Source organism: Tiliqua scincoides, chromosome 5, assembly GCF_035046505.1.
Source record: "Tiliqua scincoides isolate rTilSci1 chromosome 5, rTilSci1.hap2, whole genome shotgun sequence".
In the NCBI taxonomy this organism is placed as follows: domain Eukaryota; kingdom Metazoa; phylum Chordata; class Lepidosauria; order Squamata; family Scincidae; genus Tiliqua; species Tiliqua scincoides.
The window spans coordinates 121,624,772-121,696,667 of NC_089825.1; the positions used below are offsets into that span (position 1 = coordinate 121,624,772).

The 71,896-nt window shown below is 45.3% G+C and overlaps 3 protein-coding genes across 3 annotated transcripts in view; 1 reads left to right on the top strand and 2 right to left on the bottom strand.

The window, feature by feature from the left end:
* Window positions 1–2,374: 2,374 nt before the first annotated feature.
* FAM83E (family with sequence similarity 83 member E) lies at window positions 2,375–25,644 on the bottom strand. Its single transcript, XM_066631296.1, has 5 exons — window positions 25,189–25,644; window positions 22,059–22,226; window positions 17,185–17,309; window positions 8,207–8,816; window positions 2,375–2,614 (listed from the first exon to the last, which is right to left on the bottom strand). Exons 1-5 carry the CDS (start codon window positions 25,642–25,644, stop codon window positions 2,375–2,377), a joined length of 1,599 nt encoding a protein of 532 aa, XP_066487393.1.
* SPACA4 (sperm acrosome associated 4) lies at window positions 13,540–13,923 on the bottom strand. The gene has a single exon (XM_066627381.1). The coding sequence runs from the start codon at window positions 13,921–13,923 to the stop codon at window positions 13,540–13,542; it is 384 nt and encodes a 127-aa protein (XP_066483478.1).
* A 42,161-nt stretch (window positions 25,645–67,805) lies between the features above and the next one.
* The window catches only part of SHISA7 (shisa family member 7), a 15,561-nt gene continuing 11,470 nt past the window's right edge, over window positions 67,806–71,896 (top strand). Inside the window, exons 1-2 of the mRNA XM_066631328.1 lie at window positions 67,806–68,356; window positions 71,487–71,641. Of these exons, the coding sequence (XP_066487425.1) occupies window positions 67,806–68,356; window positions 71,487–71,641 (706 nt within the window). The remainder of the gene's footprint in view (window positions 68,357–71,486; window positions 71,642–71,896) is intronic.

Sequence of the window (71,896 nt, forward strand, 5' to 3'; positions counted from 1 at the left end):
TTCCAGCAACAAGCGGGCTCTACCGAACTGTCCTTCTGGGCTGGAGACATGGCTTGGTTTGGGCATTGGGCATCCTGTACTTTTGTTCAAACTCTCTGTTGCTACTGGAAACGGGTGCCTTGGGAATTTTAGCCTCTAGAGGGCACAACTCCCATATTTTTGTATGTGTTCTCCCAGCATTCTCCCCCATTAGTAAAAGCTGTAAGCAACCAAACACTTTATTCCTAGTGTTTAATGGCGAATGGAGGAGAGTATTAAAAATTGCTTTGGAATTGAGTTTCTAGCACTTGAGCTTGCCTAAACATTTATTCATGAGGAAAGAAATTGGAGAAGTCTGCATGATTGCAGTACTTCTCTTGGGCTGCCCTGTAAAGAGAGTGGGTATATGGCTCATGGACTTTTTTCCTTGGGGTTACTGGCTACCATGAAATGGTAGGGGGAAGGGATGTCTCATCACCAGTGAGACCATCACTGGAACCAGCTACTAGATGCTTATGAGACTTGTACAAGCACAGTCAAATTTGCACAACTATTGCAATAGGTGCAACTACTGGGGCACAGATAACAAAAGATCCCAGTAACAAAAGATTCTGTTCTGAATGTTGAAGAAACCAGATTTCCTTATAAGGGAAGTACGGTACTTATTTGAAGAAAGGCTTCTGGAATCTTCATTACTGCCTTCTGCTACTGCTTAACTGTCTCCTTGCCCCTTGAAGAAACAACTGGTGTTGCCCATTTAAATTGCACAAAATCATGCCTTGAATTGTTTGGAGTCTACATTCTGATCAGCCTCCTGGAACTCTAAGATACCTGCCTTCAATGACAGCTTTGCAGATGGGGGTTCTATCCATAGGATGCCAGAGCCAGACCTGAGAGAGCCCCTGTGTCTTTCTGAATTGCACACTGAAGAATGTTTTGCCACGTGTAGCTTTTCTTTCATTATTCTGAAGTAACAGGAGAAGCTGCACCTGGTTGAATTTTCCCTTCTGCTGAAGAGATGGGAACCCTCTTGCACCTGACTCCTAGCAACCCAGCACCCTCTATCCTTATTGGGAAAAACTGCTCTACAATAACATCCTCTGTTTTCTTTGTCAAAGAGGCCTGAGCCTTGTTACTGCTTGCTTAGGGATACTGGAGCGAGAGGAACCTAACAAATGCTTTCTTGGATCAAATGCAGGATCAGCCAAGTCCAACATTCTGCTTCCTTGGCCAGCTGCTCCTGGGAAGCTCTCAAAGACACTATCACCATCTCCTATATGTTGTTTGTCCCCCAGCATCTGTTACTTTGAGATACTTTTTGCCTCTGAACTTCAAATAACGGTTACTGTCAACAGATTGTCCGAGGTTTTCTCCTTTCCATTTTTTCTGGTACGTAGCCTAGCTTCAGAGATGCATGAATCTGTTTCCAACTGCCTCTTCTAATTTACATTTTCTTATTCTAGATACATAGGAACATGGGAATCTGCCTTAGGCGGAGTCAGACCATTGGTCTATCTAGCTTGATATTGTTAACACAGAGTGGCAGCAGCTCTCCAGGGTTTTTTGGACAGGATTTTTTTCCCCCCTCTGCCCTACCTGGAGATGGCAGGGATTGGAACCTTCTTCATGCAAAGCAGGTGCTTTCCAGTTATATGGCCCTTCTCCAGTGAGAAACTGATGAATTTTCCCTCCTTGTGTTTCTGTAAAATACCTTATCTATTCAGGACCAACACTTCCTGATCAGTATGAAATGTAGAATAGTTGCCCTTCCTTTTAAAATTTCTTCCCCTAGAAACCAGCAGGGCTCTGTGCAGTTTTGACCTCTTTAAATGCCAAAGCTAGTCTGCTACTTGTCTTTGTCCAGTCAGTAAAATACTATATTTTGGTCATGGGGAGAGACTTTCATAGTATGACCAAGTAAACATGTGGAGCAACTTGTAACAGAGGTTCAATCTGAGTAGCATCTGTGTTAGCAAATAACATTGATGGGAGATTGCAAAGCAAAGTCTGTTTCTAGGGCCTCCCAAATTTTTTTTTTTACTAGTATAGTCTTTATTCTCAGTACCCCAGCAGCAGGGCATTCCACAACCAGGTCATCAGTTTAAGTTTCCAGTTCTAGTATAAACTGGTGACATCAGAGGAAACCTGTTCCGCTTTCTTTACTTGCTGATAGATGTCTTGTCTCATTAAAACAAGCTTGTCACAGGATGAACCAGGATTGGGTAGAAAAGCCTCCCAGTATATCCCATTACAAAGCAAACAGCCTCAAGGTTATAAGTGTTCCTGCTGCTTGAACTATCACAGCTCACCGCCACAGGCTATCGTTTAAGAAGGAAATCTTCAGTTTGGTTCCAGTACATGTTTGTGGTGGGTTTTTGTTTCTGCTTGAGGGATTTCAGAAGCGTGGCTGATGTCCATAATGAGGTTTTCCTGGGTGCCCCCAGGTCCGTAATAGACCTACATTGGAAGGGATATGATAAAATTGTCCTTGTAGTCTCCCTAGAGGCATAAAAGCAGAGGATGGGGGCATGCGGCCATGTGCCAGGTAGGCAGGTAGCCTTGGCTCATCTGGGGTGTGGCTTGCTCCTCTTTGTTTCATCAGCTCCTTTGCAGGTGTATCCTGGTAACCCCACTTCTGTGGAACAGAAAAACAAATATTTGTAAAACAAAATGAAAAAAAAAAACAGCTCAGTGTGTGCATGCACAAGCATGGGAATCAAGGTTTGTTGTCCAGCTAAGCAAAACAAACTAGTGAGTTCTTTCGGCGTAAGATTCCAGTCCTTGTGAAGGAGAGCAGCTGGGACTGTGAAAAAGATGAAGGAGAGAAATAGGTACAGTGGAACAGTAAGGATGATGTTGGCTAATGCCTGTCTGAAGAAATGGGGTAGCAATGCTGAGTTGATGAACACCGGAACAATCCCTACTTTTAAAACCCATTTCTGTCCAGCACACACATTTGATCCCTGTTGTGTATATGCAGTGTTGGGCAGAAATGGCTTAAAGCTGGAGCAGAAATAACCAGCTAGCTTTTATGTGATCCTCACAAATGCTACAAGAAACACTCTCATTTATAAAAATAAAAATTGAGATTCTTAACAGTTCCTGTCTTGCTTGCAGCCATGGCTCACTGAGGCAGGGCTCACTGAGGACCTTTCCTACTGACAAATGTGTTACAAAAGCCCAGTCTTAGCTCGAGAACGTGTGAGATGATAGTAGTGAGGGATCCTCTGAGCGTGTGCAAAGTGCATGTGCTTATCTTACTGCTGCCTGCTTGGAGCGGGAGCGGGGGGGGGGGGGGGAGATAGTGGTTTCTAGGTCAGAGTGACTTCCAGGAATGTTTAGGCCCTGATATCTCTCTTCTTAGAAAGTAACTACTGGCTACAAGCTTCAGTGACTGAGGCAAACTTTTAACATCTATGGAGTTTATGCTCCTAGACTCCCCAAGAGAGGTAACAAACTGGTGAATGACAGGAGACAGGAGCAAGGAAGATGAGAGTGGGGAGGTGGCTGAGCAGCCTCTGAACAAAAGTGAGGGCAGAGTGGCTACCTTCTGTCTCCCTGCCACTCTCTTTTCTCACAGGACTTCTGTGTCTTTAAGGACCGCACCTTGAGTCAGTGAAGGGCAAATCCACACCTGTTGAATAGCTGCCTCCATACAACTATAGAGGACAAAGGAAGGGGGGGGGAAGCTACTACAGTTTGATAAGTCATAGCCTGAGACTCATTGCTCTAGATTTCTCCCCTACTGGGCATGGGTGTAGCTTTTATCAATATTGACCAAAGGAGCTGTCTATAGCTGTTGGTTCAAGGTGGGAGCTAAAGGGGAAAAAAGGTGTAAAGGCTATCCTCTCTCTCCCCAGTGTGACAGAAGACTCTAGTAAATTGTGGGGCAGGCATAAGGCTTCTCGAAACCTTCCACTCTAGTGCCTCTCACCTACCCTATGCCCCTGCTTTTGCTAGTAGCAACCTGTGCCGTAGCCACCCTGTTTCCTTTTGGCAGTAGGCCTGCCCTGGCTGAGAGATTTTGATACAGAAAGTCCCAAATAGTACAACCCACCATACCCATAACAGCTGTTGTGCAGCAGCCCCCATTCATTTCAATGAGTCTCTCACAGGAGACTTTCCAGGTGCACAGGCCCCATCATGGGTTGGTCTGCCAATAAGTCCCTCGCTTCTCTGCTTTCCATGGTGCCCCAAATTCAGCCCCACTAGCAACTGTGACCACTACAAACGTGGTAGTTAAATTCTAATTAAGAAGACTGGGACTGAAATTGAGAACTATCAACTTCTTAACGGGTTGTTAAGCTGTTGCTTTTAAAACAAAATTGACCTCACCTCTTGATTTTACTGCTTGTAAAGCAGCTGTTAAAGACACTGAGCTCATTAAAAAAGAAAAAGTTGTCGCCTTTATTGAGGTTTGGGGTTCATGTTGAGAGCCAGTGTCATGCACTGTAGCTGTAAAGAAATTGTCCATAAGGAATTCCCTCATCACAGTCCCATCCCAAACACAAATTCCTGGGGCAGAAATAGCCTAAAACTGCCCCCCCCCCAATAATAAGACCAACCCACCTAACAAGTACACCTGTCTTACTAGTTGTTCTAAGGACTGCAAGGAGATGAACAACATGAAGTGGTTTGAACTTCTGAAAGCACTGTATAAATGCTGGATATGAAGTTCTGACAGAGCCATAGGCTTGCAAGATGTGCTTGGGGAAGTCAATGTCTCTTAGGGCTCTTGTCACCATCCTGGCCCTGTGAACTTGTTGCATTCCCAGAAGAAACAAGTACTGAGCTACTGTGTACTTTTAAATGATGGTAACCTCTTCACAAACCAAGTTTAGTGAGGAAGTGGGATATAAAAATAAGGATAAAATTATTCTGTAGTAATAATCTGTGGTAAAGTTATAACCTCAGGAATGCTCTACCTAAATGGGAATGGTTTTACAATGGGGATTTTGTATCCCCACTGACCTGTATTTTGAGAGAGAGCAAGAGAACAAGCAAGAGAGAGAGAGAGAGCGCGAGCGCTTTGTTTTTACAAAGAAATCAAATTTCTTATTGGGCACTTCAAATCCACTCAGAAACCAAAGCTTCATTCCTAGCATGCTAGAGAATGTTGGGATATCAAAACGTTGGTCTTTGTGGTGATGGGAGTTCATGGAATAAAATTAGTATTTTTTTGTTCCTGCAGTAACTAAAACCCTGAAGTCAGTGATTGGTTTCTGTAGCAACTGAAATGTGTGAGGGAAAAGTGAGTGTCAGTATCTAGAACATCTGGAATTCATGGAAAGCTAAACTTCTTGTTCTAAAAGCAAAGAGAATTTCATGGGGAAAGCATTATTTGGGTCCCACGGTGGCCAGAAGCTAAAATCGCTATGCTTTCCAGAGCACGGATTTGTAGAAAAGTACATTTTGACCTTCTGTATGAACCAGGATTAAAGAATATTGAAATTTTGGTTCCCATGGAAACCTAAATTACTACGGAAATTTCAATTCCCTGGGGAGTCAGAGTTTAAGCTGCAAAGCAAGAGGAATTTACTGAAAACTGAACACGTTTGTCTTATGAAAAGAAGCATCTGAGGGAAAAATCAAGTCCTCTTTGGAAACTGGTACGTATACCTTTCCAAGCTGACTATAGGAAAAGGTTTGTGCATGAACGAAGGTGCTGAGGGCCGAAACATGCATTACCTCAGTAAATGTGTTTGCCAAGTATCAGTAACAGGGTTGGCGGGGGGGGGGGAGAGATGTGCAAGGGAAAATTGGTGCAACCCCTCCCCCAGACTATTTTTCCCCATAGCCCAGCTCATTTTGATCCTGTAGGCTAGCTGAGGAAAAACCAAGGTTGGTTTTTCCAGTAGCCTTATAGCGGTTTGTGTGAGAGAATCATCAAGTGGGAGAAGATGCCCACTGATTCTTCCTTTCAGAGGTTCCTCCTCCCCTGCATCAGTAAATATGGGTTTAGCACCGCCCCGCCCCCCCCATTTGCCATATAATGCATGGTTTCACCCTCTGAGGTACTTGAACAGGCCCACTGTGGTTATAAAGCTGCTTGTTGTTATTAAAAGGCTATCACCACTGAGCTGAGTTTTGAAAGAAATTTGAAGGCCATAAAATGCGTGTGGCAACAGAGGGGCTTGTCATAGGTGTTCCCGAACAGGAGTACTGGAAAAGGGGAAAAAGCCTGCCACTTGTAATGGGAAGGAGGGGTAATTACTCAGGTCAATCTGCTCTTGGAAAGGCATGTCAGCCTACCTCTTTACGGCAAGCTGAGCCACCTATTTATTTCTGGACTGAAGACCTTTTTATTTCAAAAAGCTTTTAATTGTTGACAGGCTGGCTGGCGTTCTTGCTCCTTGCTTTTTATATGAAAATCCACGGGGTTTGTTTGTCTTTAGATTTTTTTAATTATTGTAAATTGTTTCTAATTGTTTTTCATGTTGCACTTTTAAATTGTAAGCCGCCTTGTGTGCCCATTGGGCAAAAAGGCGGGGTATAAATTAATAAAATAATAATAATAATAAATAATATTTGTGTGTAAGCACAACTTACTGTTTCAAGAGGCCAACTTGCAAAGGTAGGGGTGTGTGTGTGTGTGTGTGTGTGTGTGTGTGTGTGTGTGTTTTGGTATAATGTCTGTTCAGCTATCAAGATGAATGGATGAGGAGATGTCAGCAATCTGGACACAAATGGAACAAAATGGAACAGCCCTAAACACAGACACAACCTACTACCAAGTGCACGTTATATGGCCCCCTTCAGACAGCCTGAAAGATATTTCCCAGTGGAAACCTATAGACATACATACATACATACATATACTTAGCCCGGTGTCATGGAGACTGCAATCTTGGAAATAGAACTTGTTTTAACTAGAACTAGTTTAGACTGTGAACAGTAAATGGGGTTGGAAATTGGATAGTAATTAATTTCTCAAATGAGGAGCCTCAAGCCTTTTCCCCACGGAAGTTCTTAACCCTAGATGAATGACTGGTTACCATTAGTCCATGCTAGTCTATAAAGATGCTATGCACACATCTGATGGTACTGCCTTCTTTCAGGGCTCCAGGACTTAGCTAAAACATTTTAAAAAGTATCAAGGATAATCCTGAATTCATAATTCCTAGAACTGGGGCAACGAATGTTATAGGGCAAGGGTGTCAAACATAAGGCCTGGGGCCAGATACAGCCCCCGGAATCTTTTTATCCGGCCCTCAGGCTCTCAGCTGCTGAGGTGTTACTGCTGAAACGGCAGCCCACAAGAAAATAGGGCTTTCCCAAATCTTGAAATATGATCAAGATTTGTGTATTTTCTCTTCTGACATTTGCAGTTAATGAGTTTCCATATGAGAATAAGGTCTGACTTCTGGCCATTAGCTGCTTAATGATCTCACTTTCTGCTTAATGACATCACTTCCGGCCCTCAGCAGGAGTCCTGAATGCTAACTTTGGCCCTCTGTATGAAATGAGTTTGACTTCCCCATATAGGGTTAGTAATTGCTTATTAAATTTTTATTCTACTCTGTGTCCACAGAGCAAAGAGCTGTGTACATGTTCTGCCCCTTTTATCCTCACAACAATCTTGTAAGATGGGTCTGAGATCACCTAGTGAGCTTCATGACTGAGCAGGGATTTGCAACCAGATCTCCTAAATCTGACACACTATTCACTCCATTACGCTGGTTTGTGCAGGGAGACAAGAGCTGGAAGTTCAGGGTTCTTTGCGAGATGAGGGGAGGCTTGTGAATTAAAGCAAGGGATCCTGGGAACTTATAGGTAGGACTTTGGTATCAGTGGGGGATCCATTCCCAGATCCCTTGCAGATACTGATCCCATAGATACCGAGGTTTGGGGGTGGGCCCACAGGGGACCTTCAGTTGTGTCTGAATGTTCAGTTGTGTCAGTGATGTTCTGAGGTGCTGGAGGCCAAGCGAGCTTCCTGGCACCTCAGAAGGCCTCTGAGAAGCAGTTCTGGTTTCTCAGCAAACAGGAAGTACCTCTGGGAGGCTTTCTGAGGACCGAGGAGGCAGCGCACGGCCTACTTGAGCTTCAGAACACCTCCAGATGCATTTCTAGAGGTCTCTGTGGGCCCTTTAGATGCAGATTCAGAAACTGTGGTGGGTCAAATCTGTGGGTTCTGAACCTGTGGACCAGGAGGACTCACTGTAAAATGTCTGGGAAGTCTTGGATGAACTGGGACTTAAGGTTGGAAAAGACAGGTGCTGCTTACCTTAATTTCTTCAGCTGAGTCTATGCCATTATGTCCCCATCCAGTGCTGGATCCAGAGAGCTGGCTGAAGCGACTTAGGTCCCAGAGTGACTTGCTAGCACGAGCACCTGTGGTCTTGGCGGCAGACATCCGACTCCGTTGTACGTTCCTGAGGATATCACTGAGTGCGCTGTGCCCATCGGGGGCTCCAGGTGGGGCCCTTCCCGAAATATCTGTGACACGCCATGCTGCCAGCCGGTTTCGGATCGAAGTCTCTGGTGGTGGAGCAGGTAGCACAGGGTCTTCAGCAGTAGCAGGGGAGGCTAATACTAGATCCCATTCACCAGCATGGCTCTTGGCCACGGGTTGTGGTGCCACAGAGCGTCTTTCTGCAATGCGGTTGGACAGCTGCACACCATCCAGGACACTGATGTAAGGCGCTACATCTGGCCCATTGACGCTCGCTAATGGAGGCACAGAAGCAATCTGAGGCCTGCGTGGCACCTCCAGGGCTGGCAGTGGGGAGGAAGCTGCATACAAGGTGCGGAATTCTTGGTCGAATGCTTCTGTCACCTCCCCTGTAAGCCGAGTGACCAAGTGACGGTTTAAGTGCGCATCTGTCCATGTAAAGCTGTTGAGAAGGGAGAAGTGGATTTTAAACCACGGACCCGGCACAATTTTTCAGACACAGCCTCCTCTTTGCCTGAAACCAGGAAGCTTGCATATTTGAAATGAAAACATAAAAATGAAGGTAGAAGGTAACAAGATTCTGAACAATGTAATAACGGTTAAGTTACAGTCACCATAAATACTTTAGGTCATCCACTTTGTATGTGGACCTCAGTCTGGAAGCAACCTAAAAGAGCCAGCGTGGCATAGCGTTGAACTATGGTTGGGAAGATCTTACTGCAAATCTTGACTCAAGACATGGAACTCACTGGGCGAACTTTGGTGAGTCACCATCTTTCACTGCAACCTCCCTTTAAAGCTTGTTGTGAGGATAAAAGGGTGGAGAACTATGTACACTGCTCTGGACTCCTTGGAGAATGAGTGGGTTAAAAATGAAATATGCATATAATATCTGCACTACAGACTTTGTCAGTTCGTGGGCTACCCCACACTCCATCCACTAAATTCTTCCAGTACTTGAAAAGTGCTGAAATTTCCCTTCCTCAAACAAACAATGACAGGTCCTAGAATTCTCTGGTGAAAGTTAATGGCTGTTCAACTGGCTTAAGTGTATATCCCTTGAGTTTTGTCTGGCAGTTGCCCTCCTTGAGATGAGTGGGGAAATGGGTGAAATGGGGATAATTGAGAACTTAGCTTGTTTTCAGTTTTCTTGGCAGAATCCTCCTCACTCAATTAGTTTGCCGTGTTCCACATAAGCAGCAAGAAGTGTGAACTACTGGAGAAATGGTAGCAAAGTTGTCTCACCAATAGATAGGATTCGACAGAGGACTGACAGCACAGGTGTCTGCATTTACCCCCAATGAGCTTATGGAACAAATGGCCACCCATTCTAGCCTCAATATGATCGTGACAAGGATAGGAAGACCCAAATGCCTGCTGTACTAGGTGTCTTTAGGCCCAGTCTACACAAAGACCTTATCACACATTAAATCTTTTCCTGGTCTGTATCTGGAATCTCAGATTTCACAACGCTCCAACAGAGAAAAAATGCTTGCCATGATAGCCCATCCTTCTCCCTGACATGCTGGTTTTCTATATGTAGGGATTTTATTTATAGGGAAGCACGAAAATAAATTCTGTAATTCTCCCAAATGCAATTTGACATAGTACTTTCCAATACAATGTATTGGTGAAACCGGGCCTAAGTTTTCCTTCAAAGGCCTGCCTTATTTATTTATAGGGTTTGTGTCTTATGTTCTAAGGTAGCTAAGAACATAAGAACATAAGAACAGCCCCACTGGATCAGGCCATAGGCCCATCTAGTCCAGCTTCCTGTATCTCACAGCGGCCCACCAAATGCCCCAGGGAGCACACCAGATAACAAGAGACCTCATCCTGGTGCCCTCCCTTGCATCTGGCATTCTGACATAACCCATTTCTAAAATCAGGAGGATGCGCATACACATCATGGCTTGTACCCCATAATGGATTTTTCCTCCAGAAACTTGTCCAATCCCCTTTTAAAGGCGTCTAGGCTAGATGCCAGCACCACATCCTGTGGCAAGGAGTTCCACAGACCGACCACATGCTGAGCAAAGAAATATTTCCTTTTGTCTGTCCTAACCCGCCCAACACTCAATTTTCAAAGCTATTTCCAAAGCTATTGGAATTTCCAAAGCTATTTTCAACCACTGTGCCATGGTACACTAGTGTGCCACGAGTGGTCCACAGGTATGCCACAGGAGTTTGGGGGAAGATTGTTTATTAGTAGGGCCAATGGGGATGTGAGCCCCCCACTGGCAGCATGGTGTGCCTTGTCAATTGTCAAAAACCTGATGGTGTGCCTTGACAATTTTAGTGCCTTGTCAATGTGCCAAGAGAAGAAAAAGGTTGAAAATCACTGCGCTAAGGGTTAATGACAATGCTATTTTTTTTTTTAATTTTATCTTCCCAAGAACCCTATGAGATATATTAGGCTGAGAAACTGACATGACTGAATGCATTTTCTCACATCCAAACCTAACACTATGCTACCCTGGTTTGGTTGTACTAAACTGTACCTGGCAGCACAAAGAGAGGTCCCAAGTGGAGAATATAGAAAAAGAGACAACCAAGGGGAACATGACAGGTTTATACATTATGTGTGGTGCAGAAAAAGTAGATAGAGAATATTTTCTCCCTCTCTCATAACACTAGAACTTGTCATCATCCAATGAAATGGATGGACTGTAGGTTCATTTATGTGTCAAAAGAGATACATAATCTGCACAATTCACTACTAAAGGAGCTGGTGACAGCTAAAAGGAGATTTGTGGAGGATAGATCTACCATTGGTCATTCACCTTGATAGCTAAAAGGAACTTCCATGTTCAAGAGCAGTCTACTGTATTCTGAATACTTGTTGCTGGGGGGAGCAGTCATAAGGGAGAGCTATACCCTTCATGTCTTGTTTTCTAGCAGCGTCTAACTGGACTCATTGGGAAAGAGGATGCTGAACCTTTGGTCTAATCTAGCAGAGTTCTTATAGTCTTAGAGAGGATTAACTAAACTGCCTATCTATCCCAGACAATTGTTTCTATTGTTTACCTGTCGCCACAATGGGGATTCTGCACATCTCCTGTGTAACTTGATCTCTTTCCCACCAGTTCTCACATCTTCCAAGCTTCTCTAAAGGGCAGTTTCTACTGCAGTTTTTCTTTTGGGGTGGTGCCAAACTCCAGTATTCCATTCATGCTGAAGCACTTGTATGGAAAGTTGTGGTTGTAAAGTGAGGGAAATTTCCTTTAGTAGAGGTAAATTTTGATAAAAGTGAAAAGAGGTAATTTTCCATGAAAAAGGAAATTTCTCAAGAACACTACCAAGGAGGAGATAAATTTCTTAGGAGTGACAAGTCCTATTTTATCAGTTACAAACTAATTGTACTGTGTGTACCTATTTCAACAGAGTGGCTCCAAAACCTATTTTCAGTGAAAAGCTACTTTCTTGTTACAGTGCTCTGTCCCTCTCTCTGGTGAAGTTCAAACTTCAGACAGTACACAAATAACATAGTTAACAAGGGCTGCAATCCTAACCACACTTTCCTGAGAGTAAGCCCCATTGAACAAAATAAAACTTCTGAGTTAGACCTGGTTACGATTGTGCCTTAAGTGTAACTATGGTTTGACATGTGGTCTGAACCAATAAGCCCTGGTATCAGAATCCCAGAATCAGAAACCAGGGTGAGAAATGGATTTGTAGACCAAGAGTTGCAATGACAACCCATAATTACAACTGCTGTTCTGTCTCCAGGGGCCTTTTGTGCCATAGAAATGGGAGTGGTTAACAGAAAATTAGTTTTAAATCACAGATCACCTATATTTTTGGAAGCTCACCCATGAGTTGCATTCTAAACTATATGCTGATTCCTGAGTCATGTGCAACACCGAACCATAGTTTGGGTTTTTGATGGAAGGAAAAACTGCTGGGGGTAATTTGGAGTAAGAAAACTATGGACAGGGAAAGTATTGTACACCTATGCTCTGTCTGCTGCTTCTCCACTCTTGATTGCCCCCTCTAAAAGTGCCTTTTTCTCTTCATATAAAAATTACACCTATGTGCATAGAATATTCGTTTGTCCCACACATACTTCATACTGAGGTTCTGCTCACTTCAACTAAGAGGTATACTTGGTTTGTTCTCCTGCAGTGAGCATTGCACCTGGACATGTGTGTGTGTGCTTGCTGGACAACTCTCACATACTTCTGGAGATAAATTTGGTTTCAGTAATGGAAATTGTTCTGCACACAGAGGCAAATTTCATACAATGAAATCTATGGATGCTGCACAGTCAATGCTTGCTTATATGATTAAATAGAATTGTTCTGTTTGGTTACATTTTTCTTTAAAATAATCTAGTCCAATTAAAAGATTCTTTTTCCTTTTGATGTCAGGTTATTATTATAATTTTTATTTGCCTTTGGTGCAAAGCCCTGTGAGTGGACTGAACATGTTCATGGCACTTTAAAAACATCCCAAATCTGGTCACACCAAACACAGCTCTTGACCTCATTGCTGACTTACCAACAGCTACTAGATGAATTAGAGGTGCACACTTTGTCTCCCAAGACCCCACTCCACCCTCCAAGACCTCATGCTTTGGAAGAGACAGGAGGCTTTCTCACCCAAACGAAATGCATAAAACTCAGTCAGAACGTTGCCAAATGTAGACCCTCCATCAAGCAGCACAAACAATGGACCAAAGAGGGGGAAAACATGCAGTTCATAGGTCAAAGGAGAACCCCACCAGTCAAATACTGGAATGCAGAGAATTGAAATGAACGGGGGCTGTATGATTCATTGCATCCAAAAAACAAGAAGGAGAAATTGTGCCTGAACTGGGAGAGAGCAGAGGTGGCATCCTTCCAGCCAGAAGTCTGCTGCAGCCGCCGCAGGGAACAAATTGTGATATCTTAATGGACACAAAGGATGAAGGCATAAACATGGGATCTACATGTTCTGGATGGATTGTGCTGTCAACTAGAACTCTTGAGGGTTTTTTCCCCCTGATATCCTAGAAACTGCTACAGAATTATTAATGATAGCAAATTACTGTAAGGGAATTGAAACAAATGCAAATTTTCTTTACCTAGTACCCATGTGCGACTGTGTCTGGGATAGAGCATACCATCACACCACAGGAACAAGAATTTAAAATAAAGTGAAGGCTTTATTCTTTGAGGCTCTTCTTAATTTAATTGGAGGAGGCCAAGCAGGAGTAAGCTGGTGAGGACAAGCTGTAGGACAAGGGAAGGAGTAGTTGGGCCGGTCTGAGCTGCGTTGCACAAGGTCCCTTTGCAGCAGTTGGTGACCAAGCTGTAGGTGACCCCCATATGGGAGACAGGCTGCTCCTTGCCACAGTTGATGGCACGGGTGCAGCCCTTGTTTTTGATCATTGATACCCCCAAGGCAGCTCCTTCACCTACAAAGCAGTCTTCATCCTCTCCACAACTCATCATGGTGCTGGGGCACTTTACGGAGGAAGTGATTTCACAGAAGAAGCATTTTTTGGAAAACGCAAGATGCGTCCTGCAAGCCAGCAGGCATATGAGGCTGAGGAGCAAAGATTGCATTGCTTTGTTCTGGCTTTGTGTGTTCACTTTCTTGAGCCACAGATGTACCAAAATTTAGGGGTTTGCAACAATCTAAAGTCCCCTCCACTGATAGATTTCTGTTTAGTGTGGGAAGGGGGTGTCTCCACCAGCTCTTTGAGTGTTGGTCCTGAATTCTTGCAGCTTTGGAGAGATGTGGATTCCCCTTATCTCTTTGCAACCAACTTGGTTTCCTTGATCATAAAACCAGATTCCGTACACTTTAGAGGTATGAGAAATGGAGCCAGAACGTCAGCTTGATCTGTGCTTCTCAAGGAGTGGCTTCTCCTGAAGCCGTCCACAATGCTACTTGGTTCCCAAATTTCATAAACTTGGTTTAGTTCCCAACTTGGTTCGGTTCCCAAGTTTCACAAGTTCCTAATTTATGCAGCTGTAACTCAATATCTTCAAAGCTCTCAGAGCAGTTTTTTTTAGTGCTCAGCAGCTTCAGAACAAACTTCTTGGCTAATCCCCCTGGCCTTTCTAGAAAGCCAGCATTAACTGGGTTTCTGTAGCTTCAGCAACATTAGACCCAAATTAGAAAACCTGCTTGATTCAGTAGCTTCACCAACAGTAGTCCTGAGTTAGAAAACCTGCTTGATTCAGTATACAAAGGTCCAAAATTGGATTCCAGCTCATTCCTCTGGGTTCCTCCACCCACCAACTGTGGACTGACAGGTAATCTCTAATCTTGCAGCTCTAACCTAGTTGAAGGATAGAATGAGCTTCCAGCGACAACCAAACAGAATTTGCTGACTACTTGAGCAGTGAATCACATCACAATGGGTGCTAAAGCTCATTGGCAGAATCCATCTAGGACTTTCAGTTATAAGCCTATTAAGACATCACTTTGCCGATGTCACAGAAGGAAAAGGAGAGAACAAACAGTATGATGGTGTTGCCGCTGAGCTGCAGCCCTGCCCACAATTAGAACCAATTAGCAAGGAGCTCTGTCAAATCCCCAGTCAAAGCCAGTTTACTTCAGCATCATTCCTATCCATTCCTGGCTGGTTTTGGTGGCTCCCTGAGTACCCACAGCTCACAATTTGGGAACCACTGAAATAAGGTTTGAAGACTAAGGGGCAGAACCCCCTAGTTCCCATACCCTACATTCTAACCAAGCCTAAGGATGAATAATTAAAATGAACACGCATTATTTCTTTGTTTCACCGCTCAGCACATCCATCAGCTTCTCCTGTTTCAAATTTTAGACTGTAAGAGCCTTGGGGCAAGGGCCAGTTTGTAAAGCAGTTTCTTTACAAAGTTCCATGAACATTGAGGGTGTGAAATAAAAGATGTATTATAAGGCTGAAGCAAAATGGTCCCCTGATATTTGTTGCTGGTGATGGGAACTTGAGTCTTAGACTTGGACTTGAGTCATGAAAAGTGGGTTTTTTGCGACTTGAATCTCGAGTCACACATGCCAATGACTCAGGGCTGACATGTGAGTCATGGAAGCAACTCAGAAAAGAGGCATAACTTGATAGACTTGAGTCAAGACTTGCTCCTGTGTGTGTTTCGTGTGTGTGTGCTTTTTTTTTTTTTGCCGCTTTCATGACTCAGTTTGCTTCTCAAAATGACTCAGACTCAAGTCAAAATTACTCAGTAAGCAGTTCAGGATGGGTCACAATGGGCGCACGCTAGAACTCGCGGATAAGTCAAGTCACAGGGTCGATGACTTGAGACTCGACTCAAGCAAAGTGACTCTTGCACATCTGTGTTTGTTGCCCCATTCTCAGGTGGGCAAAAGACAGCATTTCCATGATTTTTTAAAGGGAGGACACAATTTATTCCTCAGAAGCTCTCAAGGGCAACGTTACTTCATGATGTTGTATTGTTCTGAGGCTTCCTAAGAAAGCAGCAGCAGCAAGCAGCCACCAGGAAGAATGCTTCCACCATGAAACAGGGCTTCAGTGGCCAAAACAATAAGCTATAGAGCGCCAATTTCAGCTCCCATTTCTCTCCCTGTCATTTGAGCTGAAGGTTCTCAGTCATAACCCATTTCTGCCCAGCCCACAGGTGTACACATTTGATCTCTGTTGCATATATGCAACATTGGGCAGAAATGGCTTAATTGAAGCAAACAATAAAGCATAGGGATTGAAGTAACTGCGAGGGAAGACATTGCTGGGGACAGGTCTCAAGACTTGCATCATAACCTCTTATGTGCAGTGCCTCACCAAAAGCACAGGAGACAAGAGTTCAGTCCAGAGACATCACTAGATTTGGTGACATAGTCCCATACTGGAGGGTCATTTTTTTTTTTTTACTTTGTGCATCTAATATCTGGCTGACAGGCAGAAACTGAAGAGACTGTATGTTCCATCACAATGCGGTAAAAAGCATTGCCTCCTGCTCTCTTACCTGTTATGCAGCTTGTTAAGGCATGGAGACTCTGCCTCTAAAAGAGGTGGTAACCCAAATCATGTACTGAGCCTTGGCAGTCTGAAACTGTGAGTAATTATAGAGTGAGGGCAGGGAGATCAGAGGCACAGTACTTAGCATGGAAATGGAATAGAATTACTCTTGGAAGAAAATGGATGTGTGAAACACACTCCATGGCAATGCCAGGATTGGAAGAACTTTTGGACAAGGCATAGGCAATAGGTCCTCTTAACCTGGCAGATACAGGGCTTGTAAACTCACACAGCCTTTGATTTACTTGGATGTTCTGTGCAAAGCTGAGATAACACTGAGAGTCTGGAGATGCTGCTGGGGTAGTTGACTGAGGGTTGCCAACTGTAAGACATTGTTTATATGGAAGTATCTGCGTACCTGGCACCTTGCAGCATTACACAGGCAAAAGACCAGACAAATTCCTGCCTCTCAAGCATTTACAATCTTAAACAATGGGGGAAACAGTATAGGAAAGTGAGGGGAGCAGAGAGTAAAGAGGGATGAATGTGGGGCAATTCCTACCTAAAATTTGGTTACAGCCAGGAATGAAGATTAAGGGGACAAAACAAATTCACAAATGAAACAGCAGGTTTTGTTTTGGTTGTACCTTTAACAGCAAGTTAAGCTCCATCAGGTAAGCAGGTGATAAAGGTTATCTGTGAACAGTGTCATATCAAACACTTTCATGGTATGTGAACAAGCAGCCAGGCTGTTTTTTCTGGTCAGTTGGCAACTCTAGATGGCTATTTGCCAGTCTTGGGGCCCCAAGCAAGTTTCTGACCATGACACCTCCTTGAACTGGCCCTGAAATTCACTGCTTTGGTATAAATCAGAGGGAAGGATTACCTGTAGCTGCCAGTGATCACGACTTCTCCATCAACCAGCACAAATTTCTCCTTCATGGTCCCTGTGACCTGTTTCTGATGTCTGCTGTGGAAGGTGCAACCATCAATGATGCGGACTCTCAGGTTCTAAGGAAGGGCGAAGGGTACACAGAAAGGCAAAATCATTCTCCTTGCCCATCTTTGTGTTTTGTGTTTTTGAGTACTTGAGTGAGGAACTGATCTTGTCTATCTGGAGGAAAGATGCTCTGCTCTTTATTCAGAAGAGTTTGGCCTTGTGCCAGGTGCAGCTGGCCTGGGATAGTGGAGCAGTTTGCTCAGGAATCACCACCCACTGTCGAAAGAACCTCCACGTGACACACTGAAAGCAGTTCAGACCACTGAAGTAGTTTGGCTCCCAACCAAGGAAAACACTACAATTATATTTCCACTGAATGGCAGGCAAAATACATTTGAGCCTGAAAACATTTGGGCTTCTATGCTTCTATGAACATACAAAGTTCCTCTAAACAAGGTCAGAATATGGCAGCTTCTGTGTTTAAGGGGGTTCTGAGGCAAAAGCCCTGAGAGGTGCGTGTGCCTCACCCCTCACCCCAATGACATGATCCCCCAGGCTTTGGAGTGCTTTCCTAGCTGCAGCTTATACTTCCCAGATGCCCTTTCTTTCAGTGCCGCTGTTGCCCCACAATTGCCCACCAAGCTTTCCCCATGAACCCTGGCCTATCAAGCCGAGATGTAGAGTAGAATTAGCAGTGAATCCCTTGCTGCATCAGGTGCCAGTTGGGCATGGGTATGCATAGGTACTTGTAGAGCCACCCCTGAGTCAGACCATAAGAACATAAGACTGTTGGTTTCTCTAGCCCAGTAAGTACTGCCTCCTCTGACTGGCACTGGATCTCTAAGACCTTAGCAAGAGATATCTTTCTCATTCCCTCCTATCTGCTCCTTTTAAGTTTAGATGTTGGGACTAGAACCTGGAGCCTTCAGCTTGCCAAGCTGTGGTGCTCCCAAGCCCACAGAACATGGTTTCCTATGAGGTAATCTCACTTACAAAATGAACCACATTTATTTGTTATCTTAATCCCTAACCCACACTCACGGCAGCTAATAAAAACAAAACTATACGATTTTAGATGAACTCAGTTTGTCATCCACCAACTTATACCCACTTCCGAAAACCATATCTTTTCATTCTTACAACCGAATGGGGATATACAGCATATGGTATACTGCATGACACCCAGTGGCTCCAAATAGCCAACATGGTTATCTCATTTCATGACTATCCTAATAAAAAGTACTGGAATCATGAACCACACAATCCCATTTCTCTGAGTGTGCCAAAACAGACCCAACTCCCTTAAACCCCAAATTTCAGCTTCATGGGCAGAGCCAATGAATCATTCCATAACCCACTGTTTCTAAAACTGTGGGTGGGGACTCACCAGGTGGATCGTGAGCCAATTTCAGGTGAGTGCCTATTATTTTTATATTTTATTTTTAATATATTAGACTTGATGCTACCATGGTATGTGACTGCATATGGGGAACTGTTACAGACCTATACTTTGAACAGGCTACTCTGTATATGCTTTTAACAATGATAGTAACTTACTCCTGGTTAAGTGTGGGTAGAGTTGCAGCCTAGGATTGTTAAAACGTTTCCTGCTTGATGATGTCACTTCCGGTCATGACATCACTTCTGGTGGGTCCTGACAGATTCTCATTCTAAAAAGTGGGTCCTGGTGCTAAAAGTGTGAGAACCACTGCTATAACCCATATCCTAATTTAACCTTAACCTTGTCCTAATTTAACCTTTAACCTTCTAAACTTATGCAAAGTCTACACTTGAGGGCAGTGTTATTCAAACTGTGCGGCGCGGCTCCTTAGGGAGGCGCCAGGAACTCAAAGGGGAGGCGCAGGATGTCCTCTCGCAGTGATACAGTCACACCCCTGGGCAGAATACGAGCCCATCTTCTGCCCGTCGTCTGCGCTTTTTTTTAAAGCAGAAGAGACGGGAGTTGCTGAGCTGCGAGAGTGGCTGCTGCCGCCCCACCCTCTTCTCCCTCCACTCCAAGGCTGCCGCCTTCTGTGTTCACTGCATGTTGTTTCCAAAGCTCTTGGACTCCAACCCCCATCAGGCAAGTACCGAGCATGCTCAGCTTGCAGTCCTTAACCCTCGCTGATCCTTGTCTGATTAGTTCCTAGTTCCCAGCCTGGGATCACTTCTCATCAAAGTGAAATCTCTCTTTTCAACCCCCTCCCTCTTCCACTCCCCCCTTTCGATCTCCAAACCTTCCCGCTTTCCTCCCCCTCCCCAAATAAAACACTTCCTATTTTACCAGTCACCAGGGGTCTTAAAGTTGTTTCCATGCAGTTGGCAAAGGGGGGGGGGGGAGAGAGAATCACACACTTTACTTGGCCAGGAGCAGAAAAAGGGTACTGTTTTTAAAGTGATTTATTAATCTTGTTGTTTGACTGAAGAGGAGAGGCTGTATTTTTAAAGTGCTGAATCTTGCTATTTGAAGGGAATACTTATCAGCCAATGATGAAGTGATTGCCAGCCCAATCCTATCCACACTTTCCTGGGAGTAAGCCCCACTGACTCTAATGGGACTTGCTTCTGAGTAGACATGCATAGGCTTGAGCTGTGCACCTCCTAGTATAGGAGACAAATCAGCTTCCTAACCAAACCCTTATCAGCTCTGATATATTTTCATGGTCTATTTTTGTTTTCCCCACCAGCTGCTGGAAAAATTCAATTTCATTAAATTAATAAAGGGTTCAATCCTATCCAAGGAGAATGGGAGAAATGACTAGCTGGATTGGGGTCCAAAGGGGTGTGTGTGTGTAATGTTGGTCAGACTGGTTGTTCACAAAATTCATTTGATAAAACAATTCTATTGGTATGCTTACAAAGTTTAAAAAAATGAGTCCTCCTGGACCAGACAAAATCTACCCACTCCAGCATCCTGTCTCCAACAGTGATCAGCAGCTGATCATTTATAAAGCATGTATATTGCTGGGTATTAATAATATATTTGTAAGATCTGCATTTAATTAATGATATAATTAATGATATCGTTAATTAATTAATCATTAATTAATATCATTAATGATAATGATAATTAATATATTTAATATAGTTAATATTTCTGGCCACTTCCTGTTTAATGATGTCACTTCCACCCCTCAGGAACATGATGGGGAGTCATGGTCAACAGCCACGGGGCTCAAGGGAGCCACTGGACAGAAAAGTTTGAGTACCACTGCTTGAAGGTACCCTATTGTGTTATTCTGTGCCCTGTTGCTTGCCCCTAGTCATCACTACCCTAAGGATTTGCTGGAGGCAGCTATCCCAAGAAGCAAAAATGGCAGCCCTAATACTCGACAGCCCTTAACTGTACCAGCACCGAAGTTGGTGGGGAGATGACCACTTTCAATCTTAAAAACCTTAGAATAAAAATCACCATTAACAGTATATCTTCCAAGAACATAAGAACATAAGAACAGCCCCACTGGATCAGGCCATAGGCCCATCTAGTCCAGCTTCCTGTATCTCACAGCGGCCCACCAAATGCCCCAGGGAGCACACCAGATAACAAGAGACCTCATCCTGGTGCTCTCCCCTACATCTGGCATTCTGACTTACCCCATTCCTAAAATCAGGAGGTTGCGCATACACATCATGGCTTGTACCCCATAATGGATTTTTCCTCCAGAAACTCGTCCAATCCCCTTTTAAAGGCGTCTAGGCTAGACGCCAGCACCACATCCTGTGGCAAGGAGTTCCACAGACCGACCACGCGCTGAGTAAAGAAATATTTTCTCTTGTCTGTCCTAACCCGCCCAACACTCAATTTTAGTGGATGTCCCCTGGTTCTGGTATTATGTGAGAGTGTAAAGAGCATCTCCCTATCCACTCTGTCCATCCCCTGCATAATTTTGTATGTCTCAATCATGTCCCCCCTCAAGCGTCTCTTTTCTAGGCTGAAGAGGCCCAAACGCCGTAGCCTTTCCTCATAAGGAAGGTGCCCCAGCCCCGTAATCATCTTAGTCGCTCTCTTTTGCACCTTTTCCATTTCCACTATGTCTTTTTTGAGATGCGGCAACCAGAACTGGACACAATACTCCAGGTGTGGCCTTACCATAGATTTGTACAACGGCATTATAATACTAACCGTTTTGTTCTCAATACCCTTCCTAATGATCCCAAGCATAGAATTGGCCTTCTTCACTGCCGCCGCACATTGGGTCGACACTTTCATCGACCTGTCCACCACCACCCCAAGATCTCTCTCCTGATCTGTCACAGACAGCTCAGAACCCATCAGCCTATATCTAAAGTTTTGATTTTTTGCCCCAATGTGCATGACTTTACACTTACTGACATTGAAGCGCATCTGCCATTTTGCTGCCCATTCTGCCAGTCTGGAGAGATCCTTCTGGAGCTCCTCACAATCACTTCTGGTCTTCACCACTCGGAAAAGTTTGGTGTCATCTGCAAACTTAGCCACTTCACTGCTCAACCCTGTCTCCAGGTCATTTATGAAGAGGTTGAAAAGCACCGGTCCCAGGACAGATCCTTGGGGCACACCGCTTTTCACCTCTCTCCATTGTGAAAATTGCCCCAGACAAACGCCAGTTTTAAAGGTTGCTCTTTGCCATTCTTTCTTAAGATGCAATGGTTGTGATGTGTCTCCTCAGAGCAGCTCATTCCAAAGCCACCATACAAAGTACTGATAATGCCAGCAAAGCCAAATGAGCATGCCAGGTGAGAGTCAATTGAATTTATCCAGGCCTGACATGCAATCAGCTCCAGGGTGGAGGTAGCTGCTTAGAATGGTAGCTTCCACCCCCCCCCCCTCCGCAATTCACCTCTGTGTAGCGGACATTCAGGCAAGTTTTCTCAGCCATGGTGAAGAAGGAGGCAAGCTGCTGTCTGCCAAGAACGACGTAGACAGGGACTCTGCGCCTGACTGCAGCATCGTACAAATCCAAGAGGATGTCGGGATCCGTGAAAACATCCATGACTATAGCAATGACCTGGATAATACACAGTTTGGTTTGTGGGGTTTGTAGGAAGGCAACCTGGAATCTTGCTTTTCAGATTCAATATCTCTATATCAACAATCAGCAAAGCCAAATCCAGCCACAGGCATTAGGTAAATCATGTGTATGTACATATATATTTATGCGGTTTATGCATTTATGTTGGCTAAGCAAGTTTGTTTGGTTTTGATTTCAGATTACTTCTTTTTAAATTTAATTTCTTTAAAGCCTACTTTTTGGTTGCTAACTGGGTAAGGAACAATGAAGCTTTTTGTGCATCACGCCACTCTATGGGGACAGGTACAGCAATGTCACATTATTGAACAACTGGCTGCTTTGAGTTTCTGGAATGCTAGTTGCATCCCTCTGCATTTCAATGTCAACCTCTTATTGATTAATCAGTTGTTAAAATTATTTTCAATTTTTAGGCAACTCTCATTGATAAATCAATTTTAAAAATCTCTACTAATCACCTAAACAAGCATCCCGATTAATCAGGAAACACATTTAAAAATTTTGTTTATTATAAGTACCTATAAAAACTGCAATGTCAGACACTGTTTTAGAAGAGACATTCCCCTTCCACTCTCACAGGAAAGGAATGCCTCTTCGAAGACAGCACCAGTTGCAGCATTCATTTTAATCATATGCAAATTTATTAATGGATTAATTGCTTGATTAAAGTAATAGACTAACACAGATGGAGGGTGGGAAGAGAATGAGTATGGCCCAGTTAAGACAATAATGATCTCTTTTCAAGTACATTACATTAGATTTGTGTGCTGGCCTGAGTATTTCTGTCTTGCTTAAAAAAAAGCACTAGGGGTGCCAGAAATTTGGCAAAACTGTAGCAGGGTAGAGGCAGGCTTACCAGATACAAACTGGGACTGAGTACCTATACCTATAAACACTGAATACAAGAGGGAATTTTGGCAGGTGCAGCTTTTTAAACCCTTCCATGTTGAGCTGCACCTGCCAAAATTCCCTCTTCTATATACAATAGTTAAAGGTATAGGCACTCTGTCCCAGTTTGTATCCAGTAAATCCCCTAGGCCAGTGGTCCTCAAACTTTGAGGGAGCTTTACTCCCTCAGGGGAGGGGCTAGGGCAGTGACGGTATCCTCAGGATTGTGTTGCTAAGGGGGGTGAGGAGAGGTGCTTGTGACTTACTTTATGAAGACAGACAGGGCTGCTGCAGGCTGCAGGAAGTGCAGGGAGTCCTGCGCAGCCCTTCACAGAGCTCCCCGAAGCTTGGAACATTCTGTAATAGCAGGGGCAAAGCACCTCCTGCAAAACAGAAGTGCTTTGCACCCGCTTTCTCCGAATGTTCCAAGCCTTGGGGAGCACAGCAGAGGGCTGCGCAGGGCTCCCCACACTTCCTGCAGCCTGCTGCAGCCCTGTCTTCATAAAGTAAGACACAAGCACCCCTCCCCATATGGGCGTGATCCTGGGGATCACTTCTTTGCCTCTTCCCTTCCTTTTCTCCCCTTTACATGAACTGGTGGGTCACGACCCGTCAGTCTGAGAACCACTGCCCTAGGCAGAGGGGATTTAACACATGATCCCTACAGTGGTTCCATTATCACGCACCCCCTCTTGCTATTTTAATGATAATGTTAGTTTTCATCGGTGTTCAATGGAAACTTTATAAAATAATTTATACAGCATGCAGGGTGTGTGTGTGTGTGATCAGAACTGGAATTGCAATAGGGCAAAGTATTAAAGGCCCCTATGCCCTGCCATGGGTTCATTCAGTTTTGGTTGCCCCCCCCCCCCCGCTATCTTTTAATAAAGGCTGTGCATGAAACTGCTCTCCCTTGGGATTGCAAACGCCCCCCCTTCCTTCGCCTCCTTTGTGCAGCAGAGAAGATAAAAATCTTCCATTTCCATTTTTTAACAAATAACAGTTCGCCATTTGGACATAATTCAGGGATGTAGGGTTGTTTTGTTTTTTTCAAACTGTGATTTGTTAACAAATCAGGATATCAAGCCACAGTTTGATATTTGGACAGTTTGGGGTTGGCTAGGTGGGGCACTGGCTGAGGGATCCATTTAGCGAGTTTGACCAATAAACCACTGGTACTTATGACAGTGGCAACATTTAATGTGCTTCCGGCCAGCACTTAATTTGGTTCTGAGTTATAAGGACAGGAGGTCTGGTCTAGAGGGTAGAGCCTCCATTTGCCTGAAGATTTAACATCTACAAGGACGCCAGTTTGAGGCCACCGGCACCGTGCGACCTTGAAGCAGCTGACAAGCTGCAGCTGAGCTGTTCCATCTGCTCGGAGCGTGGGAGGATGGAGGCCAGAATGTCAAACCAGATCGGAGTGTAACACCTTGAATGTAGTGGTTCTTGAAAGAGAGAACCTTCTTTCAATTTGTAAAAATCCCTGCGTGGATTTAATAAGCCTGCCTATGTAAACTGCCTTGAATAAAGTCTTGAATAAAGACCAAGAAAGGCGGTATATAAATACTGTATATTATTATATTATATATTAAGGACAGCCATTGCAATGAATCTGCAGCTGCTTATGTGCCTGCTTCTGTACCCTGTCCTTCCTGCTCAACCCCTTACAACCCCTTTACAACCCCTTACAACCCCTTTACAAATAAATGTTTGTAAATAAATGATTATAAAAATATAGTACATTTCCAGATTTTTCTCTTCCAGAGGAAAATGACTTGAGCAAGGATGTTGGTCAAGAGGAAAGACAAAACTCACTTCTAATGGAGAGTGGCAATTTGAAAGTGAAGGGTACTTATATGGAAATTCTCAATCTAGGGAGTTCATCCCACTTGCCCTTCTTACTTTGTAACTTTCTTATGTATAAACAGAAACTTTTGAATGAAATGATAAAAACACTTTTGAATGAAATGATTTTCACACTTGTTTCTACATCACTGAGAACTTGAACATGATGTACTTTAAACCCAACACATTCCCCCCTTCTCCATACCTTGTTGGCTTGCTGGACACATCTGCGCACCAGTTCCTTGATATGTGGAGCACCCTCTCCTGGTGGGTGGGTATACACCTCAGCCCGGGTAATCCCTTTCCAAGCTCCGTTATCTGGCCAACCCAGCTCCAGGTCCGGAGTGGGCTCATCCGATCGTCCAGGCCAATAGCTGAGACTTGATCCTGAGTTGCCATGGCTGTGGTTCCCGGAGTCACCTTTTCCTTCCTGCGAAGCCTCCTCATTTGCTGCTGACTTCAGTTCTTGCAACTCCCCATCTGACAGAAAAGGGCGCAGCTTCTCCTGGGAAAGGCAGTTCTTAAAGGCCTCCTCACCCTCAGCAAGCAGGGCCTCAAGGGCTAATCGTTGACCCTCACAGTAATAAAATTCAGGGTTTGATTCAGTTATTTTCACATATGGCTCTTCATTCTCCAGGCAGAGGATCTGGGAGCCAGCCATGGTCTTTAAAATAGGGCATGGAACTCTTGCGGTACCCACAACTGTACTGAAAGCAGGATTTTGCCAGCCCACCCGCTTTGTGCTGCCAGAACTAGCAAGTAGGCATACAGAGAGGATTCTTCTCTGTTCAGCCCCAAATAGATATCTAATATCTAAACAAGTCCTCTAATACTCCAGTGTAGATCTTTGCCTCCTAGATCTTCCTTAATTGAAAAAAATGGAGGCATTAATATCTGCAGCCTCCTAGATCCTTTTCCTAACCCTCTTTGATTCTAAGGATGTCAGTCTTGCCAACTGGCCAGAAAAAAAACAAAACACTATCTGATCTGCTCATCTCCCTTCAAGGGAGGACTAATATATAGAAATCAGCAAGTAAATGCTTATTTCTGTGCCATTAAAAGTGCATCTTCTGGTAATCACTGCAAATTGTTTGTAAGGCTATTATACTTTTCTAATCCTATACATAAAGTCAACATCCAAAGGTATCCCGCTATGTCATCCTGAATCTTTGTGTTTGCTCCTAGTAATCACTTCCTAGAATATATACTTGAGACAGCAACCCTAAGGGTGCAATCCTAACCAGGTCTAACTCAGAAGTAAGTCCTAATTTGTTAAATGGGGCTTACTGTCAGGAAAGTGTGATTAGGACTGCAGCCTAAGATACAAAAAATCATCCAAAATAAATACTGCTAGATATGTTAACTACTGGATAGTTGCGTAGTATTACTATAATTGCCAGATAGCTGTTTGCCTGTTATTCTAACATAATCTCAAATCCAAATACAGTATAACCATGAAAGTTGTTGTGGTACCTTTTAAAAATTGACACAAAAATTGGCGATCCCTTCTGGTACACAGCGAGATTCTGGATCCTTCAGGTGGGGAATGAGATTAGTAGGGCAGAAAGAAAAAGCTTCTACATCTTTGTTGAGTGAGTTCTTGTTAAACTTAAACCACAGGAGCTGGGTGGACTGAGAATCAGCAGTCAATTGAACACTTGGATGGGCAAGGGGCCTAGAGAGTTGGAATGGGGTAGCAGTGGAAATAAGGAAACTTCCCTATGCTCACTAAGTGAGGTGTGGAGCCTACTGGGCTAAAAAGGTGCATCCATCTAGGTGATCTAGGAGGTACGGTATATTATGCCTTTGCAGCAGTCACCACAATGTTTTACCAGGCAACATATCAAGGTACATCATGTTAACAGAAGTTCTTTCTTGCATATCTTTTGCCAGTTCATCCGACTCTCCGTTTTCAGCTTTTGACAATGAAAATAACTCCTCACACATATCTACAACACATGTTTCCCAGTGGCTCATCCAGAAAACCAGTCTTTATTTTTCACTTCCAGACACTTTTCCACAGTTGTGGAAAATGGCAGCACACAAGCAGAGAAGGAATATTTCCAAATAACTTCTTTGTTGTGCTGAACTGGTGGCTGAGACACCGGTGTCTTTTTCTGGTCCCAAGGTAGAAATTATGTTCAGTCCATTAATAATTAGAACATTCTGGATCTGTTAACTGCTGGGATAATGAACATTGAGAAGCTCTTGGCCGAAACACAAAAGGTGCCAGTTTTCTGGGTTGTAAAGATGGAAAATCACACAAGTCTTGGGTCAATAACAGCTAGTCAGCAACTGAAATAGATGACTTGGTCTGGACCAATGAAGGAAAGGAACTGAAAATCCCTTTTCAGTCAGTCAACACATTCTGGACCAATCACCAAAGTGGAACAGCTCTCTCTCCTTAGCCTATGAGTATCTGCAGCACATTCCTTCTGATACACCAATCAACATTCTGGAATATTTCCTCCTTTTATCCAACTGCCTGCTTGAGATTGTCCACCCTTTTCAGCCAATCAGCTGCCAAAATAACAAGCATCTGAATTCCACTCTCCTTTTCTTGTCCAATGAACAGGTGGAGACTAGCTAGGTTATTTCACTGTTAAAAAGATAAATAGTGACAAAAAAAGAAAAATAGCAGCAGAAAAATGCCCTTCCATGGGAAGCTATCATGGGGCAATTCATAATACATGCTAGCCAAGTAGCAATAACTTACTACCCCACGGCCAGGTGGGATCAACTGAAGCATTAAAATGGGTTAAACCTGCAAAGGAAAGTGCTTGCCCCCACTGCACAGGTTGGAGCTGAAACTGTTAGCTTTTCAACACACACACACACACACACACACACAAGCAGTGGAAAGGAAATGAAGAAAACACTTACTGAAAGGCAAGATTTGGAAATGACATCATGTGGATGCTCTGTAAAAATGCAAAAATGACATTTCCAGAGACAAGGGCTGATGTGGAAGGACTTAAAATAAATAGTACTTTTACAAGCTCATGATGGACTTCCTTGAGAATCAGCCACTCCTGCTCAATACCTATCCAACCCCAGCATGCCAGGTACACTGGCTGCCACACAGGAAATTGCAGGTAAGATTACACTCCTTTGTGTGTTTGTTTATAGCCCCACCTTTATGGCTATGAGTTATACAGCTCAACAGTATATCAATCTGGAAGAGGGGGTTAAATGAAACGTGTAGAGACTTCGGGTTCCTTTAGGAGGGGAGGGGATCAGTGACAGGGCTGGAAATCAGTACACACTTTTACTCATAAGCCAATATTTGAATGATCTCATGCTTTTCCAGGGAGCACAGAAATCCTGGACCACCACCTTCTATACAGAGTGTATTTATTATCCTAACCTATCCTGACATTTATCCTAACTCCAAGGAGTTCTAGATGCATACATGGATCTTTCCCCTCCTTTTTTTCCTCACAACAACACTATGATGTAGGTTAGGGTGAGGTACAGCACCTGGCCTGAGATCAATCAGTGAACTCAGGAGGAATTCACACCTAGAACTCCCCCAGTGTACTAAACATTGCACCACACTATTGTACTGCTGCGTCTTTAAGGATCTGTCACTGGTCTTAAATTCAGAAACTGGGAGAGTTGCTAGTGTTGAATATCTGCTAAGTTATTAAATGCACAAGAACCTTTCCAGTTTTTTTTTAAAGGGAGGGTATTCTAACCCACCAAAAAACCCTTGCCGTTTGGATTGATAGAAGAGGATGCAACCAGTTGGTATAGTACTACATTTTGAAGTGCAGGAACTCGCTTGTAATGACACCCCACACACACACACCGTTACCCCACACAGACTATAGTACACGCCCTAAAAAACAAACTTTAAATTTCTTCATTTTTCTTCTCCTCACACTTATTCCTACTTTGAAACTTGTCATACTTCATTAGTAGATCTACTTCTTTTCATCTTGGAATGAGCTGTGATAATTTAAAACAAACGTGCAAAAGCTCAAATATGGAATTAAACAAAATTCCAGATAAATATAAAAAAAAATATTGGAATGCTTGTGTATGCTGCATGATTACTCAGAAGTCCCACTGTGTTCAGTAGGATTTGCTTCCAGATGAATGTGCATAGGATCATAGCCTTAATATAGCATGAGTGACATACAGCCTTTCAGGCAGCCCTTGAATAAGTCCATGACCAAGATAATTAACATGCCCTAAGGCAACTTTCTCCATGTGTCTTTTACTGAGCCTAACTGCTGCTTCTTCACTGAGGTCCTTTAAACAAAGTTTCAAAGGCAACAAGAGGGACTGCAGATGACATCACCAGTCCTGCTGCAGGAGAAGCCCCAGAGCTCCGTAACCCTTGACTATACCCCTGGCTGGGACCCTCATACCTTTTATAATTTCACAGAAGGTCAATGCCACAAGTGCCCTTTTATGCACAACTATCAGAGGATCCTCATTTGCCATTACAACTGATCACTCATCTCCCTTCCATTTGCCGACTCTCACAACCATCTCCCTCTCTTTAAGTCTGAAGACCTCCAATTCTCCTTCTCATAAAACACAGGTGGCCAACCTCATAGCCCCCCCCCCCCCACGCATTTGAGAGTTCTGCTTTTTCACCTTCACCGACACTGGCTCCTTGAATAAGGGGTCTTCTGCTGTAATCATTAGACCTCATATTCTCTCCCCCAACTTTCAGGAGTGCTGGCTCCCACTCATTCTCTCAGTTAAACTTTTTCACACACATACCTCTTTGCTCTGGAGTTCCGGGTGTGTATCCTCTTTCAGTCCACCTGTTCAGTGTTCTTCCTGGTGAGTGAAAACTCCAAAATCCAGCACTCTATTCGCTGGCTGGTCATGATGCAGCCGTTTCTTTTTTCTTCGCTCCCAAAGCAACTTTGGAGAACTTCTTCAGCAGCTCCTCTTTCTCTGCCTGTTGCCAGGCGGACAGTCAATGCAACTCACTGATCCAGGAAGCCCAGGGATTATTTGCAAAAGCACCTGCTTGGAGCCAGGCTGCCAAGGTAGAGAAAGAAGTCACCCTCCCCTGTAAGCAAATAATGTGGCCTGCAGAGAATTGTAATTACTATAATGTGGCAACTGCATACCAGGCAGGGGTGGGTTGGGAGAGAAGGGGCCCTGTTGGACCACTTCATTTTCAGTGCTTGGACTGGGGAACGTCATCCCTTTTCCAAACTTAATTCTCACACATTCAAGAAATCATGCCTGCAGACACTGAACACTGCTGCACAATCAGGCTTTGAGTTTGTGCAATCAACGCTTTCTCATATCTTGCATTAGTATCATCCTTCAGTATTTCTGCTGAAATGATATTGCACCTTCTATGCACTCAAAGCACAATGCTTTGTACCTGGGGAAAAGTGCTTCCGCCCCCAATGGACCAATTACAAATTCCATGTGGAAAGTGGCTGTTTGATTCTTATCAGCATCTATTGGCCATTTCCTGTATCATCATCTGTTCCAGATGATTTAGCTCTTCCCCTTCAATGATAATCATACAATTTTGCAAACTAAAATGTGAATTTACAGACATACCTTCCATGAATGTTGGCATCCTTCAGTCTCAGAAGACTATGATATCGCGCTCTGAATAGTGGTTCTGGAACAGTGTCCTCTCCAGTGCGCGAAGCCTGGGTAAAGTAGATATGGAGGATAGGCTGTTACCCATGCAGCAAATCCCCCCTCTCCACGTCACTGAAATGGTCCAATGGAAAGGCAGAGGGCAATTCGGTTGGTTCTAGCGGCGTCGCAGGAGTTGCCAGAATGTGACTGTGTTCAGCCATGAACTGCCTCAGGGACTCCGGCTCCGGATTTTGCCTCGAGGTTGACTCCTGAAGCCTTTTCCATAACTGGATGTAGCCACAAGGCAGTGGAGGTTGGGGATCAGAGTTTTCCTTCTCTCAGATGAGCTGCCTTCCCAGGCTATCGAGTCCCATCTACCCGGTGGCTGTTTAGTTGCCTCTTATGACAAGTACAGCCAAACTTATCTCCAGTATACAAGTACAGCCTATTCTTATCCCCAGACCCCAAGGGAAGGATTACCTTCCATAATGCTGCATTATTTAGGGCTTATTTTTTTTACAGTGCTCTTTGTCCCTATGTGATTGACAGCAATTCTAATCAATGGGAGCAGGGCACCATTCAGTACCCATTACCTGCTTTTTAGATTAATGATGTCTCTTATAGCGCTGTTTCTTACAGTGCCCAAATTTTGAGGACGATATCTGCTGTGCTATTGCCATATTGGTAATGTCAGTCTTTAGAGAACTGTTCTTTCCCCAGACCTACTTCTGAGTAAATGCACATAAGATTGCACTGTCTCACTCACCACCCACCCCCATCCATGCCTGATTAGTTTGTGAATTAGGGCTGTCGACCATTTAAAAGAGTTAAATGTCTGTCAGCCGCCTCTTGAAAAAAACTTTGTTGAAGAACCACTTGATTGATTAAATCTGCTTAAACATCCATATGAGGAAAAACAGTAGTTCTAAGGAAAAAACGCCCAGTCCATGTTTACGTTGTTAATGTCATAATGGGCATGGCCTTGGAAGAGGCATTCCCTCCTCTGTGTGAGACAGATAAGAGAATACCTCTATTAAGATGGACCTTGCCATCTGCAATTTTTACAGGTACTGCAGAACCTCCAAAGTTGACCACCTCTCTGTATTGACCACCTCCAAAGTTGACCTAATTTTCACAGTATGGACAGACACTGCAGACACTATGGGAGACCAACCTCTCTATATTGACCACCTCTGTAAGTTGTATCTTGACCACTTTGACCATTGCACAGAGTATTAATTTACCCTCTGTAAGTTGCCCACTGAACACGATACTGTGGGCCTGTGTTTTGTATGGTTTGTCCCATCTTGGAAAAGCCACGTGACAATCCCTCCCCTATACCTGCTAGCGCGTGTGCGAAAGAGTTTTTATAGGTGGGCACACTGCACATAGCCAACAGACCTCAGCTGCCTGCTGATTGTACCTGGACATGTACCAAGTTGTGAGGGACATGAGGTTGCTTGTGCATAGTGAAGCCACTGTCCTTTCATTTTGGTTCCCATCACCAGTGCATTACTTTACACTTATATTGAAACACAACTGCTATTTTGCTGCCTTTTCTCCTGGTTTGGAGAGATCCTTCTGGAGCACTTCACAATCCCTTCTGGTCTTCACCACTCAGAAAAGTTTAGTGTCATCCACAAACTTGTCCACCTCCCTGCTTATCCCTGTTTCCAGGTCATTTATGAAGATGTTGAAAAGCACCAGTCCCAGGACGGATCCTTGAGGCACTCCACTTTCCACCTCTCTCTTTTTTTGTCAATTGCCCATTGACACCCACTCTCTGTTTCCAGGTCCTCAACCAGTTCCCAATCCATGAGAGGACCTGTCCTCTTATTCCCTGACTGTGGAGTTTTCTCAACAGCTTTTAGTGAGGGACCATATCAAAGACCTTCTGGCATTGAGTGAATCTGAGGAGACCCAGTGGAGGCCAGGTAACCAGTAAAAAAGTGTTTTTGTTTTTTTCGCTGTTGGGGCGATGTAACATGCTACAAGCTATGGGCTGGCAAGGGGTAGCATTGGTCTACCTGTCTGCTATGAAACCAAGTATTTTTTTTAACTTACAATTTTTTTTAAGCTTATGAATTTTCAGGGGTTTTTTTAAACACTGATTGTGGGCTGTTTATTCTTTGTCTCTTGATATAGATGATATAAATAGTAAGCATCACAAAAGGATAAATTCTCATTGATATTTGCAATAAAACTTTTTAAAAATCCAATCTAAATAATAACTTGGCCTTGCATTTGTTGTTCTGGGAGCTAAACATGATAATATTTAAATGCCTTTTTCCCCCCGTATGTTGACCACCTCCCTATGTTGACCAATTTCTCCAGTCCCTTGGGTGGTCAACTTAAAGAGGTTCTACTGTATTTATATTACAAATTGATTAAAAACTAGAAACTACTGCCAGATTTAGCAGAAGAACCCTTTTAATTGATTAAAATGTTTTAAATATATTAATATAGCCGATCAATCAATCAAACATTGCAGCCGTATTTAAAATTCTTCTGTGGTTGCGTGCAACCGAACTGCAAATCTCACAGGTTTAAAACAGAGAAGGGGTGAGTAGTACTAAGGTACCCTGTCCTCAGTATACTACTATGACACACAGGTGGGATATTCTGCTATTGATACTTAAGAAGTTTTTTGGAAAGATGAAAATGCAGTCAGGGGCATTAAGAGCATGCCAGTCAATTGTGGGGCTTCCCCACCTCCTTTATCAAGCTTTTGGTAGGCCCAGGGAAATGCCCTACCTTTGTTTCATTTGGCAGTCAAATGGATCTTGCTTTTTTTTTTTTTAAAGCTATGATTGGAATATGTCTGCATTCTCCCCTGCACTTCTCCCCCATCCTTTCTACCACAACATGTTCCTTTCTCAGAACAAGGCTATGATTCTTCACTATAGATCTGTGTTCGCCCATCCTGGGTGCCTGCCAATACTACTCTGCAAAAATAATTACCCGTGAACAAACTGCCTGCAATCTCTTCATCCAGACACGGAGCTGTGAACTAGGCCAGTTTGCAAGCCACGCAACAGAATGCGATAGTAAAATCCTGAGGTGGCAGAATGGACAGAGGCATTTCAGATTGCAGATGGAGGGGTATGTACTGTTTTGAAAGCTCGTCCCAGAATTGGCACATCCATGAGGTTAGCTGAAGCAGTTACATCAGGCAGCAGATTGTCAGAGCCCACTTCCACCTGCCCACTTACCTCTAGTGTGTGTTCCTCATCTTCTTGGATTAGAAAAAGAAGCAGGGGATTGAGTGGAAGAGAGTGTGGAGCAGCAGATTGTGGGGGGATAGAGTGTCTTCCGATATCCCCAGCATGAATATCCTGGGGTTCATCTTCAGAGATATGAATAAGTATGGCCTGACCCCAGTAGATGCAGTGAAGCACTTCAAGTTTGCCTTTAGCAGAATCACACCTTACTCATTTGTTCTCTTAGGGAAGAATTGCTGATCAACCTCTTCCTCAAAGAAACTTGAGTCTGCTATGTAGCAGATGTAACTCAATAATGCTCAAACTGGCTCCATTTGCAACGGCAGCTGCACAAATCAGCTGTAATTCTGTTACATCCAATATATGTTGTTGAGAAAATCAACTAAAATAATATTGGGAGATTTTTTTTGTTTGTTTTTCTGTTGAGGTTATTTGCACATTATGCCACCTGTCAAAATTTTAATCAGTCTTTTTTCAGTCCAAGTTTTTTCAGTCCAAGTTATTCGTTATAATAGTTTACCATTTAAGTCAAGGTATTTGTAAAATCTGGTTGTTTTCTGATTATTACTTAGGTTAATATTGTTACTTATTTTTAACCCCCTTCTCCCCCAAGGATGGCAAGGTGGCACACATGGTTCCTCCCCTACTTTTATCTTCACAACGACCATGTGAAGTTGTTCAGGTTGTAAAACAGTGACTGCCCCAAGCTACTCAGGCTGCAATCCTAAACATACTTACTAAGGAGTAAGCCCCACTGACTACAATGAGACTTACTTCTGAGGTAACAAGTTTAGGATTAGTGATCTTCACTGACTGGATTTCAACCCAGATCTCCAGAGTCCTACTCCAACACTTTAACTGATACACCACAGATCTGAAAACATTTTCATTATCCTTCCTTATCTTTTGAGATCTATGACTGTTTTTTACAGTTCTGCTTTATGGTACTTCCTGCCCCATTTCATGATGTCTTATTATGCTTTTTTCGCCAAGAACACAACACATAAAAGTTGAATTTTTAAATTAAATAGAGCAAGCACCAGGGTGTAATACCATCAATGACCAACACGAACAAACACAGGAAAAGGCATTTTGGAATCACAGTGCAATCCTATGCATGTTTACTCAAAAGTCACAGCCCAATCCTATCCTTCCTAGTGCCTGGAGGAACAGTGCTACCAAAATGGTGACCACGGTATCCCACATGCACCAGGAAGCCGCTGGAGGTCTCTTCAAGGGAAGCTCCAGGTCCTGCAATGGGGCTTCTCGCGTCTGTGCTGGCTATTTTGCCGGCGCAGACAAGAGAACTTCCGTGTCAGGCTTTTCAGCCCGACATGGTGCATAGGATCCGGCTGAGCAGGTCTCCACCAGTCCCACCCCCTTCCTCCCCCTGCCCCAGAATGCCTCCCCCACCTCACAAACCTACACTGCTGCCTGGAGCTCTTACCTTGCTCCAGGCAGCGTCCTTCCAGCACTGGACCAGTGTCGGCACTCCTTCTTCTGAGGGTGCTGTAAAGGTGCTTTACAGCATGTTTATGACACCAGTGCTGGCACTGAAACTCTGTGCAGGCATTACGGCCCATTAGGATTGGGCCCTAAATCCCATTATGTTCAATGGGACTTACTCCAAGATACCTGTGCAGAGGATTGCAGCCTTAGAGCAGCGGTCTGCAGACTTTTCACTGGGGAGCCTTAGGGTTCCATGAAAGCTTTCCTGGGCTTCTGCAGTGGCCACATGCAGACCTAAGGCTAAATCAAGGTTTGGTGTTGCATGCAGGGACACTGCTGTGCAGAGCTGAAACTCATGCTCGTGCACTTGCCTTTCCCATTCCATCTCCTCCCTTGCTTGTGAGGGGAGGGGCTTGAAAGCTTTCCCTCTCAGCTTAAAATAAACTGCAATTGCCCTTTAAGCTCAAGAAATAGTGGTTAATTCTTACAATATTTGGTAATTACCACGAAGACCAGAAACTGAAATTTGATCCTAGTTTCAGATCTTCCTTTGTGAACAAACTGTGGCTAGATGAAACTATGGTTTCTTGAGTTTAGATATGGGAAACTGGTTTGTTACAGTTTGTTTTGTTTCCTCTGGGGGCTGGGGATAAGAATAGGCCCTCAGTTTGGTTGTACTTGACGTAAGAGGCGACTAAACAGCCACCGGGTAGATGGGGCTCGTCAGCCTGGGAAGGCAGCTCATCTGAGAGAAGGAAAACTCTGATCGCAAACCTCCACTGCCTTGTGGCTACATCCAGTTATGGAAAAGGCTTCAGGAGTCAACCTCAAGGCAAAATCCGGAGCCGGAGTCCCTGAGACAGTTCATGGCTGAACACAGTCACGTTCTGGCAACTCCTGCGACGCTGCTGGAACCAACCGTATTGGCCTCTGCCTTTCCATTGGACCATTTCAGCGACGTGGAGAGGGGGGATTTGCTGCATGGGTAACAGTCTATCCTCCATACCTACTTTACCCAGGCTTCGCACTGGAGAGGACACTCTGTTCCAGAACCACCATTCAGAGCGTGACACCATAGTCTTCCGAGACTGAAGGATGCCAACTGGTTTGTTACAAACTGTGAATGTATCTTGCTTTGTTCAGATTTGATATTATTTTCCATATATGAAGAATACAACAAGAAACTTGTTCAAAATCACAAACAGACATTCCAAATCTCCTCTACTTAAAAACAAAGGGGGTGGAAGGGGAGCCTGAGGTCACTGCAGAATAGTTTCTCTCACCAAACCATGGCTTGTTGGAACATTTGAACAGGGCTTAGAAGCTGAATCTCTGAGCTCCAAACAGATGCATCTTGACTTTAATGTACATGAATATAAACACAAGCATATTGGCATATGCATGATCACAAAATGCTGGTGCGTTGCATCCATTTGTTAGTACTTACACAGATAGCAATTGTTGGTGGCTGCGTTTGAGCTAAAGTAATGTTATAATAAATAAACATAATATATTGATGAAAAATTACATTAGGATGAAAAATTATATTAAGTATTCTTAACTTGGTTTTTTAAGCCATTTCTGCCCAACGTTGCATATACACAATAGGGATCAAATGTGTACACCTGTGGGCTGGGCAGAAATTGGTTAAAGGAAACATTATCACAGGCTTATTTGGGAAGCCAGTGAAAGAAAGGCTGTTTTTTATTCAATACAAGACAGGCATGGTGCAATAATAGTAAGTGTTACAAACGCACAGAGGTGGCCGTATTGAATTTGTTAAATGTCGGAGGGTGAGATCATCTGTTCCCACATCCCCCAAGTTGCACAAGGGGAGCTCAGTGGAAGAGCACATGCACTGCATACAGAAGATCCCCAGATCAATCAGCAGCACCAGGTAGGGCTTGGAAAGATCCCTGTCTGAAATCCTGGAGAGCCATTGCCAGCCATGTAAATGATACTGAGTTAGAAGGAGCAATATATACAGTACATTCCAGGCAGCAAGATTTTTAATGCCAAGAAATAGCAACCATAATGTGAAGTGATTGTGCATCGTAAAGTGCCCCAGAATCCTTTGCACCAGACTAGGGCTTTGTACCAGATGTGCAGGAGCAGTGGCATAGCTAATGATAGTGTAGCCCAGTGGCAAGCTCAAAATGTTGCCCCGGAAATGATGTCACAACTGGAAGTGACATCACTCCCGGGCTTTTTACAAAGTGAAAATTGGGAGGAACCCTCCTCCTTCCCCCAGCAGCTCACCACCCACTTGCTCTGCTGCTTCCCCCCAGTTAGTGGCATAGATAAGGCATCTACATGCAACCAAGAAGATTTTGTAGCCCCCCCCCGCATGACAAAATCAAATTTAATTAAGTAAATAAATAAAAAGTTATTGGTTCCATGCTGAATCATATTAACATCTCATTGGAACTCAGAACAAACAGTCTCATAGGTCAGTTTGGAGTTAACCAAATCCACGTTTTGTTCCACAAGTCAGTTGTGTTTTCATTTTCCAGTTAATTGGTCATAACTTTTGATAGAAAACAAATATTCCAGTGCCATTTGTTTCATTGCACTCTGCATTAAATTACCTTCCCAATGATATATAACATGATGGTATTATTCATTCATATAAAGATTTTCACAATTTTGGTCACTAGTGTCAAGCTCAGCTTGTTGCCCCCCCTAAAGCTTGTTGCCTGGTGCAACTGCTACCCACTGCACCCTGTTAGCTACGCCACTGTGCAGGAGTTTCTCAGTAGATGAATCATCACAAAAAGAGTTCCCTAAAGGAAAAAAAAGTTTTAAAACTACTGGCTTAGAACAGTGTTTCCTTTCTACTGCAGTAAGACCAAGTTATTGGTGCAAGAAATCAATATTTCAGGTATATGCTAATAGGGTTGGAGCTGTCTGTGACAGACCAGGAGACAGATCTTGGGGTGATGGTGGACAGCTCGATGAAAGTGTTGACTCAAAGTGCTGTGGCTGTGATAAAGGCCAATTCTGTACATGGGATAATTTTTAAAGAGGGATTGAGAAAATAATGGCCAATATTATTACACTATTATACAAATCAATGGCAAAGCCATGTCTGAAGTATTATGTCCAGTTCCAGTTGCCACATCTTAAAAAGGATATAGTGGAACTGGAAAAGGTGCAGAAGAGAGCAACCAAGATGATTAGTGGGCTGAGGCACATCCCTTACAAGGAAAGGGACTGTATTTGGAGCTGATCAACCTACAAATAAGGTGCCTGAGTTTTTTCTTCAGCTAGTACAAGGAAACAAGCCTCCACCCCGAAGCAAGGAGATAACTAACTGGAAGGCAGGTAGAACCTGTTATGTGAGATCTGATTTTAATATTGCCCCTTCCTGAACTTTCCCAGGAATCCTAGTGGTTTTTAGATATGCTTAGACTCCCATTCCCTCCCCACGGACCCACAAATCCAAATCTTCTAAAATTACACTGTATTCAGATGCCAACTGGTGTATGTTAAAAGCTAAAAACTATTAAGGTACTTTATATTCTCCTTCTGCTTTTAAGACCCACCGACAGTTTTCAAGTCAGCATTGTTCAACTTGGTTTGTACATTCCAGTCTAGGCTCAGTTGGACACCAAGGGAAGTAAAGTGAAAAGACCTTAAGCCACAGCTATCTTGCCACCAGATTCAGTAAAATATATTGTGATTAATTTGCAAAGAGGGAGTGGAGAGGTCTGATTAAAGGCATTCACAATAATTCACTAGATTGGATTTACCAGTCTTCTTTGCATTCTTTAACATGCTTGTAGTGTGTGTGATATGCAGCGCAATCCTAACTCCTGGGTTAGGCCGGCACAAGACACTTGTGCCGACCCGGGGGTGTTGCAAACGTGCTGTAAGGCACATTTGTGCCAACTTTAGAGTTGGAGAGTTGCGCAAGGAGTTGCGCTGACCTCCCCGTGCTGGATCCAGGCCCGGTGGGGTAAGTTTACGTTGGCCAAGTTCAACCAACACAAGGGTCAGGGGCCGTGAGGGGCGGCGAGGAGGCGTTTTGGGGTGGGGGGAGGGAGGGAGAGCAGCAGGCATTCCCAGATGGGTGGGGAGCAGAAGGCCAGGCCAGGATCTGGCGGTTATGCCAGATCCTATTCCTGGGTGGCACAGAGCAGCCCCGTTCTACTCAGATTTGTGCCACCTCCTGAGGTGGCACAGATCTGAGTAGACCCATTGGGGCCAGTGCAGCACGACACAGGGTAAAGGGAAGGTTTTCCCCTTGCCTTGGGTTGCGCCGCTTCTGGCCCTAAACTTGTGCTGGATGCAGCATAGGCCCGCCGGCCTGCTTCAGCACAAGTTAGGATTGCGTCCTTAGTCACTTTTGTGAAAGCAAGTTGTCGCACAAATGCAACCAGGGAAAAGGCTAGCTTCTTGGGTCTCCAAAGAGTTGCTTAATCTGAGGAGGAGGAGAAAAAGGAAGTGGAGAAAGAACTGGCACTCAATCCAGGGCAGGCGTTACCTAGGTGTCAAACCGCCCACATGCCAACGATGGCAAGAAAATTGTCCTTTCAATGGAACTTCCTGCTAAGACCTGCCTAATTTACTTCTCGCTGTAGGAACTGAAGCCGTGTGCTGAAATTTCTTGAGATGAAAAGGAAAGGAAAAAAATGATTTCCCTGCAGAGGCAAAGTAGCTGGGCCCAGCCCTGTTCCTGGGGTCTCTTCCCACTCTTGTCCTTGTATAACTCCTCACGCCAGCAAGTCATGGGGAGAAGTAGGTAGAGAACAAGAAAGGGGGCCTTGTTAGTTACCGTGGCACTCCCATCACCATGGAAACTGGATGATATTCCACACACTGGGAAACATCAGCTAATTGAGCAAAATTGCTGATTCCCAACCCCCCTCCTCCGGGCCGGATAAACTCAGGGTGAGAGCGAGGAGGAATAAAATATGGAACTTGCAAATGCAGGGATCCCTCCCTCACTTGGCATTGCAATGTGGCTGTCTCTGGGATGGAGGCGGCTGTTTATGTGCAGGAAGAGTGTCATGAAATGCGATCTGGGGCCTTTCCTGTCTAGAAGAGATGGCTGCAGTCCAGGACTGGCTGAGAGAGAGAGAGAGAGTTTAGGAAAATCAGGGACAAAACCTAGGGTTGGGAGATCAGGCAGGATGAGAGTGCAGATGGGTTATGTTTGAGGGTCCAAGGGAAGAGGGCAGGTGTAACCATGTTGCAGCCCTCCTGCCTTTGCACTTCAGCAGATCTGCTCTGTGAGCCCTTGACCTGAAATGTTGCAGCTGCCCTGCAGGCTGGAGTCGACCATGAGATAGTCACAGCACATTTGCAAAGGTTACCCAGGCCCCCCAGGGTTTAGAGTCTGTGGAAGCAGTCAACTTTAGCTGCCATTAAAGAGGCGGTTTTGCATGTGTTGGGGGAAAGGGGGGGAAGTCTCTGGTCAGCCCTTAGACTGAGTGCCATCAGTAACCGGGAAAGAAAATGCTTCCCTGCATATATATGTACATCACTCCTTACACACTCTGATAATCAACATCATCCCGCAGCAGCTCAAGGCAAAGACCTGGCTAACCACAGCGACATCTGATGGCACGTAGCCCTCTGGAACTGCATCCCTGTGCCAGGCTGGGACCAGGGTGTCAAATTACTTGCCTGTATTGGCCCACCAGAATGGGGCATTAAAAGTGACCATATAAAGTCCCCCCTCTTGATCATACACCGCTATATGTATTGATTCTCCAGCTTAGCACCGAGTCACTGGCTCATGATTCATTTTTGTTGAGATAGAGAGTCCCCCTATCACCTTGCTTGCCTCATACTGGGGGTGGTTAATTAAATAGTGAGTTATACCCCCATTATTTAAATGCATGCTTATGAGTAGGGTGTCTGAAGCATGTTAGAGGATCTGGCCCTGCACCAGGATAAAATAGTTATGTACTCAATGCAACATGCAGGAAGAGATGATTTTGTGTATGACGCATGTGGCGTGCGTGCGTGCGTGTGTGTGCGTGTGTGTGTGTGTGTGTGTGTGTGTGTGGATCCAGCCTAGAATTGCAGATTGCCTTTGCCCCCACTCTGCTGGATAGCCAGAAGAAGGGAGGAAGGAGGCGAGAGGCTGATGCCTATACAATATGCTCCAATATGTCCCCCCACAACCACATGGCATCATGTTACCAGGCTGGCTGTAGCAGGCCACTTGGGGATGTATCCAACCTTTTCTGTCCCTTCCTGCAGTGCACACAAATACAAACCAGGCTGCCAATTGCCATTTGAATTCTATCTTCCTGTTCCTATATGTTTACATCTTGAAATTGCCCTTACATTTGCAAGACTTATTAAATCACATTTCAGGTTCATTTCTTTTTATGTCACTTACAAACATATGTTTTTTAGCCCAACGCAAGACCTCGCAAAGCACACTTCCCTGATTAGAATGAGGTTTCTAAACTGGGAACACCAAACTGTCAGTTGGCTACAGGTCCAGTGCAAATCCAGACAATCGCAAGCATGACTGAAAATCTGGGAGAATCCAGTTGCAGGCAGTAATGGGCCATCCAATCAGCTCCTGTTCCTTAGAAGCCATTTCAAAATCAGGGAATAGTCCAGAAGGAGGCATACTGCTCTAAATTTGCTCTACATAGTATTCTGAATGCTTTTATGGTCTTATGCCATAACCTTTTGTTTTCTAGGAGACCCCGATTAAGGATGCCAGTGTTTTCCCCCAGCAATTCTCCTGTGCTTTTAACAGCATCCTGATGGGCAGACCTTCAAGCGGGGATGTTTTCCCCTTTTCTACATCTCGGTTGCTTCTGTTTTGCCTGGCACTTGATGCTATCCCACCTAGGCCTTAGTCCCAAATCTTGCTTTCAATTAAAGTATGTATTTATATCAAAAATTATACCCTGCCCTTCCCCTCAAGATAGAAACACCCAAGACAGCTAATGAACAATTTTGAAAACAATGCAAAGATAAATAAGACAATAGAAGAAAATAACATAGGCCAACACACATTTTGCTTCCTTAAACGTTACACCAATTGCTGGGTATATTTGGGGTGCTGATTCCAAAAATGGCATCCGTTTTGCCCTATCAGATCTAGTTTTGGAGACGCGGCATAGCCTCTTTAGTGAATGGTTCAAGCAGCTTCCTCATGAGGAAGCCTGCACCATGGTTTCCTCATGAGGAAGCTGCTCGAACCATTCACTAATGAGGCTATACTATATCTCCAAAACTAGACATGATAGGGCAAAACGGATGCCATTTTTGGAATCGGCACCCCAAATTCATATCAAACCGCCATAAAGTTTGGGAAAATCTTTTCTGACCCTCAATTTTATAGGCCTGTGTAATTATAATAAATCAGTACATCAGAACTCCAGTCCAGTTGGCAACCTTCAGTCTCGAAAGACTATGATATCGCGCTCTGAATGGTGGTTCTGGAACAGCGTCTAGTGTGGCTGAAAAGGCCGATTCGGGAGTGACAATCCCTTCCACACTGGGAGCAAGTGCAGTCTGTCCCTGGTCTGTCTCCCTGGCTATGGGCCTTCCTTCTTGGCCTCTTGGCCTCAGACTGTTGGCCAAGTGTCTCTTCAAACTGGGAAAGGCCATGCTGCACAGCCTGCCTCCAAGCGGGTCGCTCAGAGGCCAGGGTTTCCCATCTGTTGAGGTCCACTCCTAAGGCCTTCAGATCCCTCTTGCAGATGTCCTTGTATTGCACAGAAACAGAAACACACAGGCACAATCACACAGGCACAGAAACTTCCATCAGAACTCCACTACCACCAAAATTCAGGGAAAGCATAAAGCAACAGGACTAAATTGAAATACTTGCAAGAACCGGAAAGTCTTATTCGTTTGTGGAAAAAATGGCAAAGAGGAAGTTGATCTAACCTGCATGACAGGGAGCACCATATGCTGGGTGCCACCACAAGTAAGGCCCTGTCACAGGGACAAAGGCAATATGCTTAGAAGGGTCCCATTTTGTGGTATGAGGTTTCACAGGAAAAATTATTTAGCTACTTCACTGCTGAGCCACTGAGGGCTTTCAGCTTCAAGTTAGGTAATCATAAAAAGGAGAGAGCCTCTGGGCTGGTGCAGAGTGCATTGCCTTCCACAAAGAGTAACCAGCCACCAATCAGGAGGTAGGAAATTTAGGAGATGGGGCTTTCAGACAGGATTAAGCCCTAGATGAAACCCTCTCTTAAGCATTGGTTAAGAAAGTGAATCACTAGTTCAACTCTCCCCCCCCCCCTCCACCTTCCTGTGAAGTTCTGCAATGTTTTGACTCTAGCTGTGGGGAGCTTCTGTGCCCTCCTGTCAGATTTCCCTAATTACCTAAGGAAGCCCAACGTCAAATGGCAGATCTGCTGATCTGATGCCAACCAGGAAATGAAGGAAGCCAAGAGATATTTGTGCCTGTCACGGAGCTGGCATGAAGACTTAGAAAATGAGAGAGAGAGAGAGCTTGCACATGTTCAAGGAGCAGATGGGGACAATGAAGAATAGGTATATATGCTTTCTTGAAATCCATTCTATGTTCCCTAGTTTGATCTATACAGACTGTATCAGGCATCCTCCAGAAAGAGAGACCCCATAGGGGAATGTTTGCTATTTGCTGCAGAGGGCACAGAAACAATCCCCTCTCCGCAATCCCTGCCATACACAAGCGCCCCCCCCTATGCACACATGCACCCTTTTGGCCATAATGACAGGTAATTTCATTTTTCTTATTACATCCTGCTCTTACCATTCTGACCTTGCCCACCATTACAACAAAGTGGATTGCTAGCTACAGAATCTGTGGCTTGTGGGGAAGAGCTCTGAACTCAGAACTCCCAGATCTAGGTAGTTCCATTGGACCACATTGCCTTTAGGGCACGGAGAGGCAGGATGAAGAGACACAATAACATAGGAAGACCCTCGGTGGATCAGGCCACAGCTCTGTATGATACAGCATCCTGCTTCCCACAGTGACAAATAAGCAGGCCATGAGGCAGCCCCTGTCCCAGCAGTGTCTGGTTGCAATCCGTGTCATACCACCTCTTAACCTTGAGGTTCTCATTGGGCCACTTCAGATCATACTATCTGACTGTCCCACCCACAATGTGAGGAGAAGCATAGCTGAGCATGCTATTCCATTCCCACATAGTCATGTGGGGGCAGGGTGGAATATCCGAATCTTCCCCTACTGTGTACTTACAGCCCAATCCTATGCTGCTGTTACACTGCTGGAACTAGTTTTCCAGTGGCGTAGGTGCTTTACACTATTGCAAATGCATCCCCGTCATCAGGAGCAGCCAGGCTGCTACAGCGAGCAATAGCCACAGCCTACCAGCAGATCTGCTACAGCCCTACCCCTCCCCCCGTCACTACTAAGCATGAGAGGGAGGTGAGGAGGGGAGAAATGGGGAGGAGACAGGTTGGAACAGGGGACAGAACAAGGCCTGAAATGGGTGGTACCGGTGCAATCCATATCCTAGCCTCCTTCCAGGCCTCAGTCCGCCTTCCAAGGTGCACTCAGACTTGTGCCAGCAAAATCACTGGTGCAGGTCTGAGTAGACCTGCCTGGTGCTGGAGGCTTACTCAGAGGAGACCTTCGAGACTCCCCTACCTCAGGATGCAGCAGGTGGCACAGATGTATCAACAGGGGAGGGAAAGGATAGGACTGAACCCTTAAAAGACTACTTCAAACAAGTATGTTCACCACACTTCATTAGGAACTGTTTGGATGGTTCACCCTCCTCCCATGTGGCTATGCAGGGGTGAATTGGCATACCAGGTAAGGAGGGAGTCATGCACGAACACATGATGGGTGGCCATTTGGCTGTTATTATCCCGCTGGACCAATAGCCAGTGATAGACATGTACTCTATTAATTCATCCAATTCCTTTTTTAAAAGCCATCTAGTGGTCAACAATCCTCACCACAGCGTATAGCCATGGATTTCACAAATGAATCAGGCACTGTGTGAAGAGATACAGTACTTTCTTCTGTCTGTCCTGAACCTACTGCCAATCAATTCCAACAGATGGCCCCGACTTCTGGTATTACGGAAGAGGGGGAAACCTCACTCTGTCCCCATTCTCATGGATTCTGTGCATTCAAGCAGAGGCAGCTTGAGGACATGCCTACGCAGTCAGTTCTAGTTCGGTACAATGCAAACCAAGGCATGTAGGCAGGAACGGCCCATCCATGAGGCCAACTGAGGCACTAATCCCATGTAGCACATTGGTGGGGGGGCATGTACATCCATCCTCCTACTAGTTTCCACTGCTGCTGCTACTCCCAGTCCCTGAGTTGGAAAATATTTAGGAAGGAAGAGGAAATGAGGAGGAGAGTGATGGGCTATGCTCAGCATCAGAGTAGCCCCACTCCATAAGAACATAAGAACAGCCCCACTGGATCAGGCCATAGGCCCATCTAGTTCATCTTCCTGTATCTCACAGCAACCTACTCACCAAATGCCCCAGGGAGCACACCAGATAACTGCTCCAGCAACTGCTATTTAAAGATACACTACTTCTGAACTTGGAAGTTCCATAGTGTGGCTAAGAGTTATTTATAAATCTGTTGTTGGCAACCTTCAGTCTCGAGAGACTATGGTACCGCGCTCTGAATGGCGGTTCTGGAACAGCGTCCAGTGTGACTGAAAAGACCGATTCCGGAGTGACAATCCCTTCCACACTGGGAGCAAGTGCAGTCTGTCCCTGGTCTGTCTCCCTGGCTATGGGCCTTCCTTCTTGGCCTCTTGGCCTCAGACTGTTGGCCAAGTGTCTCTTCAAACTGGGAAAGGCCATGCTGCACAGCCTGCCTCCAAGCGGGTCGCTCAGAGGCCAGGGTTTCCCACCTGTTGAGGTCCACTCCTAAGGCCTTCAGATCCCTCTTGCAGATGTCCTTGTATCACAGCTGTGATCTACCTGTAGGGTGCTTTCCTAAATCTAATTTCCATGAATTTATGTAGGTATTTTGGATGCTTGACACTGGAGAGAACAACTGAATGTAAATATAATTAAATATACATTTGAGGGTGAGGCGAGGCAGAATGCCAGTTCTTTCCCTGATTTTAAATCAGTAAAAACTAGTTTACTGAGGCAAGCCATCACCTGTTGTTGCAGTCATCAGATGAGGGTCTTGCATGTGTGAAAGTTTAGTTCTCTGACTTTGGTTTGGTTCTCTGACTTTGGGTTTAGTGCACTGGGACTTTTTTTTTAGAAGTGGAGAACAGGGTGGAGAACGAAGGAGAGTGGGTGTGGAATTGACTGTGTGCCTTTGGGACAGAAAAGTGTTTTGGGATTGCTTAGAACTATAATCCACCTTGATCCTTTGAGACAGAGCAGGTGACATATTGGTTGTCTAAGCAAGATCAACTGGATCCTATGGCACCCACTGTGGATCACCTGTGGTGGAACACCCTGCCTCTTACCCAAGGTTAAGATGAACTAGAATGGCTTTTCCAATCCAATCCCCGTATTGGAGCAGTGTGAATGCTCCCTAAGAGCCAGTGTTCCTGGATTATTTGAAGAGGGCTGGAGCGATGATGTCTGTCAGCTTAGTCTCAGTTTTCCAGGAAGGACAGCTTCTATGCCAAACAGAGCAGCCAAAGGGCACCACACAAAGTTTGCTCCTTCCCCTCCTTTCCCAAAACAGAAAGTCAGGAGAGTGAGGCAGAAAGATGGGTGAATGATCTCTGATTGACAGCCTTCCCTGTCCAATCCTGTGCTCTTGCATCCCATTCTCTTTGCCCCATCTCATGCTGGATTAATGCACCATGTTTGCCTGCTCACTCTTTTTGTTAATGAAATGCTCTCCCCACTCACCCTCTTCGATCCTTTGGGACTTGAAAGCAGTTTGGAGGGAGGGGCACAGATTTGGGTGAGGGGCTGTAGTTCCTCATTGAGGGCATTTCCCCCACCAATCGGAGCAGTCCTCTCCTTGCCTGTCAGCCAATGGAATGTGTCGAGCATCATGTCTAATTCATTCCTTGCTTGCCTTTCCCAGAGTGGAATTCCATTTTTAATAGAAAGTACCCACTTTTGGGGTGGGATTTTTTTCTATTAAGGAAAATTAAATACTTCTTTGTTGAGGGTGGGGAGGAACATCTGAAATTCCAGGTGCTTCCCTTTAAAAAAAAAAAAAAAAGATTTTGCCACTGACCAGTTGCAGCAAAAAAAAAAAAAATCTACATCAACGGAGGAAATATTTTGTATGGGATTATTTTCAACAGATTAAGGTAAGCAGTGGGTTTTTGCAACCTGCCAGAAGGCAGAGAGTAGCTTTGGTAACCTGGGTTGGGTGTGTGAAATCAGGCTGAGTGCTGCGGTATGTTACCTAGAAGGTGGGAGGGGGAGAAGTTGAGAGATGCTGTGTGAGGGGACAGAAAAAGAAAGATCTTTTAAAGGATTTAACTGTGTGTGTGTTTATGTATGCACATGTGCAGGTATGCATCTATTTAAGTTATGAGTACATGCTTTCTCCAAAGAGGTGGAAGTTTAGGAGCATACCACTATATACTTGGATGATTTGACAATGCAGATGTTTGCCTGAGATTTTGCTGCATTTCTGAGTCTGTACCACATCTGCAAAATCAAAGTAGATCCGTTGTTAACATTTGATGGTTTCTTGGGGCAGTAGAAGAGAAGGAAGGAGTTCATCACTTCAGTGCTACGAAAGGACTGGTTGTTTCTATGTAGGTCTTCTGCTTGTACAAGTATGCCCTGGTTTGAATTTGTTCAACAGACGGGATTGTGTTGGAATTTGGAGGGGATACATAGTAATACTCTTGGTATGGGTTAGGAAAAACTTGGTGTAGCAGGTGCGACACTCATTTTGCAACTGATTTTAGTTGTGTTTGTGTGCGTGCCTCTGGCACTTTTGGTATTTGCTCTGAGTAGGTTGCTTGCTAGCTTGCTAGCCTGTATGTATGATTGAAATCGAGGCTTTCATGTGATGCTGTTGTGTGCTTAAGAGACTGTGCTTTTGTAAGGTGTGAGTGTGTGCATTCCTGCTGCAGCTCCGGGCATGTGACAGCTCCTTTGTGTGTACGTACGTATCAAATCATAGGTTGTGCATTACGCTTCTTGCTGCTGCTTCTTGCTTGCTGGCTGTACGTGGCTGCTTGTGTTTGTGTACATGCATGTCAGGTTGTGGGGACTTTGCATGTGTGGCTTTTTCTCTGGGTGCATCTGTCTGATCAAGGTTATGTTTCATTTAAAGACCCATTCTTGTCATATTTACACATGAGGATTACTCGCTTCTTCGACTCCCTCTGTCTTCTTTCTGTCTCTGTCGCTCTCTCTCCCACACACACATACTGAATGAAGATAATTTAAACTGACTCCTTTGATATTTCACCGGCTGGCAGAGTCGGCACAAATTAACCACAACACCCCCCTCACCAAACCCCGGAGGCTGCCGCACTGCACTTCTGGCTGAATCTCACAGAGAAGCAGATCTAGCCGAAAACAGGTGCCAAATAAGCATGTAAAGATATACACATGTGAGAGAAGTCACAGCAGTGCCCTTGTGTGTCTACACGCACTTGCCCCTTTTCCTGTGAGTGTGTGTGAATACGTCTGGGATTAGTGTAATGCATAAGACTTCATATGGACATACATACATCAAGCATGTATTCCAATAAGTCTGTTTGTTTGAGCAAGAATAAACGTAAATGAGTGTGTATGTGTGGGTTGGGTTGCACAGGAGTGTACATGCATGTGTGAGGGTACAATGCACAGGAAGGAAGTTTGTATGTGTGAAGGCAAGTGGCAATGGGTGTGGATGAAGTGCTTGTGTGTGTGTATGCGTGCAATTGCAATGTGTAGGCTAATGTGTATGTTTGTGTGCTAATGTATGCACATGTCTGGAGGGAGTACATGTGAACATGGAAGGTTAAACCTGTAGAAGCGACAACTTCCCTGCCAGGTTTCAGTGAAGCTGCCCCTGAAATGGGCATATAGGCCGTTCACACCCAGATGTCTGGTGGTGGAATAGAAGGAACGTGGGGGCCCTCCAGGCAGTCAGTGATGGGAAGGTGAAAATGAGGAAGGAAGGAGGGAGGGGTGTGTAAAAGGATATATAAGTGGGATAATAAGGATATATGAGGGAAGGCGGCAAGACAATGGTGCATTAATAATATTATAATGAGAGATTAAAAGAAAGGATGATTAGCTAGCTAACAGAAACCAAGGAAAGGTTTAGTGGGGGGGGGGCTGACATGCAGAGGCATGTATGACATGACATGTATCTTTGTAAAGTGTGTGCATAAAAAGCTTAAACACAGGTGCAGGAACTAGGCTGAGCTAAGGAGCCAAATCTCCCACATCCTGCTACTTGAGTCTTCCTGGTGGTACAGCTCAAGGCTGTGTTTCCAGGGGGATGAGCCACTGATTTCCCCCATCATGGTCTTTTCTACGGAAGCAAAGTAACACTAGAAGGAAGGATACTGATAAGGGGGAGGAGATAATGGGCTCTGTAGTTTCCATGGCAACGTTGCCATGGAAACAGCAAGGCTGCCTGGATCCTGTCAGATGAATGAGGACCAGTCATTGGGGGAAGAAAGGGAGAAAAGAAGAGGGGTGGGAAAAGGGATTCATTAGGGACCTGGACTTGAGGGGCTGCTATAGCCTGGCATTGGTGTTAAGGGCCCTTCTGTTCACTGACATATAAAATACTGTTACTGTTAGCTCAAATTGAATTTACCTCTGGATTTTGTAGGAGAGAAGTAGATCATGGAGTCTCATGGGTTTGAGTGACTTCTGGGGCCTGGGTCTGGGACTCCTAGGTTGGCAGGGAGGGAGTGGCTAGTGGTTTGGGAGCAGGCGAACATGGAGCTGAACATTGGACAACTGGGGGCTGTGATTGTACCATGTGAATTTTTGGGTCATGCATTCGATAATATCTGGATCAACAATGGAGAAATGTGGGTAGATATCCTGAATGTATAAAATCTATCCATAGCAGCCACTTGAATTATGTGACCCCTATGATGCATAGAGTTATAGGAAGCTTGCTGAGAGCCAATACGGTATTTTCAATTTATCTATACCAAGGGTGCCCAAACCCCAGCCCGGGGGCCATTTGCGGCCCTCGGGGACGCCCAATCCAACCCGTGAAGAGCCCCCAATGAGACTCTGGCCCTCTGGAGACTTTCTGGAGCCCGTGCTGGCCCAACGCAACTACTCTCAGCATGAGGGCGACTGTTTGACCTCTTGCATGAGCTGCGGGCCAAGGTCTCCTTCCACTTTCATGTCTGTGAAGCAGCAGTGGCAGCAAAGGAAAGGCCAGCCTTGCTTTGTGCAGGACCTTTTATAGGCCTTGAGCTATTGTGAGATCTTCAGTCATTCATATAAGTTCCATCTCTAATATATTTGCTTATGTCAATTTATGTAAATTCATTCATATTTTAAATTTAAATTAATTTTTTTTTCTCTGCCCCTGAGACAGTGTCAGAGAGATGATGTGGCCCTTCTGCCAAAAGGTTTGGACACCCAGATCTCTACTGTTACCTAATAGCCTATTCTGATTAGCAACAGCTCTCTCATCAGAGACTCTGGCTTCCCATCCATGGCTATGATGACACAATTTTTTTTTCTTTTTGGTTGTCAGTGCAATGTTGTGAGCTTAATATTTCTGCCCAGCCCACAGGTGTACACATTTGATCCCTGTTGCATATATGCATTGTTGGGCAGAAATGGCTTAAGCCAGGGCTTTTCACACTGGGGCGTTGTGACACCCCAGCTTGTGGGCCCTGGCCTCTGCCCCCTTAAGGGGTGGGGGCAGCCAGGAGGCAGGGAGGAGGCTCAGGGGGCTGCAGGGGCTTGGGTCCACTTACCTGAGCCTCCTGCAGCCTCCTGGAGGTGGGGGAAGTCCGGGGCGACCTTCTGCAAGGCTCCCCGCAGCTTTTAAAGCGAAAGTGGAGTGATCGCGCTCCGTTAAAGCGGAAGTGGAGTGTGATCACTCCACTTTCACTTCTGAAGCTGTGGGGAGCCCTGCAGAAGGTTGCTCAGGGCTCCGTGCACCCCTGGGAAGCTGCAGGAGGCTCGGGTAAGTGGACCCAAGCCCCTGCAGCCCCCCTGAGCGGTGTGATCCTGGGGATTGCGCTGCTGTCTTTCCCCTGCCCCTGCTGCCTCCCCTCCACCTCCGCAAGAACTTAGAGCGGCTCAAACTCTCTAAGAGAGTTTGAAAACCACTGGCTTAAGCTGCAGAATAGGCCTGCACCACTTAGGCTGCAATCCTAACCACACTTTCCTGAGAATAAGCCCCATTGAACAAAATAGGACTTACTTCTGAGTAGACCTGGTTAGGATTGTGCTCTTAATTAATTTAAGCAGCAGATTAATCAATTAAGGCAGTATTTCTCAAACTGTGGATCAGAACCCACTAGGTGGGTCACACGCCAATTTCAGGTGGGTCCCCTTCATTTCAATATTTTATTTTTAATAAGACTTGATGCTACCATTGCATTTGGGGAAATGTTACGGACCTGTACTTTTAACAAGCTACTATATGTATTCTTTTAACAATGATAGTAAATGGGATTTCCTCCTGGGTGAGTGTGGGCAGGATTGCAGCTTACGATAGTTAAAAATGTTCCTGCTTGATGATGTCACTTCTGGTCATGACATCACTTCTGGTGGGTCCTGACAGATTCTCATTCTAAAAAGTGGGTCCCGGTGCTAAATGTGTGAGAACATTGAACTAAGGTTTTCGTGGATTAAGGGCCCGATCCTATGCCAGGGCAACAGTGGTGGCTGGCACATTGCCCCGGCCACCACTGTTGTATGAGTGCCATAAGGCACTCGCTGCCAGCGTTAAGCCCACTGCACCAGCAGAGAGCAGTACCAATTGGCGCTGGGCCTGGGAGGATGCGCCACAGGAGCGCTGGTTGGTAACTTGCCCTGCCAGGTAGTGAGGAGGCATTTCAGGGTGGAGGAGGGCAGGGGGAGGGCGGAACTGGGCAGAGGGAGGGTGGACCAAGGGGGGGATCGGGCCTGGGAGCGGGGCTGGGGACAGCAGCAGAGTCTATTGCCAAATCCTGTGCCTTTTCCTGCGCCTGGAAGCCAGGCACGAACTACCTTGATTCCTTGGCGATTTAGCAGGCACAGATCTGAGGAGACCCATCGCCTACCAAGGAACTTGACACAGAGTAAGGGAACATTCAACATTTGTTCCCTTACCCCAGGGAAACTCTGGCAGCTGCCCTGGCCCCACAGGATACAGCGGTGGCCATTTTGGCATTGCTGTACCACTGGGCACTGCTGGGGTATAGGATTGGTCTGCCCCGGTGCAACCAATACATGTCATGTCTACTCAGAAATAAATCCAATTGAATTCAGTGGGACTTACTCCCAGGTAAGAGTGTATAAGATTGCAGCTTCATTAATTGAAGTTCAATGTAGTAGTTGTGGCTACAAGTTAAGGGTACACTTCTTTATTTTTAAAAACTTTGTTTTCTGGTGTTTTACTATAACAAGGAGTGAAAAAATTAAATATTGAAAACTGTCTTTTATTTAAAAGCAATGGTAGCTTTTGTTTATTTAACTGAAAGTTAAAATAACTTCAGTATCTCAAAAAGGAAACGACATTGAAATTTTGGCAATGTTCAAATATGTTCAAGTTCATTGATTCAGGTTAAAAAGCGGGCAGTAAAAATGGATCTCGAACAACTACTGGAGTAATTGGTCATTTTGTATTCATATGTCAAAGAATAGCTCCACAGTGGGGCAGAATTTGTTTCTCAGTGGACATGTTGGTAGCAGAGGCTTAGGGGGAAACCATGTAACCAGCACCCTAGTATTCTGGGTAATTTTCAGGCCTGCGATCAATAGTCTATTATGAGCGCATTTTATCATCTAACACCCTGGCATTTGTGTGTGAAGTGGATTCCATGAGTGATCACTCTTGTGGACTTTCTGGACATTTATTGAAATTTGCTTAATTTGCATAGGCAAACAGGGGTATATGTTCTGCTGCGGTTACGACAAATGCAAGGTGGGTTGTCTATGGCATGAGCTGTTTGCGTGAACTGACTCCCTGAATGTTTCTCATGAGTTTTACCACATCGTCACAACCTCCCCTCCCCCCTTTGGAGGTATAGCGAAGTAGCTTCTTTATGATTGCACTGAAAACAGTCATCAAAAAATAATTTGCATGTGTGAATGTAACTCAAGTCTGCTTTGGGTGTGTATGTATATGTGTCATTTTCTGACGACTCTGGTCATCTCAAGAGCAAATTGGTACAGACTGTGCTTTCAATGAAAGTAGGTGTAGTGGTTAGTGTTCAGCTTGGACCACAGAGCTATTCTCAGCCACAAAATTTACTGAGTGACAATGGCGCTTTCTGAGCCTGATCCACCTCACAAGGTTGCGAAGATCAAAAGTGTATGTGTGGTAAAAGAACCATGTTTGCTCCTCTGAGCTCCTTGGAAAAAGGGGAGGATAAAAATTGAATCAATAAATAATATACAAGTCCAGCCTATTTATACACGGATTTTTTATACACGGATTTGACTCAACACGAATGTCCCCTGCGAATGAGAAGGAATGTGCTGATCCCTGGAGAAGGGGAAAAATGCATCCCTTTAAAATCAGTTTTAAAAACTGAACAGTCCTTTAACAATAGCTTCCTTAATGAGAGAGAGAGGGTAGCAGGCTAACAATCCATCACTCCTTCTCTCTCCTGCGGACCCCTCCCTTCCCCCAGCACATGAAAGAAAGGCAATCATTTTGCATTGGTGAAGGGAGGGGCTGAGTGAAGTGCTGATGGATTGTCTTCTTAATGACTTATCTTAGAGTCAAAAGGTCAGCAAGGCTTTTTTCAATCACTGGGGCAAAGAAACTTTGTTTTTTAAATTGATTTGCTATAGTGCGTTTTTTTAATCCACTTGGAAAAATCCACTATAGTGCGTTTTTTTAATCCACTTGAGTGCTTGGAAAGGAACCCACGTGAATATAATTAACCTGTACTCAGATTACCTAAAATAGATTGGGACCCCTTTAATAACTGTGTTGCGTTCAAACTCAAGGGTGTATTTTTACCCCTTTTTTCAAAGTACATTTATGGGTGCAGGGCAGGGCCGTAGCTAGAGTGGGGCCAAGGTGGGTATTGCCCATTCTGAGTCAGCAGTTTGCCCACCCTCACTTTTATGGGTATTTGATGTTTCTCCATACTTACCCTTTAATTTTGCACACCAGAATATATACCCAACATATTTGCCTACCCTGAAAAAAGTAGTCACCCACCCACTTTAAGAATCCTGACTACGGGCCTGGTGCAGGGGGGATGAATGTGGAACCAGTGGTTAGCGATTACTTTGAATTAATAAACGTGGACCACAATAGTATGACTTTATACACCCATCCCTTATCTAATCCAGGCCAGTGAATTTCCCCTGTTTTTCCCTGCTCACTTGTGTCTGGCTAATGTGGCTCTTTTAGACTAGATGGAATAACTAAACAGTTCACAACATCTTTACAGGATTGCCTGTCTACGAATGCCTAAATTGATCTAAAAGGGGGAAAACTCCACTTTTGTAAAACAGCCTGGTTGCCTGGAAGCAATCCTGATTCGCCACAGGCAACCAGCCAACTGTTTAGAGGCTATTTACAGGCCTGATTAAATCACTTCTACCCTGAACAACACATTCCACTAATCCCTTTTACAAAAAACCGAAAGAATCTCTCTCTCTCTCTCTCTCTCTCTCTCTCTCAATTTCTCATTTGAATAACTCCAACTTTGAACCAGATGGAGAGGAAAAGATAGGCACCTGCTCCATCAAGGCAAAGGCACACAGTGAACTGCACGAAGGCAGACACATGTTTCTACGGACACACACGCATACGGCACATGGCTAGGGAAAGGCAGGGAAAAGAAGGAAGGAAGGAAGGAAGTTATGGGGATGGGATAAATGAAAATGTATATAGGAACAGAAGACTAAACAAACAAAGGTCAACAAACAAACTAAGATCACATATTAGGATGGACACAAAGTTAACACAAAATATTAGAAAAAATCTTGCAACTGGACAAAACACTTTCACACAAAGTACAGGAAAAGAAATTGACACACATTCATAGAATGCCTGCAGAGTCACAGAGCATGATGCAATCCAAATCTCGCCCCTTCATGCACATATATACACGCATAAAATGACTAGGATCATTCACAGATATGCAAAACAATCCCCATCTCTTTCTCGTTTACACACAGACTTCTATCTCAGAGGCACTGAACAGACTGTTAGAACCACGAGCTACAAAAACCCCTCACAGTCTAACTCAGGGGGCTTAGAAATCAGCATGGATGCATCACACTATAGGCCGGGCTTTTCAGAGTGGGGCATCGAGATACTCCAGCCTGTGGGCCCTGGCCTCTGCCCCCTTAAGGGGTGGGGGCAGGGAGGAGGCAGCGGTGCGATCCCCAGGATTGTGCCGCTCAGGGGGCCACAGTGGCTTGGCTGCACTTACCTGAGCCTTCTGCATCCTCCCGGGGGTGCAAGGAGCCCTGCGAAACCTTCTGCAGGGCTCCCTGCAGCTTGAAAAGTGAAAGTGGAGCGATTGCACTCCACTTCCGCAAAACCGGAACGATCGCACCACTGTAAGCGCACCTAAGCCCCTGCAGCCCCCTGGGCGGCAAGATCCTGGGGATTGGGCTGCTGCCTTCCCCCTGCCCCCGCTGCCTCCCCCCCCCCACAAGAACCTAGAGCAGTTTTCAGACTCCCGGAGAGTTTGAAAACCGCTGCACGATAGGGAACAAAATACCAGTGGTGAAGGAAGTAAATTCAGGCTTCAATTCTATACATACTTTCTTGGATGTAAGTCCCATTGAATACAGTGGGACTTTTTTCTGAGTAGACATACCTAGGATTGTGCTGTAAGTCATTTATCCAAAATCTAAACACCTGAAGGGGAAAAAAAAAGCTCAAAATAGCTTTTTCCCCTTTAAAAAACTGGTTTTATCCCAAAGAGTGATGGTTGTGGGGGAGGGGGGGAATCTTTGAAATACTGTATTGCAGTGGTTCCCACTTTTTAGAATGACAATATGTCAGGACCCACCGGAAGTGATGTCATGACCAGAAGTGACATCATCAAGCAGGAAAATTTTTAACAATCCTAGGCGGCAATCCTACCCACACTTAACTAGGAGTAAATTCCATTTACCATCATTGGTAAAAGCATATACATAGTAGCCTGTTAAAAGTCCAGAGCTGTAACATTTTCCCAGATGCAGTCATATGCCATGATAGCATCAAGTCTAATATATTAAAAATAAAATATTGAAATGAATGGGGACCTACTTGAAATTGGCTCATGACCCCTCTAGGGGGTCCTGACCCACAGTTTGAGAAACACTGCTGTGTGGAGTAATTTCTGTTCAAGAAATTAGATGAAATTTGACTGAACTGGAATTGAAGAGTTTAAAAAAGACAGAGGAATCTGAATTGAATCCAAATGTTACACATTCAGCTCCTTGGTTATTGAGAGCCTCTGGGGGAAATTAGGGTAAAATTGAAGGAAGTCAGGGAGCAGGGGCTGTGGGCTTAAAATGAAATCTCCGTTCCACCCCCCCCATACCCTCCACCTGCCGCTGCAGATTCAAAAGACAAAGAAACAGTATAGCATTAACAAATACACACTCTCCCAGGCAAGCATTCATTAAAGCATTAATGATGTGAAGCCATGAGAAATAAGACACAACACAAACACGGAGACTGCTAATGAGAAATCCCACCTAGAGTTACACAAATATTAAAGGGCACAACATATACGTATATGAGTGAATGCTTTTGTATGTGACCAAAGACGTGTTACTGGTACAGATACCATTGCCTCCCTTCCAGGACACTTCGCAGGGAAGAGTAGGGTGTGTGAATTGTGATGCTCCTAGACCATACTGATTGCTGTTGGCTTTAAAAGGACCAGGGTAGGCTGCAGGTAGTAGAAGTGGAATTAAATTGGGGTGGGGGGGGAGGAAGAATATCAATGGCTTTTAGTCACGGTGGCTATATAGAGCCTCCATGATCAGTGGCAGTGTGCCCTAAATACCAGTAACTGGCCAGCAACAAGCAGTTGCCTTCATGTCCTTTCTAATGGTATCTGGTTGACCACCCTGGGAAGCTGGATACTGGACTAGGTGAACCTTTGGCCTAATGATCCAGCAATGCTCGGCTCACGCTCTTAATAATCAATATAGGCACATTTTGCACAAATCACAGAATTCAGTTCCTCTTGATATAGAATGTGGATTACCTTGACCCAACTTGTGATTTCAATTAATTAACCCAAATCCCAATAAGGGAGCGAGGAGGCAGGAGGCGGGTCCGGTGGAGCTCAGCTTGGCGCCCTACATGAACGCCTTTACTTTACCGCCAACCTTTTGGTCGGCGGTAAAGTGAGTAGCCCCATTGCGGGGCTGCTTCCCTTACCTGAGAGAAGGGGGTGAAAATCCCCTTCTCCCAAGGCACTGCCCGCGGCAGGCTGAGGCGCATGAGATGTGGCGGCAGCCGTTCTTGGCACCGCTTCAGCTGCGCGCCCCGGGCAGTTCAGGATTGGGCTGCCCCTGAGCACCCAATTTTATAATTTGTTTTTATTATTTTTAATTGGTTCTTTAAAAAAAATACTTCAAATGGTAAGTGCCATCTTAGAAGAGGCATTGCCTCTCGTGTGAGAGAATGGGGAGTGCTTCTTCTTCTAAAATCCACTGCAATAGATGCCGTGCATCTTCTACAAACCATAGAAGTGTACATTTTTTTCTTTATAATACACAAATGCCTGCCAGGAATGCAGTGGCAATGGCACAGCCTCTGCTGTATCCCGTGGGGGAGTTTTGGCCACTGAAGGTCTCCTCAGGGTAAGGGAACACTCGTCCCCTTGCCTTGCGGTAAGCCCCAGCAGTCACTATGGGTCAACTTGGACCTGCGCCAGCAGTATTGCTGGTACAAATCCGTGTTGATTCACAAAGGCAGATCAGGCCTTAGGATTTGGTGGGCACTGCTGCCACCAAACCTGCCCCCCTCCCGGGTACAGTCCACCAATACCCTGCCTTTGTCACCTCCCCGTTCCACCTTCATTTCACCCTCCCTTCACCCCTTCCTGCCTCCCATGCCATCTTACCTGCCTTGATGGGTCCTTTGGCATGTGTGGGATGGCTCTGGCCTTCCCACCAGGGCTTAGTAGTCAGCATTGCCGGAATGTGCTTTATGGCTGCTTTGCAGCAGCTGGTACCAGCAGAAAGTGTGCTGTTCCCGTGGGGCTGCCCATGAATCCGTGGCGCTGCCCACGGATCCTGCCCATGGGCAGGGTTGGGCTGCCCATGGATGATTTAGGGCACAATCCTAACCAACTTTCCAGCACCGAGGTAAGGGCAATGCAGCTCCGAGGTAAGGGAACAAACATGCCTTTACCTTGAGGAGGCCTCTGTGACTGCCCCCCCCCCAACTGCAGGATGCAGCACATGCCCCACTGGCACAGCTGTGCCTGTGCTAGAAAGGTGGTTAGGATTTGGGCCTTAGTGAATTAATTGACTAATTAATGAACACATGCTCTAATCAGCAAAGATTTCTGTAATCAGGGAACAGCCCCTACTTCTTAGCACATTCCTGCCTTACCCTAGCACATTGCTGCAGTGCACCATATGCAGGGCTGCCCTCTAAGACTGTTTAATTGAACCAAATTGTACCTAGTATCATCCCAGGTAAATTGGTGTTCACAGTACAGTATGCTTTAACTGGGGTTTCAGTACATTTCTTTTTAATTGACATTTTATAGGCATGCTTCCTATCGCAGGTATGGGGTGAGCAAGACGCTTACATGCATTAAATACAAATAAATATCGGCAGTCCTTTGTGGGCGCTAAAAAGCTGAAACAGTTGATGAACAAAATATCCACAGAGTATGCTGTGGATATCCACAAAATATCCTGGGTCATAGCAGGTAAGAAGAACTTTTGACTCAGTCCTAATCCCCCCCCCCTCCCCACATTGCCCCTATCTATTCACATTCACACTAGTTGGTACCTGGCAGCCCAGACAAATCCCCTTGAACCATGTCACATCAGCTTGGTTTCTGACAGTAAGATAGGGATCTACATTCCACACACGCACATACACACACAGTATGTGCCGAGGTGCCACAGGCCTTCACAGGTCTGTTACCCTGATCAAGTCAGTGAGCCCACATGTTCCAACCACACTGCAGTGTGTCACTGCCCTGTGGGGGGTGCCTCGTGTTCTGGCAGGGAGGTGGACAGGAAGGCAAGCAGCAGTTACACAAAGAAGGCCTCAGGGCACAACAGCGATTGAGATGTTTCACTGAACAGAGGAAGGTTGTGATATTGTAAGATGAGATGCACAGTCCAGTCTCTGGGCTGGAAGTTCTCTGTCTAGAGACTAAGTATACAGAAGGATGGGGGAGCTGAGCCTTGTTCCAGCAAGTGCCCAATATGTGTGAATACGTTCACTTGACAAAGAATTCCTCTCTGCAGAGCAGCAAGCTCTGGAGGGGGTTCTCTACAAGCTCTGGCTGGCAGGGGGGACATCCACTAAAATTGAGTGTTGGGAGAGTTAGAACAGACAAAAGAAAATATTTCTTTACTCAGCGTGTGGTTGGTCTGTGGAACTCCTTGCCACAGGATGTGGTGATGGCGTCTGGCCTGGGTGCCTTTAAAAGGGGATTGGACAAGTTTCTGGAGGAAAAATCCATTCCGGGTTACAAGCCATGAAGTGTATGTGCAACCTCCTGATTTTAGAAATGGGCTATGTCAGGTGCAAGGGAGGGCACCAGGATGAGGTCTCTTGTTATCTGGTGTGCTCCCTGGGGCAATTGGTGGGCCACTGTGAGATACAGGAAGCTGGACTAGATGGGCCTATGGCCTGATCCAGTGGGGCTGTTCATATGTTCTTATGTTCACCCTCACTTTAAAGTTGCTTCAAATCCCTCCTCAAAATCTACCTTTTTCCATGAAGCTATTAGACAACCACTTAGCTGTCATCTCCCCAAGTGTATGTTGGTGACTGCTGGTAGGATTGAGCCATTAAGCTACAACTCTTTATGTTTCTATGTCTGCTTTTTGCTGAGTGCCAGACCCAAAGGCTCCTTATAGTTGTGTCTTCCTTATGTTCTTGTTCACATTTATGGTAGAACCTCTGTTTCTCTGTTGTCTGTAGTACAACAGGAACACTGCCTGCTGAGCTCCTTTGGGAACTGGAACTGGCCTTTGGTTTGGGTTATATATGTGTGTTCAACGAATGTTCTCCACTTGCAAGCCACAAGAGAAGGTTTTCATTGCCGGAGGAGAGTGGTACTTCTTGTTCTCTGCTCAAAGGAGAAAACAGATTCCTGTGTAGGAGAACAGAAGCTTTATGGCCAGCTTTTACACTTGGGCAATAGCTGAGTTGAGAAAAAAAGGAGTAAATAAAAAGGTTTACAATTAAATCATCTTAATGAAAAGCAACATCTTATATAAAACTGTTAACAAATATAAGCCAAAACAACAATATTAACACAGAATTTATTTATTTTTAATGGAAGAGGTCTTTTGTGGGGAACGTGCCTGATCTCGTCTGATCTCGGAAGCTAAGCAGGGTCAAGCCTGGTTAGTACTTGGATGGGAGACCACCTGGGAATACCGGGTGCTGTAGGCTTATACCATAGTCTTTTGAGACTGAAGGTTGCCAACCAACCAACCAACAGCAACCTAATTTAAAAGTAATGGCTCCAGCAAAGCTTGCTTAGATATAACTGTCTTCACAGCCCGTCTACAAGCAGTAGTGATGGGGCCTGGCATGAGAGGTAATTGCAAGTCCTGAGTGCTTCAGTTGGAAAGACCCCTTTACAGGCACACTCTCACCATCAGGAACAGATAGGGGCATTTGCCAGAATTTGCCTGCAGTACTTGCCGCGCCGCTGCCTCCTGCAGCGGCTCCACTGGGCTGGCCTCTGCCCCCTTGATAGGGAAGAGGGACAACCTTCTCTCTCTAGGTCCCAAAGACAGAGTGCAGAAGTTCAGTGAAGATGCTTAGGTTGCGTGAAGCTAATGAATGAAATGAGTTGTCCTCACATTGTGGCTTTTCCTGTCTATCAGCCCTTGCCAACCCTAAGTAAATTTAGCACCTTTCCTCGCTGTTGTGGTGGTGGTTCCTCAGTGGTGGATGATAGCATTTTTCTTGGACTTGACCCCCTTTACCCAGTGAGCTCCACCCTCAGCTGGGCTAGTGCTATTATGTTGCTCGGGCATCTATGAGTCCACCCTACCTGCTCTTGCCTGCCATATCTCAGTTGGCAATGGGACCAAAAAAAAAGGGTCTCTGAAGTAGAAAGGGCAATAAATAGTTAATTATTTTGTTACATTTTCCCACTGGGTTATGTGAATGTGGAAGGAAGGGGAGGATTTGGATTATCTGTGTCAGGTACCAAAATGTCTTTGGGCTGCCTTTGCAAGTTAGCAGGGTTCGTTACTGAGGAAGTGTTTGCTGAACTCCACAACCGCCAGAGGTCCTTGATTGCCTGAGCTCCAAAAATGTGGTTTCCAAGAGAGGAGGAGGAGGAAAGAGGGCATTGGGTGCCCTGATTTTGCAGATGGAAATGTATGTGGTATGGAAGGAGGAAAGCTTTGGAATAGAAGCTTTAAAGGGAAAAGGAAAGAATAAGATATCCATCAAAGCTTCACAGATGAAAACAGTGCCATGCTTGCATTTTGACTTGGGCCATCAGCCAGAGTGCTATGGGCTGCCGAGTTGTGCATTTGTGGGTTTCTGTCGTCCTTGTTGTTCGTTTTAAAATTATTAGAACTCTGTAATAAGTGAGCCGCCCGGAGTGCCATTTGGTTGAGAGGCAGGGTAGAAATCGTCAAGATAAATACCCCAATTTTAATACCAATTATCACTTTCCAAGCAGAGCCCCCCCACACACACACCTACTGTCATGTGTTGCTGAAGGCTCTACTCTGACAGGTATATGCTGCATTTGTTTACTGGGCCAGTGGCGGACCTCCTCAGCTCCGTGCCCTAGGGCAAATGTCTGCAATGGCACCCCTGTTCGCAAGTTTGCCCACCCACTTACCTAGAGTGCGCAGTGCCTCGTACGACTCCAGAAGGCATAGGGAAGCTTCTCTGAGGTTCCCCAACACTTAAACTGTGCTTCCAGAAAACTGGAAGCACAGTTTCCAACCCTGCCAGGAGCCTCAAAGAGGCTTCCGCGGGGTACTAAAGGCACAAGAGGCTCCACACCCGGGGCATTTGCCCCATAGAACAAATGGGAGGTCTGCCACTGTACTGGGAAGCCACCTGTCTTCCACTTGCTTAAAAGCTGAGAAGGTGTTTATCCTCCCAGCTGAAGGTATAGCTGATTAACATAATTGTCTGACAGAGGACAGATTCAGGCATAACTCTAAACCATGATTTAATGTTTCTCGCATGCGTTCACATTATGTTTTGTCCCATTCCCCCTCCCTCCACTGCCCTTCATGTGTGACAGGAGGAAATTTGTTGCTTCCGCTCCTGGTTTTAAACTGCAATTTGCTGTTCCATCTGAACCTGGCAAATTGTGGTTTGTTCGAACTACAGATTATGAACAAGCCAGGTTATCAAACCAACTATTAGCCAGGTTCAAACGCAGTGATGAAGAGCAGTTTGTTTTAAACCAAGACAGGAAGCAGCAAATTTCCCCTCCCTCATGTGTAAAAGGGAGGGGAACTCATGGACCTGAGGCCTGTGTGAGGGCCCAACCCTATTCAACTTTCCAGCCCTGGTGTAGTCGTGCCAATGGGGTGTGCACTGCATCTTGTGATGGGAGAGTTGTTATGGAGGCCTCCACAAGAGAAGGGAACATTTGTTCCCTTGCCTTGAGACTGCACTGCAGCTGCACCAGCACTGGAAAGTTGGGTAGGGTTGGGCTCTTAGTCAAAGCTGAAGTAACCATGGCTTGGCATTACGTTTGAACCTGACCAATGTATTACCAACTGTTCAAGATATACAACAGCAAATGCAGGGTGTAAAATGCCAGGGACTTAGTGTTCATATGTGCTCAATTTACATGCACACATTGTATCTATTCTCCACTCAGAATTTAATTTGTAGAGATCTGGGGATGGGGGCTGAAATCTGAAGAGTTATGGCAACTTATTTGGATCCCACTAGAGTGTCAACATGCTATCCTCCCAAGGCAAACACAGAGTCAACTGTGATTTACCAGGGGCAGATACCAGAAAACCGGGGCAGTTCCTGGTAAATAAGGACAGTTGGAATGTATGAACTAGCCTTAATGAAAACTATGAGTTTTCTGTGACACAGTCAGGTTGTTGTGGTGGTTTGGAATGAAAGAAAGAGAGTTTGTAGATTGGAGACTCAGGACCCAGTCCTATCCAACTTTCCAGCACCAGTGCAGGAAAGCAATACAGCCCCAAGGTAAGGGAACAAATGTTACCATACCTTGAGGAAGCCTCAGTGACTGCCTCCCTACCACAGGACACAGTGCATGCCCCATTGGCATGGCTGCACCAGCACTGGAAAATTGGATAGGATTTGGCCCTTATTCTGTTATCATAAGAATCTGTTTCTTGACCAGCATACAGACTGAGCAAACTTTACAGGACAGCAGATTCAAGCAGACAGGCAGATATGGCTAGTCTCAAAGAAATCTTTACCTTTACTGCAGGCTGTCAGGAAACTATGCTGACACGCGCCCTTCTAAGAGACCTGTAGCCAAGTTGGCGGAAAATCAGATGTCCCTGCTGTAATGGGACAGCAGTAGGGCAAATACATGAGGGGTCTCCGAGCCACAACCTTAGAAAGGCACCTACATCTTCTACTGTTTCCGCATCTTCCAGGGGAGTAGATGGTGCAAGCACCAGTCATGAAAGACTTGGGGGCAGGGGTTTCCGGTAGCTTTATTGCTACTCCATTGTGGCAGAACATCCCTGTATCCCATAAACAGGCTCCAGTCATATTGGAAATCACTGATGGATGTCTGTTGACACTGAGTCTTGTGTTATAAGAAACCCAGTGAATATGGATAGAGCCTCAGGATCATCAGGAGATTCTGATGTTGGATGTTGAGAGACCTTGGAAGACTATGACACTAGACTTATCACAAACCTATACTTGTCACAGCACTTTACCACAATCCTGGTAGTGGTAGATGCTCTCATAAAGATGGCCCATTTCATTCAATGCACAGAGACCCCCCCAAAGCATGTGGCACAGCCAATCTTTTCCCTTCCCTTCATATCTTTCAAGTAAGTGGACTTCTCAATCATATCATTTCACATAATTCATGGCCAAATTTTGGAAGGAGTTGTTCTCTGTTCTGGATGTAGGAATTCACCTGCCCTCAGCACACCACCCCAAACAGATTGTCACGAGTAAGTGAACAAATCATGCTCTGGAGCTGCACTGGTGATACAACACCACTTACCAGCAAGACAACTGGGCTGCTCTGCTACCCACTGCAGAATTAGCTTGTTTCAGTACAGTATGTGTTTCCACTAACTATGCCATCTTCTTTGCTAATTATGGGTTCCATCCCCATTACTTCCCAAACCCTTGTCCTCCCACCAGCATGCCTGCTGTGAATAAGTTCATGGAAGAGCTACATGCTGTGCAAAGAGACCTCCAGGAACTTCTGAACCAATGCAAAAAAGCATACGAAGCACTAATAGACAAAAAGTAATGACAACTCCTGAAAATCCTGCAAGTTGGGGGTCTGATGTGGCTCTCTATAAAACATCTGTGAGCTGCTTGTGGCTCATGATGAATGTTAGACTATCAATACTTGGGATCCTTTCTAGTGAGCCTTCCATCTCTGCCTGCCTGATATCTAGAAAATAAATCTGTCTTCCACCACCCACTGCTCATTCTCACTGTCCCAGATAGCAATCCAAACCGCCCCTGAAACCCCCATTTTTAGGGGAGGTAGATGGTGAGGAAGAATTCAAAATACAAGATAACCTAAATGTCCAGATTCATAGAAAGCCATTGCAATACCTAGTAAACTGGAAGGGATAGTGGCCAGAGGAAGAATCACGGCAGACAGCAAACTAGAAGCATTCCCTCTGGTTCATACACTGTTTATATAAGCAGAATCCTAACAAGCCTTGTTCAACCATGTTTCCAGGAGATAGGCTTGAGGGGTGAGGGATGGTATCATGACCACAAGACCAGAACCCCCTTAGACTGAGAAAGAGGTGAAGGCCCCCAGGAGAAGATAGATAGGGAAAGGTGAACTCCCTCAAAATAGGCCCCAGTCTCATCCAGCCCAACTGAACCCCCTGTATCAGCATTTCTCAAACTGTGGGTTGGGACACACTAGGTGGGTCATGAGCCAATTTCAGGTGGGTCCACATTCATTTCAATATTTTATTTTTAATATACTAGACTTGATGCTACCATGGTATGTGACTGCATTTGGGGAAATGTTACAGACCTGTACTTTTAACAAGCTAGTATGTATATTCTTTTAACAATGATAGTAAATGGGATTTACTCCTAGTTAAGTGTGGGTAGGTTTGTAGCCTAGGACTGTTAAAAATGTTCCTGCTTGATGATGTCACTTCTGGTCATGACATCACTTCCAGTGGGTCCTGACAGATTCTCATTCTAAAAAGGTGGGTCCCGGTGCTAAATGTGTGAGAACCACTGCCCTATGTGAACAGAACCCCAGATCCACCACACTCACAGTGGCCAAAGGTGATTGCTCTGTCCATTGCACTTGGCACTTAAAGATTTTGGAAGGAAGGGGCAGAGCCAACTTCCTTGGGTGCCCAATCCTATCCCACACTGGTACTCAGGATGCTGGGCCACCAGTGCTGTATTTTGTGCACCAGCAACAGATCACGCCAACCAGGAGAAGTAAGTAAAGAAAAATTTAACTTACCTGTCTGGTTGCTGCCTGGCCCACTATGGGTCTACTCGAATCTACCGCAGCTCCTTAGCAGGTATATATCTGTAATGCTGCAGGGGGTGTGTCAGGCATGGGACGGGAGTTCCAGATATGGCGGCTGCCAGTGCCACCAAGATCCACCCCTATCCTGGCCCAATCCCTGCCCCAGTCTGCCCCCACTGCCAGCAAAACCACACCTGCTGGCAGTGTGAGGTCCTTGCTGGAGTACCATCAGAATTGTTCAGATCATAGCATCCAGCTATATTCCTTTGTTTCCTCTTGGAGCTCTCCATGGTCCTGACTGGCTACTAGGGAGCCTCAAGGAGCTCAGCCTGCTACCACGCTGGGACAGAACAATTGGTTGTTAAATTATTACATTTGAATGTCTTTCTAGCAATCTTAAAGCCTGGTAAGTGTGTTGGAGAACTTACTTCCCCTCTCCAAATGAGTTTCAGCTCTATCCTCAACTGATTCCGGCACACATCATTCTCAGTGGGTTGGATGTTATCTGATGATGATGATGATGATGATGATGATGATAATACAGGTATTTATATACCGCCTTTCTTGGTCTTTATTCAAGACTTTATTCAAGGCGGTTTACATAGGCAGGCTTATTTAAATTCCCGTAGGGATTTTTACAAATGAAAGAAGGTTCTATCTTTCAAGAACCACAACATTCAGGTGTTTCTCTCTGATCTGGTTTCACATTCTGGCCTCCATCCTCCCACGCTCAGAGCAGATGGAATAACTCGGCTTCAGCTTGTCAGCTGCTTCAAGGTCACACAGTGCCGGTGGCCTTGAACTGGCGACCTTGTGGATGTTATCTTCAGGCAAATGGAGGCTCTACCCTCTAGACCAGACCTCCTGCCCTGATGGAGTTGAGGTTTGGGAGTGTGTCAGCAAGCGCTTTCCTATATCTAAAGGAAATGAATCCCAAGCATGAACCATTGAAATAAATGGGGCTTATGTTAGTCATGCCACAATTGTCTCATTAATTTCAATGGTGCTTAGTGATGACTCTCTTCCTTTGGATCTAGTCTTCTGTAGCTCTGCCTTCCACTCTCCCCAGGGATAGTGTTTTTTTGGGCACAAGCCTATGCGTGTCTACTCAGAAGTAAATCCTGTTGGGCTCAATGAGGTTTCCTCCCAGGAAAGTGTGTATGGTATTGCAGCCTATGTCTGTACATGAAAACGCTGTGCCTGGGGAGAATCTCCCCCTGTCACAAGAAAGGCAAGCACTGTCCCCAGGGAGAATGGGAGTTCCTGGAACCGTGCCACAGAGCAATGCCTCTCCCATTCTCCCTGGGGACAGTGCTTGATAATGTCTGGAAAAGGCTACAGAACCCAGTTCCTGGAATTTGCTGCCAGGAGACATGGTGGTGGACACTAGTTTAGATGACCTTTCATGAAGAAAGAACATCTGTCTGTGGCTGCTGGCACCTCCATGTTTGGAGACAGTATACCTCTGAATAATGCTTGCTGGGGACCAGTGCTGGGGGAGAGGGATGTTGTCTTCCTGCCCTGCTTTTGGGTTTCCTGGAAGCATCTGGATCGCCCCTGCAGGAACAAGGATGGTGGAACCCTGGTCTGATCCAGCAGGGCTCATGTTCTCATGCTCTCTTTCTCCTTACAGCATTTCTTCCTGGATCTCTTTTATAAACTCTTTTTATACCTGGACCACAACGCTGGCAAACTCTGCTTGACCTTCTAGGCTCACCCAACCCACCATGTACCAGTTGCTAACCGTCATGATTTATGCAGCCCTTGAAGCCCTGGCAGGACGTACGGCATTAGCTGTCATTCAGACACCACATCACACAAACCAGTCTTGGGGACTGCCCACCTTCTTGGCCCACCTGAAGCGCTTGACATCCTCAAACACCAGCATCACCATTAGCAACAGGGAAAAGACCCGGGCCTCTGAGACATGCCAGGGCTACTATGACGTCATGGGGCAGTATGACGCTGCGTTCAATTGTACCACCGGGGGTTACCGGTACTGCTGTGGCACTTGCCAGTACCGCTTCTGCTGCGATGACCGAACCAGGAGGCTGGAGCAAGGAAAGTGTCGGGACAGCCCACTGTGGCTCCCCACCACAATCACGAGCACGGCCACCGATGGACCTGATGTGCCCCATGGGAATAAGCAACCTGCCAACAGCACCGTGTATGTCATCTGTGGTGTCATCAGCTTCACCTTAGCTGTGGGAGTTGGGATAAAATTCTTCTTCAGCAAAGCTTCAAGGAGACCCCATGGAAGAGAACTCAATGTACCCAGGTGAGTACCGACTAGAAGGTAACAACTTCCGGATGGCTGACTGTGTGTGTGTGTTGAGCCAAAGCAACAATGAGTCTTTTGGACCTTAAAGAACAACAGATTTATTGTGGCAGAGATTTTAGTGAGCTCGTTTCCACTTCATCAGATGCATGCATCATTTCAGGGTGCAATCCTAACCAACTTTCCAGCATTGACATAGCTATGCCAGTGGGGCATGTGCTACCTCCTGTAGTCGGGGGACGGGGGGGGGGACAGTCATGGAGGCCTCCTCAAGGTAAGGCAATGTTTGTTCCCTTACCTCAGGGTTGCATTGCCCTTACCTCAGTGCTGGAAAGTTGGTTAGGACTGCGGCCTCAGTTGCAGTAACATGTATGGCCATGAAATGCAAAAGGTATAGTTATCACCTATAAGCTGAATCGTTACTGCTGTTGTGAATGGTTGTTTGGTTGTTGTGCTGATCTTGCATACTTTTGAGCTTTACATAGAATTGTTGTGTGCCCTTCTTGGTCATTTGGCATTACTGTTCACCCTGTGTGTGTGTGTGTGTGTGTGTGTGTGTGTGTGTGTGTGTGTGTTCCAACTGAGGATTAACATGCGTGTAATGAAGTAGGTACTACTCCATGAATTTTACAGCACAATACATCTAGTCCATGAATTTTACAGCACAATTACATCCGTTAGTCTCTGCTGTACCTCAAGACAGTTTCTTGTTCTGAATGAAGGCGGAGGCAGCATTTTGTTCCTCAGTCATCTGATGCAAACCTGGTGGTTTCTTAGTTGACAGCAAGGGTCAGAGCTGGATAGGTTTCATCTGTTTTCCCCTCAGAGAAGAATGCTCGCGCTGCAGGGGGACTGTGCATTCTGCTGGCGGAAGTGAGAGGATGCTGGTGGAAGTGATGTTCCACTGCTGAGCACAAAGAGGCCGCCAGCACAATGGTTGGTGGCAGTGTGTGCAGGCTGGCACAGAAGCCACCATCTGCCAGTGAGTTGGCAGTAGGGGTGGGCAGTGGGTGGAACAGGACAGGAAGAGAGAGGAATGGAGGAAGTGTTGGGGTGAGGAGGGCAAGAGGTGCTGGGGGCTCGAGGGGGCGGTTACCCACAGCTCTCCTGTGTGCCTGTATTCTGTGCTTTCTCTCAGCAAAATGGCTGGCAGCAAGCTGAGGAGACCCACTGGGGAAGTGGAGGCTTTCCCCTAGGGTAAGGGAACAAAAGTTTCCTTAGTTTGCAGAGACCTCAGTGACTGCCACTCCCCACTGTAAGATGTAGTGCACTCTCAATTTTGATGGGATAGGGCTATAAATCAGGGTGATTCCAGACTGGAATTTAGGGCATCCATGTTATCGCCTCCTTCTTCTGGTCTGCTAAATTCAGATGCAGTGAAGCATGTATTCCTGGCTGAATTTTGATTTGCAAGGACTGACGTTGGGAGCTTAATTGGGGGGAAGAAGAATAGTGAAGGAAGTGAAAACGGGATGATTTCTGAAAAGCTGGAATGAACGGAAACTGGTAGCCCTCTTTGCTAATCCTCAGTATGTGGAAGGGGATACATTCTGCACATACCCAGATGCCCTCTTTTAATGATCTCTTATATTCTACAGTAGTGGTTTGTCAGACTGCATTCCAGAGTACTTGGAGGTTCCTAAAACGTTATTCAATGAAAAGATGGATAATGGCAGACAGGCAGAGCGTCCCTGACAGAGAGCATGTGCACCACAGGCAATCTTCTCCTGCAATGTGCGGATGCATAGGAATATTGGATGTGTTCTCGGTTATCCTAACCTGAGCCCAAATGTTTGTGTACTGTAGCTGTAGAAAGTTCTGAGCCTGACTCTGCATGGGTACAGATCCTGCACAGAGACTTACAGCCCAATCCTGAGCTGCCCAGGGTGTGGAGCTGCAGCGGCAGTGAAAATGGCTGCCGCTGCATCCTGCACCGTCTGGGCAGCTGCCGCTGGCTCCTTGGGAGAAGGAGACTTTCGTCCCCTTCTCCTGGGTAAATGGAGTAGCCCTGCAATGAATCAAGTGCCTCAGTGTTGGGCGGTGAACCCAGTGTGGAGGCTATGGATCCAGTGGAGCTTTGCTCCACTGGTCCCGCTTCCCTCCCTCCCTCCTTCCCACAGAACAACACCTCCCCACACTCCGCCTGCCTCCCCCCTCACTGTAGTGCCTCCTCCCCACCTCCCCCCACACCCTCGCTTACCTCTCTGCTGCTTGGCAGTCTGTACAACCGCCAAATGGCAGAGCTCCGGTGGCCACCTGGCAGTAGCCTGGCGCTGGCCCGGCGCTAGGGCCCACAAACGTGCCTTACAGCACGTTTGTGACATTGCACGCTGGTGATAAGCCAGCATGCCCTGTTCTGGAATGGACCCCTAGTCTGCAGAGGGACCATCAAGAAGAGTGGTAGTCTGCTCTGGCAATCTCTTATGCTACAATTGATGATGGTAAGGCTTGGCCCTTAGTGTGCGTCCTTGAAAATGTCCTAGAATCCTCTGCAGTGCACAGGGCTTCCATAGCAGGGGTGGAAGAAAGTATGAAATGGGGAGGAAGAGTATGAAAACAACTGACGACTTGATCATGACAATTTCTGAAACTGCTGATTCATACCAGCAATGGCTCAGTCCCCAAAACTGTTTTCCATACTAAAGCAGGGTCCTCAAGAACAGGCAGAAGAGTTTTCACACAGCACCACTATTCTAAACCAGTGGTTCCCAAACTTTTTAGTGCTTTTAAATGATAGCCTTTTGAGACCCACCTAAGACCAGATGATGTCATTAAGCAGGAAGTGACATAATTTACCTGATCATTACCAGAAATAAGCACTTTGTTCTCACTCCACAAGCACTCATTAACTAACTGCAGATAACAGCCTGGGCTTTGTCTGAGCCAGGCTAGCAAGCACAGTTGCCAACTGATCAGAGGGAAAACAATATATCCAGACTTTTTCATGACCCACCAGAAATTGGCTTGCGACCCTCTGGTGGGTCCCAACCTACAGTTTGGAAACCACTGCTCTAAACCATTTCCCATAATGATGGCTAGTTAAATGCATGTTCTGGATGCTTCAACCTGACAACCCTTGCATGCAGTCCTCGGTATCTTTCTGCTGACATCCAACTTTTTTTCTGACCAGGGCTCTGGTGGACATTCTCAGGCATCAAGCAGGATCTAGCTCATGCACCGAACGCAACAACAGTCTCGTCATTAACTCAAACTTCCAAGACAATGGTTCAGCCAGGCCCCCAAAGAACCTGTACAACACAGTGAAACCTTCCAAGAGCAGCCACGGTATGTACAGTGGGGAGAAAGGCAACCATGCAAATGGAGAGGAGCTGGCATGGCCAGTCCCTGACTGAGCCACTGTGCCTGTGCCTTCATAGCAGCTTGATCTGTATATATTAGAAAGGTAATAATGTTTATTTCTGTCCTCTGGAAAATGTCACTTGCCAATTTCTGTAGATTCAGTAGATCTATTTATTATTTAGTTATTAATTTGATTTTTCCCTGCCTTTCTCTCAGAAGGGCACTCAAGGTAGCAGTCAA

Bases quoted from the DNA above. Each gene is read 5' to 3' on its own strand.
- SPACA4 (XM_066627381.1), bottom strand. From the start codon at position 13,923: ATGCAATCTTTGCTCCTCAGCCTCATATGCCTGCTGGCTTGCAGGACG.
- FAM83E (XM_066631296.1), bottom strand. From the start codon at position 25,644: ATGGCTGGCTCCCAGATCCTCTGCCTGGAGAATGAAGAGCCATATGTG. The intron at 17,310-22,058 runs GTGAATTGCGGA...GCCCTTCCTTAG, and splicing joins TGAATGTCCGCTACACAGAG to AACCTGAGAGTCCGCATCAT. The intron at 2,615-8,206 runs GTAAGCAGCACC...TCTGTTCCACAG, and splicing joins ACTCAGCTGAAGAAATTAAG to AAGTGGGGTTACCAGGATAC.